This window comes from Elaeis guineensis, chromosome 14 (assembly GCF_000442705.2).
Source record: "Elaeis guineensis isolate ETL-2024a chromosome 14, EG11, whole genome shotgun sequence".
NCBI classification, from domain to species: Eukaryota; Viridiplantae; Streptophyta; class Magnoliopsida; order Arecales; family Arecaceae; genus Elaeis; species Elaeis guineensis.
This window is the reverse complement of record NC_026006.2, coordinates 56908810-56980898: the sequence shown is the minus strand read 5'-3', so window position 1 is coordinate 56980898 and position 72089 is coordinate 56908810. Positions and strand designations below refer to the sequence as shown.

At 37.2% G+C, this 72089-nt stretch overlaps 4 protein-coding genes and 1 long non-coding RNA gene across 6 annotated transcripts in view; 3 read left to right on the top strand and 2 right to left on the bottom strand.

The window, feature by feature from the left end:
• The window catches only part of LOC140853830 (uncharacterized), a 12164-nt gene extending 11893 nt beyond the window's left edge, over positions 1–271 (top strand). Inside the window, exon 5 of the long non-coding RNA XR_012136983.1 lies at positions 1–271. This exon is cut by the window's left edge and continues 3353 nt beyond it. This is a non-coding gene — a long non-coding RNA (uncharacterized lncRNA).
• The window catches only part of LOC105057518 (putative F-box/kelch-repeat protein At5g24040), a 24424-nt gene extending 14488 nt beyond the window's left edge, over positions 1–9936 (top strand). Inside the window, exons 2-4 of one of the 2 annotated variants that reach the window (XM_073248883.1) lie at positions 1048–1211; positions 1316–1479; positions 8164–9936. In XM_073248883.1, coding sequence (XP_073104984.1) covers positions 1174–1211; positions 1316–1479; positions 8164–8372 — 411 coding nt within the window. In that variant the 5' untranslated portion in view covers positions 1048–1173 and the 3' untranslated portion in view covers positions 8373–9936. Of the gene's footprint in view, positions 1–815; positions 1212–1315; positions 1480–8163 lie in introns of those variants that run through there. The other variant, XM_010940156.4, reaches the window with a different exon arrangement.
• A 24636-nt stretch (positions 9937–34572) lies between these two features.
• LOC140853834 (uncharacterized) lies at positions 34573–38342 on the top strand. Its single transcript, XM_073248923.1, has 6 exons — positions 34573–34729; positions 36254–36414; positions 37562–37623; positions 37694–37771; positions 37842–37910; positions 37970–38342. Exons 1-6 carry the CDS (start codon positions 34620–34622, stop codon positions 38003–38005), a joined length of 516 nt encoding a protein of 171 aa, XP_073105024.1. The 5' UTR covers positions 34573–34619; the 3' UTR covers positions 38006–38342.
• Positions 38343–39336: 994 nt separating this feature from the next.
• On the bottom strand, positions 39337–49705 carry LOC140850929 (uncharacterized). The gene is given in 16 exon segments (XM_073248579.1): positions 39337–39718; positions 39876–40052; positions 40646–40824; positions 40827–40848; positions 40950–41174; positions 42925–43035; positions 43137–43400; positions 46267–46508; positions 47025–47265; positions 47406–47562; positions 47652–47800; positions 48056–48088; positions 48341–48419; positions 48781–48802; positions 48989–49061; positions 49434–49705. Coding segments are annotated over 16 exon segments (2415 nt in total). The 5' UTR covers positions 49665–49705; the 3' UTR covers positions 39337–39508.
• A 3698-nt stretch (positions 49706–53403) lies between these two features.
• Positions 53404–63570, bottom strand: LOC140853706 (zinc finger CCCH domain-containing protein 5-like). The gene is made up of 7 exons (XM_073248550.1): positions 63342–63570; positions 63001–63146; positions 62673–62738; positions 62404–62523; positions 61985–62269; positions 61556–61876; positions 53404–54013 (listed from the first exon to the last, which is right to left on the bottom strand). Exons 1-7 carry the CDS (start codon positions 63406–63408, stop codon positions 53627–53629), a joined length of 1392 nt encoding a protein of 463 aa, XP_073104651.1. The 5' UTR covers positions 63409–63570; the 3' UTR covers positions 53404–53626.
• Between the last annotated feature and the right edge of the window lie 8519 nt (positions 63571–72089).

Sequence of the window (72089 nt, the reverse complement as noted above, 5' to 3'; positions counted from 1 at the left end):
GTTAAATTTCAACTGCTTTTTTCTAGAAGGGAGTCTGAGAATGGTTCAATTGGTTTTGTGATTGGTTGGGGAGATTTCAGTTTTTCTAGAAGGGAGTCGTTGCAAGTTGAGATTTCAGTTTTTCTGGAAGGGAGTCGTTGCAAGTTAGACTGTTGGTTTTATTTATTTATTTATTTTATTTTATCTCCGTTTGCTACGTGCTTCCTTTGTTATTTGTTTCGCGCTTCTGCATTCTTCTGCATATTATAATGCAACCTCTACTCTCCTTTGATTTGTGGGCTGTCAATCATGTTCTGGGCAACTGGCCGTTCAAGGTGGACGATATGTTCCCGTATTATTTGGCATGATGCTGATCTGAAGTTTGGAGTTTGCTTTGCTAATTTAATGCTACTGAGTTTTCATCATTTTTAGAAAATGTAGATAATTCATTGTTTTGAAAACGAGAAATCTATATCTTTTATCATCATCTTTGTTGACAAATAAATTATCTATATTCTTTTATTGCTAAATTATCTACGAGGATTAATTCATTGTTTTGAAAACGAGAAATCTATATCTTTTATCATCATCTTTGTTGACAAATAAATTATCTATATTCTTTTATTGCTAAATTATCTACGAGGATAAATTGTTAGGGTCTATCTATATTTTTTTAATTTATTACAATAATATTTTTTATTTTGTTATAATATATTATATTATGTTACATAATAATGATAATTTTTATAATAATAGATTAATTATAGTAAAATAATAATATATAATATAATATAAATAATATATAATATAATATAAATAATATATATTAATTTATTTACATAAAAAAAAAATAAGAATTGGATTATGTTATCCATACAACATCATGCATTTTGTTTCATAATAAATTTTTTTCAATTTTTTAAGCAAATAAGAATTGGATTATGTTATCCATACAACATCATGCATTTTGTTTCATAATAAATTTTTTTCAATTTTTTAAGCAAAAGATGGTAAAATCCACTGTGAATTCGAGATCATGAATTACATTTGGGAAAATTACGTTGGCAGGTTTTCTATGAGTTGATGGCAAGTGAGTGATACAGGCCTCTCAGGGAGAAGATTTTCTATGAGTTGATGGCAAGTGAGTGATACAGGCCTCTCAGGGAGAAGATTTTATCAGGGCAAACTTTAATAATGGCACCTGGTAGTGGATGGAAGGTGAGTGGTCGCAGGTATCTCACATAGATGAACTGATTGCCATATCTTTTTTGTTTCAGAATAGGACTATAAATAATATTATAAGGTGCTAAATCTGTGCCGTCCAAATGATGACAAGGTGGGTGCTAGATCTTTCCATCATGCAGGTGCTTGTGCATTGGGCGCTCTGTTTCTGTTGGCGATTCAGCATCTTGCTGGGGGTGCTAGTTCCGTATTTAGCTGATTTGATGGAAAGATTTTTCATGCGGGTGGCACTTCTGTTGGGGATTCAGCATCTTGCTGGTGAGTCAATGCCAAACTGCTCAAAATCCTTTGCTTGAAGATAAGAAGATATCTCAAAGCCGAAACTAAGCACAAAATCCCAGAGAGAGCATAATGGTTGATACTCACGGAGCACAATAGTTGATACGTACTTTAGTTGATTGATTTATATTTTGAATTGAAGGAAAAAATTGATGAAAAAATTGATGATTTTGCCTCATCCGCAGTCCCAGGTCTTCTTCATTGACCTTATCCTTAAATCTCCGTTCCCCTCTCACTTCTTTCCTATCAACTGCTTTAGCTTCATCTTTATTTCTCTTTGCCCCTGACTTGACACTATCGCTAAATCTCCTCCTTTCTTTCAGCTTTTTCTTGGTTTCGGCATTGCTTATGACTTCTTCACTACCACAAAATAAGGCTACGACAGCAGTTGAAAACTGCTTCTGTAGTCTAAAAAATCACTACCATTATCTATGATGGTCTAAAAAATCACTACCATTATCTATGATGGCGGTTAGATAACTGCGGCCATAGACAACTGCAGCTACTATGGCCGTCGTTACAAGTCTATGACAGCGGTTTTTTGGGATACGACAGCAGTTGTGTTAATCGCTATCATAGAAAGATATGGCAGTGGTTTTGCAACCATTGCTATGGCAACCGCTGCCATAGATGCTACGGCAGTGGTTTGGCAATCGTTGCTGTACAGCTATCTCAGTGGTTGTCCAACCACTACCCTAGATACTACAATAGCGGTTGGCAAACTGCTGCCGTAGCCTTTGATTGTGCTAACCACTGCCATAGCCTTTGACTGCCAACCACTGCTGTAGTCTTTGATCAGTTAAAATGGCCAATAGATAATGGACGGCGGTGAGGGGTGGTGGTCTGGCCCATCGGGGTGGCGGCAGTGGGGGCGGTGGTGGCAGGCGGGCGGCGGTCGGGGGCAGGCTGCGGGCGACGTCGACGACGGTGGAGCCCGAGTAGAGAGAGATCGCAAAATGCTTAAGCCCATGCTGTTGTTGGTTGGGGCGGCGGCAGCAACGGGGGGAGGTCAAGGGCGGTGGTCGGGGGTCCGATCGGCGGGCGGCGTCGACGGCGGTGGAGCCCGAGTCGAGAGAGATCGCCAAATGTTCAAGCCCATGCTGTTACTGGTTGTTGCTGGTTGTCTACTTAAGTAATTTTATACATATTATTTATTTCTTTGACAACCAATGTGGGACTATCATAATCAACCATATAGATAAACGTTGCTATAGATTAGCCTATGGCAGCGGTTGGTGATAACCGCTGTTGTAGGTCCAATCTATGGCAGCGGCTGGTGATAACCGCTACCATAGGTAGAGACATGGTAGCAGTTATACCTAACCGCTATCATAAGTACGATATGATAGTGGTTAGTAAATTATTGTTATAGACCTATAGTGGCGGGTATTATGCAATCGCTGCTATATAGGTAAAATATATTTTTTTTTATTTTTCTTTGAATATGATATAATTTTAAAATTTAAAATCTATCTTCATCGTTCATTATCTAAATAATTATTGTTAATAATTATTGTTAAAGTATCGCCACAAAAGATTGGCTTGATCCGACAGTCCTAGATATATCAATCATTAAAAATTAATTTCAACGGTCATGAATGGTCGCATGATGATTTGATAGATAAAGACCACCGATGGATCTGAAAATTTACAACGATGATCTCGCTATCAGAGACCACCGATGGATCCGAAAATTTGCAATGATGATCTCGATGATATTGTATTACATTATCAAAATTTCACTTCAATCGGACATCATTATCATGAAAAATGAGTGATAAAAAGGTTAAACGACGTCTGATTATAGGGCAATTTTTTATATAAGTGATCTTTGCTATTTTGATCATGTTGATCATATCCTATCGTATGATACAGCATTGTACCGTATGGGCATCTTTAAATACTGACGGCGGGCATACCTTGTACTCGGCGTGCTTGTGGCAGTAGACGTTACCCATCACGGTGCGCAGCTAGTCAGTCAGAGTATGGTGTCTGAGTGACATGATCTCGATGTGGCCTGTCAAAATATCATGACGGTCATGTTCGGTGCTCAGCTTGTAAATAGAGGCTCGTATTGTCGGAGTTGGCAAGATAAAACCGTGTGGGAGGGGGGTGGTGCCCCGTGGTCCAATGGTGTAATCGGCCGTACATCGAGTATGAATTCAGTTACACGCCGAGCATTATTCGATGTAGTGGACCGTTGGTAGCATGTAAAACCTAATCGGCTCGGAGTATGCTGCCCTGAGTCGGTCGGATGTCTACGATGGTAGCCGGCATCGACCCTGCCAGTCGGGACTCGTCAATTCGAGCGAGCATTATTCAGTGTAGTGGACCGTTGGTAGCATGTAAAACCTAATCGGCTCGGAGTATGCTGCTCTGAGTCGGTCGGATGTCTACGATGGTAGCCGGCATCGACCCTGCCAGTCGGGACTCGTCAATTCGAGTCGGGTTGAGTGGCAGTAGCTTAGTCAGTGTAGCTCCTTTAGTTGGTTCGAAGACGAGAAAGCTTGATAGTCGGCTAAGCGATGGGGATCTATCCTAATATATGGGTAGAAAAAGATAGCCTAATCAAATAGCTGAGAAGGATCTTATAAATTGGGTGGAATGGTGTCATGAAACAAAAAGAAAGAAACCATGAAAAGAGTTATTGCTAAAGGGGCACCGTAAATCTGAAAGGATAAAACTCTAGTCTTGTGGGAGCAAAACTATAAGAATCTAATTTTCTGATTGAACAAACACACCAAAAAAAAAAAAAAGGAATACAATTTGTTAGTTTTGAAAAAAAAAATAGTAAGCCAGTGATATGTGATATACTTGTTTCTTTTGATGTGTAAGTTGTAACTGAACTTGTATAGACAAATCAAGAATGCATCATCCAAAACCATAGTATAAACATTCGCTTCAATCTTTCTATCCTTTGGCTTGATCCTAGCTTGGTCACTATTGCTAAATCTTCGAGGTGAATAGTCTCCTGATGTCATGATGTACATATGTCGAGGATATGTCATGCTATTTGAGGATGAATGAGCTTTTTTTGCCCTTCCTATTTCCTCTATCCTGTCTCCCTTTCACAGCTTAGGACCCTCAATTTGAGAATCAATAAGCCATCCAAATTAAACATCAAAACTATTGAACATAATCTATAATGAATCTTCAAAGTCAACATATTTTCCTCAGATGGTCCTTCTTAATTTTTTGGTTCCTTCTTAATTAACCATAAAATCTGTTGATGCACTTATTGCTCTTGAAGAGATCGATGGCTCTGTTCCATGGTGGTTGTAAACAAGGAAAATAACTATGTTCTGTTTTATGCTGGTTGTCAGTTGGTACGATATGATACCGTATCATATCGGACTGTACCATATCATATCGATCGGATAGTTCGGACTGATACTGTACTAAACCAACTAGTTCCGTTTGATCCAGCCTATTTTTCGAAAATCCGGCTTGAGTCGGACCTACTGGTTCGGTTCGGTATGGTACGGAATGCACTGGCCGGTTTGGGCCGGTGTGGAATACCATGATGCTATCTAACCATCACATATTAGTATTCAAATTGACTTATCCTTCTGCCTCTTAAATGTGTCCATATATGTCTGTGTTCCATTCATCTCATTTGAATATGCATTCGTGATGGAGTCCAAATCTACACCAGGGTTTGCTTCCATTGCTTCAACCCTGCAATGATATATGTACCATTAGCTAGTTGTTTTTGATTATAAAAAATTGTGCAATCACCCTGTCAACTGTTCTTTGCATTCGCGCTTCCACCTTTAAGGGTAATGGTTATCTTTGGCTGCTTGCTACCCTTTCCTTATAGAAAACTGGTCTATGGGACTAGCTTACTTAAGAATCTGCACTAGCACTGGAAGGAATTTGAACACCACAAAACCCCCCAGCTAATCCAGACCTCCAAATTCTATATGGTACCGCTCAAGATTTTTAATACCGGTGCCAAACCCCATACAGTTTTTTTCATCAGGATAGGATGATGGAGTACAATTCTAGTGCTGGCAAAAGACACTAAAATTGATAGCTTTAGAAAAATGAAAAGCTATTGGTGCCAGCTTTGCATCACAGTGGTACAATACTTATTGTTCCATCATATAATTCCGACAGTTGCTGAATCCATGGTACTGATACTTATCCCAAAGTGACCCTCAGATGTTCTAGATTTGCATGTTTCTTGAAATCCTCAAGATGTGTGTTTGGTTAGTTTAATTGTAATTCTTATGTTCCTGTCTCGCAGCTTTATCAAAAGCCATATCACTAGTGTCATTGTTTTCCCCTATTGAATTGTAATTTTTTTTCTTTCTTTTTAGTAAAACATGTGCATGTGTAAGTTTCTTCACATTTGTAAAAACTTAATGATAGAGTGCCACATCTTGAATCCTGGCTAGGTGTTGCTGTGGGTGGGACTTCCCATTATGTATAGTACTTATTCAACTTCAACAAGCTTGCTACTCTTTTTTTTTAAAATATATATTTCTTTTTTGTTTCCTGCACATGTTTTTATTTCCTTACTGATATTTTGTTTGAAAGCCTATGTAAGCATATTTTCATTCTAAATTTGCAGTACATTTTAATAGAATAGTTAAGAACATAATGTGAAGCATATTCAGTTAAAAAACCTATGTTATTTCACTATTTCTTTTTATTTCTAAAGAATCATTCCTTAGTTGTGTTAGAAATATTTTTCGAACCCGTACGGTAGTTGTTTTATTTTAAAATATTTTTTTAAAAAAGAAAAGCAGTAAAACATATTTCATTGACCCCTTAACACTAAGTTGATGATGCATGCATGTCCATTACTCTTTTATTGGCGGTAGGAATTGGAAGTTTTGGAGAACTTGAGAAGAAGCTGGAGTAGTTAAGCTGCCTCTCACTCCCATGGTGGGCGAGGGATGACAGTGTTCATATCCCTCCCACTAGTCCATTCAAAGGAGAAGTGCAGAATATTGGATGATGTGAATCGTCTTCGTGTTCCCCGAGATTCCCTCGTAACAAGTTAAAGGTTGAAGTGAAATCTCTCCTTTTCTCTTTGATTTCTTCCCACTGACAAATGAAGTAGTAACTATTTGATGCAAGGACTATTGAATATTAAAGAAAATCTTGCCTGATTTTAAGGGACTAAATTTATAGCTTGCCAAAATATGTAGATGTTAAACCAAAAGAAAAATCTAAGATGCAAGATTTATAATCAGTTTCAGCATAAAGTGCCAGGACCAGTCAAGGTTGACAGAAATTGAAAATTTCGATCAATTTCTAGCTGGTTTCGCCCAAAACTGATCTGATTAAATAAGATCAGCTTACGCTGGAACGTCAAACATTGGTAGAAACCCTTTCAACCTAGCATCGAGATGTAAAGAGACCGAGATGTAAAGAGACCATTGTTGCCCCTCTATTATATTCTCCACTGACTTTCCAAGTGATCTTTGCTCCCATGGTCAGAACAGATCTTGTTTTGGTGATGCCACCTCTATTTTTAGAACTAGGGCTAAGGGATTAATCTGTTGTTTCATCTAATGTGCTTTTGAGTTCTATGCTTAGCATGTTATTATGATATGATGGTGAACTTTGCAGACATGAGAGAGCTTGCAACAAAATTACAGGTAAACCCTAAATAGAAAAAAAATCAGTAAATGAGGTTTTGACAGCCAACCCTAGTAGTTCGGATATGGCTTTATGTTTATGGGCATGGTTGTATATTTGATTAATAATTGTCTCTTTACCATTCTTTCTTTCTTTTTTTTTTTTTTTTTTAATTTGTCTTCGATGCTTAATTATATTTATGGTCTCTTCGGTTGCTAGATCTTAGATAAACAAGATTTTATAAAACATGCTTTACTAAGTTTTCTAATTCTTAGGTTTGGTGAGATGCCAAGTGGAGCATGAGGTAAATTGAGTGTATTTGATCTTATGGGAGACCTAGGGGGATCATGTTTTTCAAAAATGTGCTTCTTATGAGTGCACATCCCACATGGAAGAAATCAAATTTATATTTCCTCTACCCCCTCGAAGAAAAGCTTATGCCACCTAAACTTCTTCCTTTTCCCTCTAGTCATGCTCTTTTCTCCACCTGTGCCACTAACATCTTTTTCTTTTCTCTACATGTCCGCCATTCATTCTCCATGCTCATCTCAATCTCTAGCAGGGTCTTGAACCCACGGCCGATAAGGTACTGCTATAGGGTTTGATATGTTACCAAAATGATACATGGCATAATTTCTACCTCACGTCAGCAGCATACTTTCTACTGATACAAAGGTTGTATAATATCGGTAAACTAACAATGTGATGCCCAATACCAATACATCAAACCATGCTTCCCATCCACCCATTCTTCATCTCCGATCAAATAATACAGTAAAACCAATGAGGAACCACTACCATTCTAAAAACATATTTTTATAATTGGGTTCTTTTTTTTTTTTTTTTTTTTTTTTTTTTTTTGTGGGTGTGGGTGGGCAAGTTACTGAATAGTTTTGAAAACCAAATAGCTTCTTAGATTTCTACAAAATTTAAAATAGTGAAAATATATACAATATAATATTCAAGAATAATCATGTTAGTTTGTTAATGTTTCCAGGTACTTCTTGTTTTTCATCTTTTTCATTTTTAGAGAAAGTTATCGCTATTTAAAATTTGTTTTGCTCCATTCAGGATTCTCAATGGGCTCATGGTCTGATGCTCCAATAGATATCGTACAAGTAATCGTAGAAAAAATAAATGAGCATTCTGACTCTCTCCATTTTGGTGCTGTTTGCAAGCCATGGCGCTCTGTTTATATGGAGAACCGTCATCGTCTTCCTTACAAACTTCCGATGCCATCCTCGCCGACTTGCGGCTCCATTGCTTTTGTCCTTGTTTGAGGAAGATTCAGATTCCCGTGAGTTTATTTGCCTGTCCGATGAAAAGGTTTATGGTGGATTCTTTCTTCCGCAGGTTATTAATAAATGGATATGTGGATCTTTTCATCTCTTGAATCCATTTACAAGGGCTCAAGTACGTCTGCCACCTCTAAGTTCTTTCATAAGACACGATAAAGAATCTATTGAACCAATTGACTTTCCTTATATAGTTAAAGCAATTATATCTGCAGATCCTACAACACATTCAAGTGACTGTGTAGTTCTGGCTATTACTGGGAACTTTCAAGCATTGTCTTATTGTAGAGTGGGAGATACCAAGTGCACGAACATAGAAGAATCTCCTGTTATACTCGAAGACATCGTATATCTCGTGAGGGAAGATTTTATGCCATTGATCAGTGTGAGAGTTGTTGTGGCTTTTGATAGCTCAAGTCCAGATGCAGTGGGAACAATTATTGTTGGAAACGCAAGGGAAACGATAAAAAATGGAGAAGTCGGGATGCTGAAATATTTGGTAATGTCATGTGGAGTACTGCTGAAGGTTGTAAAGTTTGATGATGAGGAGATTTCCAAAACCTATAAATTTAATGTTTACAAGCTACAAAAGAGTGAGTCACCGATATATATGAAGTTACTTACCCGACTCGTAGTCACGATTTTCAGGTTTGAAAAGAGATCTTTCATAAGTAGATTAAGTTGAAAAGCTTAAGATACGTTTGATTGCACTTTTTGATTAAAAAAAATATTTTTTATTTTTTTTAATTAAATAAAAAATATGTTTGTTAATTTTATTATTATAAAATAAAAAATAATATTTAGAGACGGCAGATGAAGAGCTCGACGAAGAAAAATAGTTTAGGAAGGGCGGGAGAAAGGGTGGAGAGGTGAAGAGCTTGATAAAGATAAGAGAGAAAGGTTCGGACTCTTTATTTTTTGATTTAACATTTTAAATGTGTGGAAGTAAAAAAAATAAAAAAGTAAATTTTAAAAAATAAAAATTTTTATTTTATATATAAAATAATTATTTTGATTATTTTGATTTTTACCTTTTTACTTTTTGTGATGTTATCAAATATTATTTTTTATTTTTTAAAAATTAAAAAATTAAAAAATATTTTTTTAATATCTAATCAAACGCATGCTTAGGTGATCAAATGCCCTTTCTAGGCACCAACAGTTCAATGTCTCTGCTAGCACATCTCTTTCCTAATTGAAGAGCAGTTGCATCTATTTTACGGATGATTTCATTGGGAATCATTATTTTAATATTTGTCAGAGGCCGGACGAAGTGAAACATACGGACATATTTGACATGCATGATGGAATCATTCAGTCTTATTGTTGAAGTGGTCCAACCTTTTTTTCTGCCGTCAATCTGAGTTTCCCCAAATGTATGGTAGGTGCTTGTATTTATGCTAGGTGGTCAGACGCATTTTGTGCGATCTGAGACGTCTTATTTTTTTGCTTCCTTCATGGGAAAATCTGTGTTTAATTTATTTCTTCATGTTGAAATACTTAACATTATTTCTGTATTGGAAATTTCTGTGTTGGAATGTTTTGGTAACGTCCCTTTTTGATTATTGTTATGGCATTGCAGCAGGAATAATTTAATGATATATTTGTTTTGATACACAATGATTCTTTGTAAAACTTATTTTATAAAAAAATGTTTCAGCAAATATTTCTTTGTAAAATTTTTCTGGATGTAGTCAGATTTTTCATCTTCTATGTCCTCGCACATGAGATTGTGGTTTCTTTTCTAAGGGCTGCTTGGATATTCGTATGGGATTGGACTGAAAGTCCCATAAGAATCAGATATGTTGGTCCATCTAACTTGTATTAGGTTATCTAGCCAATTCCATCTCTATCTTAATCTCTATGCCCTGCACCATTGATACCTTCAAACAAAAGGATGTTAATTGTTTCACTCGGCTAGCATCCTTTCTAACATCACAAGCGCTGAGGGATGGATTCGGGCAAGGAAATGGTGATTTTGATAGCTTAACTTTCTGTTTCTATGTGAATTAAAAAAGAGGAAGGTTTTCTAGTGAGGTGAGGAGATACCATGCATCCCTGTATGATTTGGTGTCCGAGAGTATATCGGAGCTTGTGAGCTATCTCAGCCGTTAAACTAATGGCCCTTCCCAATCAAAGACCCACGCAATTTCGACCCATATATTACAACACGGGGCCCCAACAAGGTAACTACGATTTAACCCTCAGCTTTGAGCTGTTATTTAACTCCTCATAATCCATGGGATTGGCCTTTCTACCTTAACAATCTAATATTCATATGCTTCCAGGAAAGTCTCGAAGCAAGTGAATGCATAAGAACAGCAGCTATTGGCTGGTCTTCAGTTTTCAATTAAATTTATGTATCATGTTATATTTCTACTATGAAACACTCATGCTGAGACAAATTTATTTCTATTACAAATAAACCAAAACTTACTGCAAAACTAAAATTCGGTATCTAATTATGAATATGAAATCGAAGGACTGGTGACAGTATCCATTGACAGTTGGTAAAATCGCTGGATGTTAGATATGGATGACTCAGGTTTTAAATCCGGCATCATCTCAATTAAGAGTGTGAACGAATCGAGCCGTTCGTGAGCTATTCAAGCTTAGCTCAATTATTATCGAGTTTGAATAGTAAAATACTTGGTTCGAAAACTTGCAAGTCTATTCAATTATATATATATTTTTAATCATATTATTTTTATTTATAATATATATATATATATATATATATATTATATTATATTAATACATATATACATGTGAAACAATTACATGAACAATGTTAAACAGGAAAGAAAAAAAAAAGGAGGCATGCTTGACAGGGCAGAACGCTTTCAGCAAATCTTGTCCAGCAAACATAGTTTGTCAGAAACCCAGACTCTCAGAATAGGATGCCGGTGCGGACCAGAACATGATGATCCTATCAAGAGTGTGCAGGCAACATAAATTCTTTGTCTGGTTCTTTATCTTTGCATTTCTTCAGGAAATGGAGCTGCATAACCTGTCACGGTCATATACAAGAGTCAGAATTTGTTAGATCATTTATTCTCTTTCCTTTTTCTTTTTTTTTTTTTGAGAAATATGGTGACAATGACACCAATAAGACCTCAACATTGGTTCTTTCTCAGGTGGATGGGATGCCAACCAGCTGACATTTCTCAAGTGGAAAGTTTGTAACACGACATCATTCACAAAGGAGATGATCAGATCAGGGCCAGATCCCACTCTACCATACTAATTGCATTCTTGTTAGCAATTAAAAATTTTGCTTTCAAATGTGAGGTTCAAAGGTAAAAAAAGATTAAGGAATTGTAAGTGGAAATATTACCTCGGGTTCAAGAGCATCAGGAAGTTTCTCAATCGAAACAAGGCTATGAATTTCAGCTAACAGTCTGTCATTCTTGATACCCATCCAAGTTTTGGGGGGCAAAGCTAATAAGAGAAGAGTTAAGACATCATTAATTGTTGGGTGCATCACAACACAATTATTATGATTGGAACTGCAACAACTCTGTGATTCTCCTGGTGTTACTGGTATGAGCATGTCAATCCCTTGTTTACTGCCATTTGAAACCACTGTACCAGATACAACAGTCATAGGTGCATCCCCTCGGACATTTGATGCATGTTTCACTGCAGCAAAAGCTTTTGCTCACTCTAAGGCCCCTTGATAAAAGTGCAGCCCCTCGGAAACATAGGGTAGCTGCAATTTCTGGTGACAATTCTTTAGTGCCAGAAGACAACAAATTTGCACAACATGATCTCGTAGAAAGCAAGAAGTGCTTAATCTTGAACTACTACGGCCATATTTAAAAGATCATAAGTGCTCGACCTTGAACTACTATGGCTACATTTAAAGTCCGTGACAAGGCACAAATAAAGTGGCTAGTCCAGGAGACCACAAGTGCTCAATCTTGAACTACCATGATCACATTTCAAGCCCATGATAAGATATTAATAAAGTGACTAGCTTAGAGCACCACAGCCTCACACATTATTACACAGTTCAATTACAAACTTGTTAGATATTGTAATTCACAATCACATTCTTTTGCAAAACTTGATGCGCATGATTATCAGAATCCATTCAAGTTAATATCAGTGATATGTCATACATAATTTCATACAAATCATACATATACTTAACAAATAAGTATATAACATATAACTATCAAATATCACATAAATCAAAATCACCGATGGACAAAATAATTTTTATATAAATTGATGATTAATGTCCAGAAATTCTTATCTTTACTATCGTCACACTGAACTCTATAGATTTCTGATTCGGATGTTAAAAACCATATTCGATATCTCTTGTCCCAAAAATTATTCTCCTACAAATTAAAAATTAATATTTAAAAATAAAATCTATGGTCCAGGGACTATCTGTCTAGAATCCTCTATCAGAATTCACCAAAATCTTCGATAATTCTCCTAAGTTTTTCTATTTAAGATTATCCTAATCCACCTAAGAGAGGAAAAACATAATTAATTAACCAATTAATTAAATTAATTAATTAATAAATAACTAGAGAAGAGAGAGAAAGTGGAGAGAGAAGGTAGAGAGAGCTCTCTTCTTTTCTTGTTATCCTGCTTCTGGTATTTGTTCATGCATTCCAAAACACATGTTTCATATGTTTTTTCTACGTGTGGAAAACTATAAAAATGGTTTTCTTGTTGTGGATGATCGGAATCAGTTATGAGTTTGAAACTTGTATATTTATAGGGAAATTGTGATCCTTTTCATAAAGAGAAGTTTTGCTTCGCATGTAAAAAAGGGCTCATAGTTCAGCATATGAGGTATTGTCTACTTTGGCCCATGGATCTCATGATTGTTTTTCGGATTTCAATCTAAAAGGCACCTTATATGAAAAGAATGGTCCCTTCCTATATAAGGTATACTCTCCTTATTTTTACCACAGACTGTGTACGAATGGAAAGAGCCTCACAATTGCAAGGGTGGTCCCCTTTCTGACTGCGCTCCTCTCCCCCCTCCCCCCAACCCCCCCTGGCCCATGCTTTGGAACTGGTGGCTTCTACCCGTCCCCCCACCCCTCAGTCCGGTGCCTCGTGCTCTAGCATTGGTGGCTTCTAGACCCCCTCTCTTCGGTCTGTGTGCCTGCAGTTCCTCTACCATACAGCCCTCAGACATTCGTGGCTTCTACGGGACCCCGCCTCACCCCCCACGATTCCCCCATGCCCAAGAGCTGGCGGCTTGTGTAACCCTGGGCCCCATGTGCACCCAAGGTTCGCCCACCCCCAACATCTGCGGTTTCTGCAGCTTCTCACCCTACGTACGCCCAAAGTTCTCCTGGCCCATTGCTCCTTCGTCCCACCCACGGTTCCTCCACCTTCGTGGCCCATGATAATGACTTTTTGAAAAAAATTTAATTTAATTGTTGTATAAAATAGTCTTAATCTTTGAAATATTTACCGCACCAGTCATGTACATGAATACTTCAATCAGTTAAAATTCGAGTGGACTATGTTTAATCTGACAGTCAGAAATAGATAAACGATAAAAAGATCAAAATACCCTTTGGCTAGACTAAGAGGTATTTTTATCCTTCAATTTAAGTCCAAGATCACTGTCTGGAGATGACTTGAATTTCCAACCTCAAAGACGAGTATCCCATCACTGAGTTGGATAGTATTTTGAGAAGTAAGGATGATTTCAAAATATTGTTATGCAGGATCATTATGGCATAATCAAATGTAGTGATTTCATCCTTTTCACCCAAATCATCCTTGATTTTGAATAGATCACCTCATACCAAATGCTACCTTGAGGTTTTGAGAACTTAATCTTGGTAGAAGAATGATTTTTCTTTTAAGGTTTGAAGGATTTTGATGAGCTCAATCCTATCTGATCTAGTCCAGTTTGATCCAAGGCCAAACGAGTATATCTGACCCAACCTAAACAAGAATTTCTATTTTATCCGACTTGAAATGGATATGGAACGGATATAGATATTAATTTTTTGTAGCGGAATGGATATAGATATTAGTCAATCTAATCCAAATCTAACCTATTGCCACCTCTATTCGAGGCACACAACGAACAAAAGAGGAAGAAGAATGTTGTAGAACAATCAGCCTAGAAGTATCCTAGTACTTTAACAAAGTGCCAGGTAAAGACAGAGATATGGAAGAGACGAGGAAAAGGGTAATAGAAATATAAACAAAGTCTCATCAAAGATATTGGTGTGCTATATTCAGACTGAAATAAATGCTTATTCCGAGTGTTCCATAAAAGGCAAGCCATACATGCCGTCACCACTTGCACCTCTTTTCCTACCAAAAGTCAAGTAATGCTAGCAAGAAAGTTAACTTAAAGTCAGTGAGACAATGAGTCCAACATTGCAGCAAAAACACAACTCATTAGAATATGTTGACTATTCTCAAGGTAATGAGCCCACGAGTTACGATTAGCATAAGAAGATGATGAAAAGAATATCATAAGAATGCAAAAATAATTTAGTAGCTTGAAGAATTTTGCACTTTAGGATGATAATTTTAATCGACCCATCGAATATTCGATCCGACCTCACTCAATTAGAATTCGAGGGAGGTATAGGTTTTAGAAAAAAAAAATATCTAAAATGAATTTGGATCGGACGTGAATAATAGTATGCTCCTCCTCATATCCAATCTGAAATAACTTTAATATATATCTATCTTTCAAAATTATAATAATTTTATATTATTTATATGTATCCAATTTTATCATTTTATCTATTCAATTCGATCCACGTCCGATTCAACCTAAGATGGGTATGAGAAAGATATGAGATGGGCATGAGAAAGATATAGATATAGGGTTCTTAATTACGGTATGAATTGCCATCCTTGTTGCACTCTAAGTTGGAGGAGGTATTTGTGTTAAGGTGATCGTACCCCCTTGAACATCCAGTTGCACATTGATGGCTTCCTAAAGAAGTGTGAGTGGAAACCAGTGAAGAGGATATTTAAAACGTGCAACCAATTCGTGAAAAAATGATGTGCAAGTTAACGAGAATACAATTATTAATCAAATATGCAATCGTAACTATCACTATAAATCTATATCCAAACTATATGGGTTGGTTGTTGTTGGGATATATCGATCGATTCTTGCACGCTGACTTACCTTTGAACATGTTCGACCGACATCTGACTCTACCTACCGACGACTCCGATCGACGACTGCTGACAATGACTGCCGACAATATCCGACCGAAGATATGTCGGTCAAACAAATTCATACTATTTCTGACCGGCCAAACGGTCGAGTCCGAAATATCGACTCACTGTCGGGATGGGTGGTAGCCGACGTCCGACTCCCATAATGCACCAGACCAGCCGACGGTGTCTCCGGCAGCCGAATACCGATGTATAGTCGGTCAGCCCTCCCAAACGCCATACGACTGCTATGGACTGTTGTCCTGACAAGGATATGTAGCATGGCTGCTCTGGGGCATTGTCCTACCAAGGATATAGATCTATCTCAGTGACTTGACAGCCTACTGCGATTTGACAGCCCGCGATGATTTGACAGCTTCCAGCGATTTGACAACTTCCCAATTGTCTGCACCATTAATGGCAGGACCATGCTGCGTTCTACTATAAAATGGGGTAAGGCAACAGTGTTGGTAAGACGAAGCTAAGGCGAAGCTCCCTAAGCTCTCGCTGAGCCCCTGATTTTCCACTGTTACCTAGTGTCCTCTCTGATTTGACCGTCGGAGGATCCCGTCGGAGGCATCTCCGATCTGTGAGGACTTCTCTTGTAGGTGCGCGATGCCGACGATCGGGCGATGGGGATTAGCCGCAACAGTTGTCAGAACCTCTTATGTTTATCCTGTAATTTAGTTGCAAGCCCTCTCATGGCTGCATAGTTCACCATCATATACTAATACTAATATATGCTAAGCATAAAATTAACTAAGCACATCAGATAAGCAACAGCCAAAACCAGAGCACTCTAGCACAGAGCACATTTCACAGAATCCAATATCACACCGGGTTAGCCAATCAAATTTGTAAGCCATTGCTTCAGTTTCATTTTTAAAAAAAAAATCCTTGATTAAAAACAAATCTTCATTGTCGAAGTCCAATGTACTTTCTTGGGACCATCGTCTGCACAGGTAAATAAAAAATTAAAAAAAATAAAAAAAATAATTGCATTGTACAGGTGCACTGATGAATAAAAAATTAAAGAAAAAAATTATTACCTTAGCCATTGCCATCTACTCGTCGGCGCAACAGATTTGGGAACCTGGCCATAATCAGGAATGTAGATATACCCAAACCATCAGCAAAAAATTGAGTGCTGTTCATGCTTTAACTTATAATAGACTTCGAATCCGTTATTTCATTTAAAGTGCTTCCAGTGTTTGCAGAAGCCTCCCATTCTAAGAAACAAACACCTAGCTAGGAAAAATATGTGACAAAGTAAATGACAAAAATTTTGTGAAACAAGAAAGAGATGTGAATAATGCTTTGTATGCGCTTCTGAACATAGGATTTCCTGATGAAATTGATTTCAATGATAGGATTTATTGCAGCTGTTTTTACTAATAGGCAGCAGAAAATTAAAATGCATATAGGCAGCAGAAAATTAAAATGCATGGATAAATCATGGGATCCTCTTATATTAGGTTCCCTTAATTCATTATTGGATGTTGCTCTTCCAAACCCTCTTATACGTTTTAATCATGTAATGATCATAATAATTTCTAAAATTCAATCACATTTCAACTTTGACAATACTCAAAGAACCTATCTACTTATTTGATTTGCTACTTCGAACGGATACAATCTCATTCTATAGACATGGCAAATCTTTTGTATATTTGTATATTTTCTGATAAGATATATGAGGTAATATCACCTCCTTAACCATCTAATCCCTTGACCTGCATATTTTATTATTAAACGCTTATCAGTCTAGTTTACCATATAGACAAAACTATATTAACTTTTGAAGTATACCATACAGATAAAACTAATTTAACTTTTTCTCTTTAACATGCCAAAGAAGCTTCCTAAAGCTTACCATGGTAGGATTCTGATGATAAGCTACATAGTCACTACATATTCTTATCAATAAATATGCATATTTCTTTTTCATCTTATTAGAATGGATCAATAGAACACAATATTTACTGTGGGTTATAAAGATATGAATTTAAAAAAGCAATCAGAAATATTCCCATATATCAAGTCACTGCAAAGAAGAATCTGTTTCATTTCTTTTATATATAAAAAAAAAAAAAAAAATCTGAACAACCAACATTATATATACATAAAAAGGGAAAAAAAAAAAAAAGACTTAGCGGGGAGAGGGGGTAAGAAGAGAGGGACGAGGGATAAGAAAAGATTATATTGACAGAAGCCTCTGCTTCGTCGTTCTTCATGGTAGTAAGAAGAAGAGAGGATAGAAGAACGAGAGAGATAAGAGAGGGACTGAGGTACGAGAGAGATTGACCGGAAAAGAATGGACGGAGGGGGACGCGGGAGAAAGATGAGACACGTAGAGGGCGAGAGAGAGAGAGGGAATGTAACGAAACGAGGGGGAGAAAACATAATAATAGATCAAAGCAGCTAAATGGAGGTCAGAGTCTTCGGACTTTGGAGAAGATAGGGAGATGTGTTAATGGCTGCATGATTTCAAAAGAGGGAGGTTGAGAAGAGAAGCCAATCACCGTAAAATAATAAAAATAATGTATTCTTGAAGATATTATTTTTATTTTATAGGATGAGTGCATTAAGTTAGGCATTCTTAGATTTAATCATCCAAACACTCAATTCTAATATCTACTGGATTTTTATTTTGGGTTGTTAAATCCTTTAGGATTAACTCAAATCCCATGGTATTCAAACAGAGTAAGAATCCTTAAAACAAATATTTCATTATAATAGGAGTGTAGAAAAGAAATGGTAAGAGAATCACGTTTGTTGCGATTTCGGCCAAGAAAAATCAAAAGAAGGAGCAAAGGAAAGAGGAGAGAGAGAGAGAGAGCAGAGCGGAGAGCGAAAAGAGAGTTAGGGGAGGGGAGAAAGGAGAGAGAGGTTATAGAGAAGATGGGGACAGAGAAACCTTCATGCAAATATCAATGCGTCCCATCAAGCACAGGTGTGCATATAGAAGTAGAATAGCGGATGGATCATTTTTTTTTTTTTTTTTTTTAATTCACATGTTGCAACGCGGCATGCATAATATCTCCTCACCTTATTAGAAAACCTTCCTCTTTTTTAATTCACATATTGGAACCCGGCATGTATGATAACAGCATGCAGGCATGCATGATATTCTTTTTTAACGGCATGCAGCAAGCATGATATTCTTTTTTAATTCACATAGATCCCAACTAACGAATAATATAATCATCCCCGGAGGAGAAAGGATTCTGGCCGAGTGAAACAATTAACATCCTTTTGTTTGAAGGTATCAATGATGCAGGGCACAGAGATTAAGATTAGAGATGAAATTGGCGAGAGAATTTATTCTTGAAAAATACAAACTATATGGACCAACATATCTGATTTCTATCAGAAATTTTCAGTCCAATCTCATATAAATATCCAAACAGTTCTTAAAAAAGAGATGAGCCATCATTCAACATGTAAAAAATAGCCCGAACAACAGAAGAAACTGCAATGTAAAAAATAGCCCGAACAACAGAAGAAACTGCAATCTCGACATAGAAGATGAAATATCAGACAACATCTAGAAAAATTTTATAAAAAAATATTTGCTGAAATATTTTTTAAAAAATAAATTTTCCAAAGAATCATTATGTATTAAAATAAATATAACATTAAATTATTCCCGCTGCAATGCCATCATAATAATAAAAAAGGGACATTACCAAAACATTCCAACACAGAAATTTTCAATACAGAAATAATGTTAAGCATTTCAACATGAAGAAATAAATTAAATGCAGATTTTCGCAAACAAATAAGACAGCATCTTAGATCGCACAAAATGCGTCTGACCACCTAGTATAAATATAATCACCTACCGTACATTTGGGGTAACCCAGATTGACGGCAGAAAGAAGGTTGGACCGTGTAAGGTTTTAAATAATAAGATTGAATGGTTCCATCATGTCAAAATGCCCGTACATGTTTCACTTCGTCCGGCCTCTGACAAATATTAAAATAATACTTCTCAACGAAATCATCCATAAAATAGGTCTTCAAATTAGGAAAAAGATGCGCTAGTAGAGACATTGAACTATTGGTGTCTAAAAGGAGCATTTGATCACCTAAGCTTTCCAACTTAACCAACTTATGAAAGAATTTTTTCGAGTCTGAAAGCCGTGACTAGGAGTCATGTAAGTAACTTTTGTATATATCAAGTGATTCACTCTTTTGTAGCTTGTAAACATTAAATTTATAGGTTTTGGAAGTCTCCTCGTTATCAAACTTTACAACCTTCAGCAGTACTCCAGATGACATTACCGAATATTTCAGCATCCCGACTTCTCCATTTTTTATCGTTTCCCTTGTATCTCCAACAATAATTGTTCCCCCTGCATCTGGACTTAAGCTATTAAAAGCCACGACAACTCCGTGCTGTCTCTGAACCTATTGGGTTTTCAAAACTATTCAGTAACTTGTTCCCCACACCCACAAAAAGAAGAAGAAGAAGAAGAAGAAGAAGAAGAGAGAACATATGTTTTTAGAATGGAAGTGGTTTCTAATTTGTTTTACTGTATCATTTGATAGGAGATGAAGAATGGGTCGATGGGAAAAAGAATCAAGAGTAGAAAAGTAATTAATACAGGGGCATGGTTTGATGTACCGGTACCAGGCATCGCATTGTTAATTTACCGATGTTATGCAACCCTTGCACCAATATATGGTATGCTGGTGTAGCAATTGTAGTATATCACTTTAGTAACGTGTCAAACCATATAACGGTAACTTATGGTATGATGTATGTATGGCTTGGTATAACAAACTGTGGGTTCAAGACCCAACTAGAGATTGAGATGAGGGTGGAAAACGGATAGGCATAGTAGCGAAAAAAAAAGGGAAGATATTAGTGGCAGATGAGGTAACAAATTCATTTTTTAAAATCTTTTGAACTTACTTTTGTATGATCTCACTTTTTCCTAAAAATTCAATAAATTAAGCTTCAAAAATATTTTAGGAATTAGAAACAATTACAATTTGAAGTTTCAACCGAAACAAATCCAAAATTGACCCACAATTAGATTTCGGTTTGTTTAATTTGGATGGTTCAGGCAAGAATTGATCTTCTTTTTTATGAGCAAATATTTAATAAAGCTTTCAATAATTGAGCAATACAATTCAACCATGCATTCACGTTATGGAATGAATCATGCAATCAATATTACTTCCACCTTAAATTTATTATGAAGTGGGTAAGATACGACCGATCTTGATATAGGTTTTAAATTCTAAAATCAAAATTCTTTGTGCATTGCAGGCGGTACAAAATCATGCGCATTACCTACAATGATTGATTTGCATATGCGATCGATGAAAATTTTTTTTTTTTCATGCATTAAATCCCGGCTTCGTGTGCGAACCAATTACCACGGGCAGTCCTGCACCGCCCATGGTACACAAAGAACTTCTCAATTCTTAAGACATTGCAATACTCTGAAGTAGAGATACTTATGCATATTCGGGAGTCTTGATATTATTCTTGAGAGTAAGATAATCTGCAGTGCCACATTTTTAAAAATCGATAATAATGAGATTATCCCCTAACCCACATAAATTCATATCAATTTTTTTTATTTCTAACTTTAAACTAACCACGTTCATATTTCTGACAACGGACCGTCATGTTCCCGACTAATGATGGACAAACTATGCATTGTGGTTAGTCCAAAACATCATCTCCATTAATCAAATTATGCATGCATTAGTTATACTAATATGTACATCCAATAAGCTATCAATCTTCGATATACATGATTAAAATATAGAAAAATCCATATATCTTCCTTATCTCGATCACTAACATATCATACATATATGTATATACAAAATAATTATAAGCATGCAGGTGAGTACACAGGAATTCTTTACCTCGACAATCCAGGCAGAATGGAGACCTTTCTACACCGTGATCTACGAATCTGAGGGTGCTCGATGTCCTCTGGACAAGAAGATTGTTGTCCTACAGAACCAAAAGTCAACATCAAAAGTCATCCAACAGTAGTCCACAACCCAGAACCTTATGCTGATCCACCAAATAGTCCGACACTACTACGTAGCAACAACCCAGAACCATCCGGCGAGTCCCTTCAACCAAAAATTTTCCCAGGGTCAAACAGGAGAGAAAACAAAAGGATCGAGAGAGAAAAGAGGAAGAGAGAGACGAGAGGAGAGAGAAAGCCTTCACCCTCCCAAAAGAGAGGAAGGAAGGCTGCCTCAGACGGTGGCAGTTGCCGGTGGACGGATAGCAGCCAGCGGTAGACGGTGAAACAAGGGAACGGGCTTGAAACATAGATTGATTATTCCCTTCTTTTTCTTTTCATTTCATCCTCTTTTTCGGAGATCTGTGGGGAAGGAGAGCACCTGAGGGAGATCGGAGGGGTTTCTTAGGTTCTTGGTAGAAGCATGAAATTTTGTGGGGTTTGGGGATTTTTGACCGAAAAGATTCTTCTTTGGCTGCTGAATTTTAAATGTATGTAGTTCTGTTCTCATACTTTTGGTTCTTTGTGAGATCTTCTGTTTTCAGATCTGCTCTTAGATTGAAATCCTGTTCGGACGTGTAATCCTGCAATTTTCCAATGCTTAAATAAATATGGTGGCTTTTCCGGCCTCCATTATCATAAAAAAAAAAAAAAATGATAATATGAATATGATACCAAATCATGGCGTGAGACTTGCACTAGGCTAAGTTCCACCTTTCTGAACGGCCATACGTATGCATGAACAAGATCTTTCCCATGCTATTCAACTTCAAGAACCAAGGTTGCATTTAGTGCGTCACCAAACAATCTTAAAAGATAATCAAAATTACATACAGAATAGATTATTATTATTAAATTATTAATAATATTAATTATTATATTTGATATATATAAATAATATTATAGTAAAATTATCAAAAATTTTGATTGACAAGTTTGATATGGTAATTAAATTATTGATAATATAACGTCAAATTTTTAAAATATTTTTAAATTAAATTATTAATTTAATATTTTAATATATATTTAATAGAATCAGTGATCCAAATTTTTAGCCAGATCAATCTATGTAACATATATTAAAAAAATTATTTTTTTCATATATTATAATTTAAAAATAATTAAACTATTTATTTAATTTTTTTAATGATAAAAATTATTTATTATCAAAATAGATGATTCAGTGGCTATTATTATTGTGAAAAAAATATAATTTTTTTTTATTATTTTTTAATATTTATTATTATTATTATTATTATTTTCTTATTTTTTTTCCCCACACACCACACCCCTCTCCCGTCCCACCCCTGGCGGCTCCCGGCTGCTTTGCGCACTCTATCTCCCGCGACACTCTGTTTGTCGCGCCTCCAGCACAGCCCCTCGACCCTCTGGCCCTTCCCCCCAACGAATCCGCACCCTACGCCCCCCGCAGCCGTCTTCATTGCCGCCCTTATCCATTCCATCAGTCCTCCGCACCCTACCCCCCTCATGGCCTCCCGCCTGTCGCGCCCTCCAGCACTGCACCCCGGCCCCTCGGCCACCCGCACTACCTTGGCGACGGCACTTCAGCCCCTCGACTGAAGAGCTGTCACTGGTGATGAGTTGAACGGTGACGAGTCGATTGGAGACAAGGTGAGAGGGGGAGATTTTCATGGCTAAGACTTGGAGGCAACAGCATGAGCGACTTTACGTGATAGAAAAAGAAAAAAAAAATTAATTTATTTTTTTGATGAAAATAATTTCGTCCAAATATTTTATTATCAGATTATCAAATATTTGATAATCTGAATAGCCCTTTCTCCTTAGATAATTTGAATTACTTTCTGAGAGATAATCTGAATTACCAAAATAATTCGGATTGCCATTCAAAGAATGTATCAAACACAGTAATCCGATAAAATTTTTTTAAATTATCAACAATCTGGATAAATTATCAGCTATCAAATACAACCTAAGTGTGTGTCATGATAACATGCACCGGCCACACAGAATGAGAGAAACAAAGACACAAAGCTCATGGTTTAACATGTCCTTTTCCTTTCTTAACGTTATCTTTGTGAGACATTGTCTTTGTGAGATAGGAGGCGGTCTAATTGCTGTGAAAGGTTTGATTGGGGTCATGCACTGAATCACATAAACAAATTTTTAATTATTAAAATTTTTGATCTAAAATTGATATTGTCGATTAGTCTCATTGTTATATATTAGAATTTATTGCCGGTTGTAGTAATTATATATATATAACTTATTATCGATATAGAATGCTGAGTACATTATATTAGTGGAATGGAATAAAATAAGGAAACAACGGAGAGAAAAAAAAAAAAAGAACGTAGCACAAGTTGCAAATAATCGAGATCTGATTTTAAAAAAATATATAATATAAATATTATATTTCATTAAATATTATTATATTTTTTTTATAATTATAAATTAAATTTTAACTGTTACAACTAATCAGCTATGAATTATAGTTTATAATAGATCAATTCTATCAAGAAGCTCATGTATGCTATCTGGTCAGACTTCAACAAATATCTTGTTTAAATGTTCAGACATAAAATATACTTTATGTTTCCACAGGCTTTTGAGCCTTTTCTAAAAGATATTCCCCGATACCCCGTTCATGCTGGCTGAAGGCACAACTATCAAAAAATTATTTCTTGTTCCTCTATTTGCATTGCAAACACTTCTAAACGTCATCTCATAGATTAAGTGAATTTATTTAATTAATTTTTATCATTCTATCTGTCGGATGGATGTCTGATCAGGACACCATCTTCTAAAATTTTTTTGGTACTGCATGATACAACAGAAAAAAAAAAATAAATAAAAAATAATCAAATACATGGATCAATCAAAAAAGATTCGTCTTTACGGGACATGCAAATTTCACTATGAAAAAAGAAATATTATAAGAGGAGATCTCACCCTCAACTCTCATACATCCAATTTTTCGCTAACAGAAAGTTCTCCTTCACAAAAATTCTCTCTAAGAAGACTCTCCTGAACTTTTGAAGCGACCACTATCCGCTGTCCAGAAATCCTGCTCATTTTCTTCTCAGCGTCGCGTGCCCTCTCTCTTCACGGAATTCTTCTTTGGTTCATGCACGGAGTCGCCGGCGCATCCACAAGACCAAGCCACCGAACCACACCTCTGTTCCACTATATCAGGCCTTTTAAAGGCTTAAACGACCTAATTAGAATCTGTTTAGGAGTCGTAATCAGGCCCAATCAAGCCCCAGACCGTTGGATCGTCACTGCAATCAACCCACACCCTCCGATCGTGTGTCGATCTACGGAATAGTGCTGTGGACTATGCGAAACATATGGAAAATGCCTCTGTGGTCCACGTGGACACCTGTGCACCACCTAGTCCACCGTGGATCGAACAACAGGCTCCTAGGTGGGTGCCTGGACCTGGGCTGGCCCGCGCCGTGCGCCCGGGCTTGGGCATAGCCCGTGCCACGCGCCCGGGCCTGGGCTGTGCCCCACGCACCCTGGCCTGGGGTGGTCCGTGCGCCCGGGCCAGGGCCGTGCCCCGCACGCCCATGCCTGGGTCGGTCGCCGCTCGCTGGGCAGTGCCCTATCGCTCCTGGGCGCACGCGGTAGCACCATCGCCGCTCCACCATCGCTCCGCCTGCCCGCCACCGACCGCCGGCGATCCTTACCACTTCGAGTTTCGTGTCATCTTCAATCGTACGTATCTTGACCATCCGGACTCCGTTTGGAGTGATCTTGGTCTCGTTGGACTCTATTTTTCATTGCGGACCTTGCTGTGGGCTCAATATGGATCGAATCTTGAGGTATCAAATCCTAACAATCTCCATATCGACTCAATATTCGTCTTTCTCCTGACTCCGAGAGCTTCTGAATCTCCTCGCCCCCATGCCCTAGGGCAATCGCCTACTGATCATGGATGGACAAATATGAGAGTCGAGCCAGACCACTCGATCTTATCTCCATCGTATACTGTGCTCCTCCTGACCTGAGATTTACTCGGGATATCATCCTGCGACAATAGGAATCTCACCTTACAACGTTGCCTCTCATCCTCCCGAGTCTCCTGTCTCGTGCCCGATCCATCTCTATCTGGAGCTCCACCTCGCTCTGGACTCCACTTGACTTCTGAAGCTCCACCTTGCACTGAGCTCCCTGTCAGGTAATAATGTCCTCTCCTCCCCTTCTTTCCCTTTAGAGTAATCCTATCGTCGCATAACACCTTTAGGATTCCTCCACCAGCTACCGTCCTGTAGCCTCTCGAATCCAGTCTGCTCAGTGAGATAAGATTTCGTCTGAAATCAGGTATGTATCGAATCTTCCCCAATCTCCTCACTGCATCGTCATGTGTCCTCTAGCTGACCATCCCGATGCCTCTGATCGCACAGCTCGATCTATCCGACAGATAAACAGTGCCCTCACTATTCTCCAGAGAATCAAATTGCTCCTCTCTATAACATACATGATACGTGCATGCAGAATCTATAATCCACTACTGGAAAGAAGTAGATACCTCATCAGATATCTCCAGAATATCTCCCTCTGAATCGCTACTGACCATCGCCAGAACAACCATCGTCTGATTTTTGAGTTGAGAGCAATTTCTGACTAGATGCCCCAACTCGTCACACTGATAACACCTAGTCTTGCTCAAGTCCCTCTTGGATTTAGACCGCCCTCGTTGCGATCTCCTGTTGCTCCGTCTACCACCTCCTACTCCTCCAAAAGCCATCAAAGCTGAGCTACCGCCACCTGAGCTCGAAGCTGGATTCTTCCTCTTGAGAATCTCGTTCTGGAGTATCACCATGGTGACCTCATCCATCTTGATGGTGCTCTTCCCCAATAGAAGAGCAGTCACTAAGGACTCATACGAAGAGAGAAGCGACGCTAGCAAAACCAGCGCCCTGATCTTCTCCTCAACATTCTCACCAATGCTGAGGAGGTCGGTGAGGATCTTCTGGAAGTGGCTAAGATGCTCCTACACGCTTTGTCCCTCAATCATCCGTAGCTGGTAAAACTGCTTCCAGAGAAAAAGAGTGTTGGTGAGAGACTTCACCATGTATAACTCCTCGAGCTTCGACCATAGCACCGTCAGAGAAGTCTCGCTAAGCACATGGATCACCACTTCATCTGCTAGGTACATGCGGATGGTACTCACTTTCTGCATCTGTAGCCATTTTCAATCCCGTACTTTCATGGTGGTTGGTTTCTCCTCGTACAAGAGAGCATCAATCAATCATTGCTGGATGAGCACATCCTTCACCCTTGCTTGCCACAAGGAAAAATTATTCTTTTCATCAAACTTGTTGATCTCCATCTTGATTGATCTCGTCTTCTCCATCTTCAGTCTGCTCACCACCGCTGCAATCTGCATCCTTGTACCGCCTCACTTTGATACCACTTGTTGGGAGGATGTCTGGTCAGGACACCATCTCCCAAGATCTTTTCGATACTGTGCGATGCAGCAGGAAGAAAGAAAAAACAAAACAGAAAATAATCAAATACGTGGATCAGCCAAAAAAGACTCGCCTCCATGGGGTATGCAAACTTTACTATGAGAAAAAAAATATTATAAGAGAAGATCTCACCTTCAACTCTCGTACACTCAATTTCTCTCTCACAGGAAGTTCTTCCTCACAAAAGCTCTCTCTAAGAAGACCCCTTGAACCCCTAAAGCAACCGCTGTCTGCTGTCCAAGAGCCCTGCTCCTTCTCTTCTCAGCGTCGCGTGCTCTCTCTCTCACGAAATTCTTTTCTGATTCACACACGAAGCCGTCCGTTCATCCACAAAACCAAGCCACCGAACCACACCTCTGTTCTACTGTATCAGGCCTTTTAAAGGCTTAAACGACCCAATTAGAACATGTTTAGGAGTCCTAATCAGGCCCAATCAAGCCCCAGACCGTTGGATCGTCACTGCAATCAACCTACGCCCATCGATCACACATCGGTCTATAAAATAGTATCGTAGACCGTGCGAAATGCCTTTGCAGTCCACGTGGACTCCTGTGCACCGCCCGGTCCATGGTGGACCAGGCAATGGGCTCCCAGGTGGGCGCTTGGGCCTGGGCCAGCCTGCATGTGGGCCTGGGCCGCTCTCGTGCTGCGTGCTTGGGCCAGGGCCAGTCCACATGCCTGCACCTGGGCCGTGCCCTGCGTGCTTGGGCCTGGGTCGGGCACCGCGTGCGGTCGCACCGCCACCACTCCGAGTTCTGTAATGTCTTCAATCGCGCGTATCTTGATCGTCCGGACTCCATTTGGGATGATCTTGGTCTCGTTGGACTTCATTTTTTATCGCGGATCTCGCTGTGGGCTCAATGTAGACCAACTTTCTTAGCATTAAATCTTAACACTATCTTAAATATATGCATTTATTTGTATAGTCAATAATCTATAATTAGGCTAATAGAAATCTATCATTTTTCTATTTTTCTCTAGATATTTGATATTTATCTGTTGTTCGGTCAAAAAGAATCCATAGGATATATTAAAGGACTTAGGGATGGTCCAAAATTAACTAGTTTTTATTCATCCAGAAAAAGAACTTCAAAGTTGGAAGAGGCTCTTCAGAAGAAGCAGAGAGAGTTCAAAATGAGTTGAAAGAGGAGATGCAAACTTACCAATCTAAGTTGGAACTTGGAAGATGTCACGATGCTGCTATACTAGCCCATCAAGGTTATGACCTGGTTAATGTATCCATTCTATATACCTCTTTCATTACATGGTAAAATACGAGTAAATATTATTTTTAAGCTATTATTTAATAATAAATTCAATAATTTCTTTTTTATTAGGAAAAAATCAATAAATTTTTGTCTAACTCATATTATAATTCTCTAACTTTTTTTTTACATTTTGTATGCAGATTGATGATGATAGTTATGGCTCATTATGGTTCTGATATTTTTGAAGATTCTTAAAATCATGACACAAAATCTATTCTCTCTTTTGTATATAAGTTGATTTTTTGTATGGAATATTTTTTCTTTTTTTATAGACGACAAGTTTGGAATAATAATAGATGCGATTGATATTTACAAGCTTTATTTATATAGATGGTTAATATTTATTTATAGTAAAATTTAATTTATCAGGAATTATATTAATATTTGGTGATAAAAAAATTTTGTCATTTTTTATCATAATTGTGATAACTTTGGTGATGAATTTTAGACTTAAAAATATAACAGTTGGTGACGAAATTTGATGCATTAAAAAATTATCATTATATTCGATGATAAAATATTTTTATCACCATATATTTACCACAGATATAGTATCCATGTGATGAATTTTTTTTAACTAAATTTAATATTTAATAACGTAATTTGACTCATCACAAAATCACTATAATATTCTATGACAAAAAAAATTGCCACTTTATGAACATAAAATAGCGATGTTTTAGTGACGAAGTTTATTCATCATCAAATTCAATAATTTATGATAAAATCTCGCTCGTCAAAATTATAATAATCTTGCTCGTCAAAATTACAATAATCTTTAATGACAAAAAATTTTCATCACCAAATCCAAGCTATTGCATCACATCACTTTATAAATGACTCCTTATCGAATTTTTTAGTGACAATGATATATTTTTTGGTGATGAAATTTTAAAACTTTTCACGACAAATAAGTTTGTCATAAAAATATAATATATTTGATGACGAATTTATCTATGTCACTAAAGATTAATCTTTAGTGATGAAAAATACGTCATATCATGATTAAATTTTTAATTTTTTATAACGGAATAAATCATCACTAAATATTATATTATTTGGTGATGAATATAATTTTATCATAATTAATAAATATTTGATGATAAAATATTGCTATTGTCGCCTTTCACTTTTAGCAATGTACTTTTTATGATGAGCGATGTCATAATTTTTTTTTGTCACCAAAATTTTTTGATGACGAAATTAATTTTTTGGGTGACGACTATTTTCGTCAAGAAATTTTTTTTTTTATTGTAGTGAGCATTCAAACTGCGATGAAAATAAATCCTTAAATCTATTTTTTCTATTTTACCATGTAGATGGATAATAGAGCAAGACTATGTCCGACGGATCTGATCGCAGGTGAGTTAAAGTACACCGGATGCCATGGATCACCCTATGCTACAATTTCCTTTCTTGTTGCTGCATGGAACATGACGAAAATTCCCTGCAACGATGAAATTCCCTGCAACATCAACTGGAGAAGAGTTCACATGGTTAGAGGGTCAAGGTCGCGATCTATTGCAAGGCATGCTGTTTAGTTTGGTTCGTTTCATCCATTGCATTTTCTTGGATCTTGTGGTTGGGAATTATAGTGTTCTTCTCAAAGAGTCCAATTGAGACGTGGGCAGATTTAAAAGGACACTTGGAGACCTATCATCCCTACAAAGACAACCATTATTTCATCTACTTGCCTCTAAGCTTTGCCTGGCAACTAATAATCCATCTTAATGTTGTTGCCTTTTTCTGACGGTCTTCTTTTGTACCTTCATTTTCTCAAGGAAAAGACAAACAAGGGAAGAGGGGGGCAACGGATCAGATATCGGTCGGATCAACCAATATTCATACCCATCCCGTACCTACCTCGGGTCTAGGTTTTATCACCAAAACCACCAAGAAGCTCTAGGGATCAATCAGTTCGAGACGAAACACTCACCTGGCAGCGCTACTTGGAGACGAAGCATCCACTACTATGTCTTGACAATGAACTTGATAAGAAGATCGATCTTCTTCTTCGAGTCGAAATGCTCCTTCGAGGCCGTGGTCCACTCCACATGCTCCTTAAGGGAGAGGCAAGATTTCTCCACAGCCCAGCAGACGAGGGCAGAGAACACCATCTACGACCCTAGCTCCGCTACCATTCCCACTCCTCTGTTGCCATGGCTCAGGGCATGGAATAGTGGAGCTCGAGCGATGAGGCAGAGGTGACGGTGCCGCTAGGATTTCGATTCTTGATTTGGATGGGAGATGGATACATCGCTAGGATTTCGATTCCTGGTTTGGATGGGAGATGGATGGTGCCTACGGTAGAACGGATGGGAGACGTGGAGGCGGCAAAGGCGATGCCACCCCAAGGTTTTGATTCCTGGTTTAGATGGGAGATGAGGGGGGGGGGGGGGGGGGGGGGGGTTTGTTTGGGAAGAACGAATAGCTTGACAAGTTATTGTATCGATTTGAGGCTGAAGGGGTTGGGTGGGGTAGGATGGGCAAACGTGGGACATATGATTACCTGCATTTGATCTAAATCCGCTTTGGACATCTAAAATCCATATCTACCCCACTTGGGTTGGGCCGGAACTGATATCCAAGGGGTCAGCTAACCCTATCTTTGACAAGTCTGCATGTTATACATCTTAAGGTATGATGTAGTTTAGCTTGGATGTATCAAGCTTATTTGATAAATAGCCTATCCAAATTTAATATTTTCCTTTTTCTTCTATCATGAATCTGCCTCCATCTACCAAAATGTATGGTAGAATTGAAAATGAGTGTTCTATGTGATTCTTTTTCTTTTGAGAATTATAATGTATGACTGATGTATCTAAGTTTTCTCTTTTTTTTTAAAAAAAAAAAGAAAAAGACAACACATCATTGCTTTGGATTTTTATTATTCATACAGGATGAATAAAGATTGAATATTATTTTTTAAGAGAAGTAGTGAACATCGAATATTAGTTAACCAGAAAAGACAATGTTATTATATTTGCAAACTTTTTGGATCTCGTGGAAGGTACTACTTGGTTATGTTCTTTGTTTCTATTTGTTTCCAATATCCATTGAGAATTCTACCAAAAAAAAAAAAAAAAATCCATAGAGAGTTGTTAAAGAACACCATTATCCATAGAGAATTGTCAAACAACACAATGCAAACTTGTGGAATCATGTGAGGCATACTCGCGCGGTTGCTCGTCCTTGAATTCTAATCTATACTGCTTTTTCTATCTTTTTCTATGCAAACAATTGAACTAGTTGGCTCTTATATTTTTTACTCAGAATTCATATCTTACATCATGATATTAAATACTTAGAATAAATAAAATAATAATTCACAACGTAGCCTTCATATTTTTATTAAATTTATTGGAAATAAATGTGATGAATAAACCAAAGCCTTCATATTTTTATTAAATTTATTGGAAATAAATTTGATGAATAATAATTTAAGTGCATTTGCAAACTTTACTTGCTGTGATATCTTAAAATATGGATTTGCTAAGTTCGTCTTGAGTCAATCTTAATCAAGCAAATACGATCCGATCTATTTGACATGAAATTTAAAGATGCATTTGGTTATATTTTTTAATTTTTAATTTTTAAAAAATATTTTTTATTTTTTTAATTTTTATTATTGAATAAAAATAAAAAAAATAAAAAATATGTTTGGTAACTACATTGCAATAAAGTAAAAAATAATATTTGGAGACGACAGATGAAAGACTCGACGAGAGAGAAGGATTCAAAAAAGAAGGAAGAATGGGGTGGGGAGGTGAAGAGTTCGACGAGAGAGAAGGGTTCAGGCTCTTTACTCTTTGATTTGGCGTTTTAGATGTACGGAAGCAAAAAAGAAGAAACATAAATTTTAAAAAATAAAAAATTTTTATTTTACATATAAAATAATTATTTTAATTTTAATTTTTAATTTTTTATGTTGTTATTAAATATTATTTTTTAATTTTTATTTTTCAAAAATTAAAAAATAAAAAAATATTTTTTTAATAACTAACCAAACGTGCTATAATTTTTTTTTTAATCCCTATACTATTGCATTGTTAAACAAAACATATTTTCTCGTATGTTCGTATCCAAATTTTTAGGTCAAGATAAAATATTAAAAATCAAATCAGGCATTAGAGATCTGACTGGCGTGTACTAACAGTTTTAAAATTTAAGATATTTTTTTTGGATAAGACGAGTGAATCATACCAGTCTAGTCTAGAAGTGACAATTGGCCTTCTGATCTTTGATGATGTTGGGATGATGTACTCATCTATTAGATTCGTCTATATATGGTGGAGAGGAGGCCATCCATTCATCCAAATTCAGTCTCAAATCGAACATTCTCTAACGAAGGATGGGGCTCTATGATCATGTCTAGGGGAGATAGTTGTGCCGGATTGCGCTCCTCCAACTTTTTTTTCTATATCAAAAAAAAAAAATAGGGGGTGCCAAATCATTGCACTTGATTGCCGCTGGATCAACCTAATCATTATAGAGCAGTCTCCCTCTAGATGAATATACTCTGCCTATAAACAAAGTTTAACACAAATCATACTAACCCCAGTAGCCCTTAGATCGGCATCAGGGACGATCTTGTCATGTATACTGTTGTTGCCCCCAATAGCAATTAGAGATGGAAAATGAGCAGTGCCTAGCACGACACAGCCCAGATCCACCAAGCCAAAGATTTAATTGGCTATGCCAGGCACGACCTATGTAGTAAACGGGTCATGCTCGGCACGGTCCGTGTAAACAAAATTCCTAGCCTAGCACGACCCTAGGCCTAAGGGTGGCGGGCCATGCCGGGCATGGCTTGTTGGTCCATTAGGCCCGCAAGTCTGATGGGCCTAATAGGCTGTTTTTATTTTTATAATGTAAAAATTAAAAAATATTAAATAATAAAAGTATATGAGAGATAGGAGAGATATAAAATGAGAAAATTACATCTTCAATTTATTAATATTCATAATATTAATATATGTTAAAATTAAATTAAAAAAATTGAAAAAAAATTAATGAATGATGAATTTTTCAAAATTAAAAATATGAAAATAATTTTTTCTTAGAATTATTAAAAGAATCAAATGATTTAGAAACATGATGAGAAATTAAGAATCTTATTTCACACAAGGGCCACAACTAGGAGCTTATGACGGATATAAATGGGTCGTGCCTTATCTTAAGGGGGCCAGGCTGGCATGCGAGCTGGGCCGTGCCCGGTCCAAGCCCTTATGGGCCATGCTAGGTTGGGGCCGTGGGCCATAAAACCCCCAGTCCAGTCGGCCCCCTTCTATGTACCGTGTCTGGCATATCCCATTATTGTAGCAAGTGAGTCGTACCAGACACGACCCAATTCATGTCGGATCGGGCTGTATAATGGGCTGCCTGACCCGATGCCCATGTCCAGCAGCAATAAAAGTGTTAGAGCCTCTAATTATAAATCCAAATCTACATCTATGACCACCACCAAACACACTATCATTGAAGTTCATCTTAAGGAAACTTGGGGATGGGGGCTCTTGGGTAATAAAGACCATCCCGGCCGCTACAAGAGCTAAAGAAGAGTCTCATATGTTCTGAGTTGTCAAGGGCTCTCCTATGGTGTGCGACTGCATGATTTCAGCTGCATGTATAAATGCTTTCTTCAGGATGAATCTTGGCTACCGATAATAACTCATAGTAAGCTAGATAAACACATCAAAGACTTCGAGATCTATCTATATTTCCGTCGATACACCTCTTGAGATAAGCAAGAAAGGTATCCACTAGCATCACTAATCGGATAAAATCTAACAAGCTCCTGGACACTGAAAAGCATGTGAGCTACTAACCTTAGGCCACCTTTCAAAGAATGCCTCTGTAAAGCTCATAAAGATCTTTAGTCTTAACCTTTGAACTGTAGTCGAATCACTAGACTGACCATGCCCCACAGTCAGCCGAGACGGACCTTAACCCCTACTTGAGGTGTCATTGTTACGGATAAAGACTCAGCCCATCATATGAGGTATTATTCGTTTCGATCTATAGGCCTCACGATTTTGCCTTTTAAAAGATACCTCACGTGAGAAAAATTTTTTTCTTCTTATAAGTGCGAGTCCCCTTGACTCACAATCGATGTGGGACTATTGATGTCCTTCACATTATTAAAACCTGTTTAAGAATATAATAAACAGAGAAAAAATTATTTATATAAATTTATATTAAATAAAATAATGATAATTATAAAATTTAAATATACCATATCAACGATACACACCCGTATCGTACCCGAGATATCGGTATTCAACGTTTGCTATTTTTGTTGACCGTGAGAGGGAAAGGACGATTTGAGAGATGGTGAAGGAGGAGCCCTCCCAAGCTTTGACAGAAGACGAGCGGCGGGCGCTCCGTGGGAGCAAATTCGCGCCGCTCCCGGCACCCGCACCTGCTCGAGCCCAGCCCAGGTCTCTTCTTTCTCCTCTCCTTCTTCCTCCTTTTTTCTCGTCTTCGTTGATCCTTCTCTAGGGTTTTGTTCGTCCTTTCTCCCTTACTTCTTGATATGGATTCGAATGGAATGAGGAATTGGTCTCAGGTCAATCTATTTCGACGGTTAGGGTTATTATCAATAGCAGTGAATTGGTTAATTGGAATTATTCGAGTTCTGTTCCGCTTTATCAGGCGTTTATTTCACCGATCTAACAAGTTTGAAAAGCTAATATGGAAAAGGTTTACAAGAAGACATGAAGAATATAACAGGAAAGACCGTGCAAAATTTGAACTTTATGAATGAATCTAAGATTTCGGTTGAAAAAGGAGTAATCTTGTTGTAGACCATGTGTGTTTGCAAAGTATTTTCAGTTGAAAATATGAAGAAAGGAGTATAAGCTAATGAATCCTGTCCTCTTTGGGGTCAGCATTTTTAAGTCTTGGAACAGTTATTCGTGCCAATTTGAAATCTTGCTTAGTTGCTTATATATTGTAATGCAGTGAGCTGTTTGCTAATGAAAGAATGAGGTAAACTGGGCTGATCATGAAAGAAGCTTTACATGTTGTTCATGGAATTTATTCTGTTCTTTGTATATAAATATTGATCAACATGGTAGAAACCATAACCATAGGCATGGCCAGAGAGCCGTGTTTGGTGTCATAATTTCTGAATGGCTTAAAATTAAGGGGATCATCAAATCTTCTAGAAACCATCTAATCCTACAAAAGGTCTGTTTTTACTTCGGCTCCTTTAATATTTTTTTGAACTTCAATAATAAAATATGTAGCAGTCAAGGTCTGCCGTCTCAGTATCGGATCTTGTACTGGTAACATGTTGTTATAGTATTGGTTCGCCATCTCGTTATCAGACCATGTACAAGCCCGTATGGAGGTTGGTTTTGCATAATGAGACTCGGCAAGCTAACCTTGGTCCCAATCGTATGATTTGCCCCTATTGTTTTTTTTATTTTTTATGTTCTTAATCATGATTTTGAAGTTAGGCTATTTTGTTACTCTATGGTATGAACTCATACAATTGTATTTATGGTTTTTTTAGTATATATAGTGATAGAGGATGCATATTAAGGCTTTGTTTCTTCCAGTTTATGATGATTTGGTAAAGTGAAGGGCTCAATTGGGTTTAAAGATTTTGAAAAGAAAACAAAGTATGAAGACTAAAGTGGATGTATATAGAGAAATGACTTGAGGAGGAATATGTTGATAGCCTTTGTAAGAATGAGTAATAGATCATTGCCATAAAGTTTTAAGTGAATGTATATAGAGAAATGATTTGAGGAAGAATATGTTGATAACCTTTGTAAGAATGAGTAACAGACCATTACCATAAAGTTTAATTTGATAAATAGAAGAACAAGGCTAGCTATGATAATAGTTCATACGGATGATGTAATATAGATGAAATAATACCTACTAGGCTCTATTTTGCCTCTGTAAGTCATCACTGCATATCATTCCTGACATTTTTCTCCTCTATGAAAAAGGGTGGCTCACCCAGGTGGACCAGTGACAACAAACAAAGCTGCAGCTTTAGCAAGGTTTCTTGAACGAAAGCTTCAACAACCAGATGGATTGAAGTCTATAGATCCAAATCTTCTGGAAGTGGCCGTGAAAAATGCAAAGGCAACTGTGCATGCTAGTAATGGTATAATGTTCATTGCAAAATCCTTTTTCCATTCTGACTGTTTGTACATTTTGTTTGCTGCAAATGTATTTAGATAGATCAATCATTCATGATATTTGCAGAGGTAAAAATTTTCAGAGTCAGTAATAAACTCTTCTAGTCATTTCATGTTTTTTGGTTATAGGTTTTGTATTTTTTCTCATTATCCACTTTGTTTTTCTGTCAGCAGAATTTGTTAACAAATATGATGATGGGAAATGTTCCAAGTTTTTTTTTTTTTTTCAAATTTTTAACAAATCTATAGATTCAAGAGGCCTCTTTGAATTCTGCTTCCTAAGTTAGAAAATGTAGATACTTTTACTATTTAAATTAAGACATTCATCTTGGTTAATTTTACTAATTGTTGGAACATAGATATCCAAGATTCCATAAATTTATACATAAATCTTTTCAGGTTTGGCAGCTTAAGTTAAGATCGCCTTTATACATAAATCTTTTCTTTCCACATCATCCTATCTTCTATGTTTCTTTACTTGGAGTTCAACTAGATGCACACACATAAACTTGCGTACTGATATAACAGCAAGCTCTTGACTTGCTGCTGGGCCTTTATGTGGACATAGTACTGAAATACAAGTATTATTTTTATAAGAGACTCATCTAGTCTCAAGATAAACATAGTTAGATTAATGTGTCATGTCCAGGTAACATGGAGATGCATTTATAAACCCACTTATGCACTATCTCATATATGATTTAATTTACTGTCTAGTATATATTTACATGCATGCGCATTTATGTTTTTTCCATGGAATTTCTTGCATGCTCCAACCACGACCTTTCGTAAATGGATCATCCAAATTGGCCTCTTATCTCACATGTTTCTATTGTTGTGCACCTAAAGTTTATTTAAGGGTGTTCTTGTGCTTTTTGTGGGTTTTTCTTGTCTAACTGCTAATGAGTTTTACCACCCATATATTTTCTTGTTACTGCCTGTTGAACTGAAAGATCAATATGTTTTCTAGTAAATACACTGCCTACTAGATGTTTGAGATGTCAGAGACAGCTAATAACTGAGGCTGTTTTCTCCCTCCACTTGTGCTTCCACAGAATATGATCTCATGAGTAGAATGAAAATAAATAACACCCGACCTTTTCTCCATCACAGAAGGGTCTTCAGCCTCTGGAAGAATGATACGACATGTTTCTTCCTTTGGGGACTCCTCTGAGGTAATACCGATGAGCATTTTCTTTCAAACAGTTGGCAAGGTGTGATTATAGACAATATTAACTCTTTCAGGATTCTGGACAAGATCAAGATAAAGAAGAAAAGCCAAAGCAAAAGAAGAGGAAAAAGAAGAAATTGGACTCCTCTGAGGTAATACAGTTGAGCATTTTCTTTTGGAAAGTTGGCAAGGCCCTGTTATTGACAGTATATGGTCTTGCAGGATTCTGGAGAATATCTAGCTAGAGAAGTAAAGCCAAAGCAAAAGAAAAGGAAAAAGAAGAAAAAAAAGGTAGTCCAATCCTCTTTTAGTTTCCTCTTTGGTTTCTGCTGATGCCTTTTTAATTGCAGGTGGTGCAAAGCCCCAAAAGTCACAATAAATCATGATTATTTGTTCCTCAAGTTTGTGCTTTAAAAATGGAATGACGATTCCATAACCTTCAACGCTAGAGTGAAGCAAGCATTGGTTCAACATTGTAGGTGGCTGATTTTGAGTCCTTGTTGGACCTTGGTTGGAGTAATAGCAGCTGTTGGAAGTATGGGCTGAACAATTTCATGGCGACTTGAAATGCAATATCTGTTGGTTTTGACTCATTTTGATGCGTTCAGTGTCTTTAAACTTATGACAACCAGTTTTAGTTGATAACTTGCTCAGCTGGACAAGAACACAATATATGAGCTTTGGATTATCTCATAGAGAAGAAGTTTATGATTCTTGGTAAGAGTTGACTTCGCCCCTACTTGTTGATCATTCTTTTAAGCAATTTGAGTAGAACCGTTCTAAGCCAATAACTTTATTTAATACAAGTTATTTGACGTTTTCCTCTCCAAATCTACGAGCTTGACTTCTCCTGGAAAAAAGAAAAGCTCACTATAAGAGTACATGCTCTTGAAGGTTAGTGTTAATACAGCAAAGGATGACTTGTTATGCTTGCACAAAACCATTTCCGGGTTTTAGTGTATCATTCTGCGGCCAAGTGCCATTTTTTTTTTTCTTCCAAAAAAAAAGTGCCATTTTTTTTTTCCTGACAGCTTCCTGAATAAAAAAAAAAAAAAGAACGTTTAAAAGGGCGCATTATTCTCTATATAGCGATAGCCAATTGTATAAATGGTTTAATCCAACTCCTTCCAACTGTGCACTACGATATGGGATGTGTCACTTGAATCCTTGGCCGCTACTCGTTATGGTGATGCAGGCAAGGCAGATAATTATGTGGTTTAAGAAGTGAGCACCACATGTGAGTTGGTGGTTGGCGACTTCAGTTGAAGCCTACTCGCTAGCTAGGCAAACCTACTTGTTAGCCTTGTTTGGTTCATGAATCTAAACGCTCCAAATAGTATTTTAGAAGTTGCAAGCTGAAGACAGAAGTTAGGAAGCTTAAATCAATTGAATCAATTTGGTTGTCAACTATGGGTAACAAAGAGAAACATGGTGCTACCTAATCCAGAGTACACTTTTTTAAGGTGATTTAGCCAAAAGATTCTGATACGACCAGGTGAGCTATCTTTTGTAGGATGGAAGACCCAAGGGGATGATCAAAATGTTATCATAATATCGTCCTCCTAAACCATAAAGTAAGAATCTCTGCAATAGGTTGGACAAAACCTTGCTTGCTACTCTCTAGATTTCTTCTATTTAGGATAGAAGCTATACCATCAACGATCACTATTGCCCAAAGAGCTTTGCTATTACATTCCCCACCAAGATGATCACAAGATAACCCACCTTCTTCGTCCTTGAATCTTTAGCCTCTGAGTGTATAGTGTCAACAATGTCAAGCGACAGCACCTTCCACTCATTCACAATACCAAGCATTACAGAACGAAAAGTAAACATAACCCAGGTTATAAAGGGCATTTACAAGCATTCATCCTCATAAGAAACAGGTCTTAGGCCGATGATGTGGCGACATATGTTTTATCTAACAATGTGCTTAGAGCATCTGGACTGCTGACAGGTGGGCTGCATACAAAATTTTGGCACACATGAGCCACAGCCAGCTTGTCCACGGGGCTACTCTTTGCCATTTGGAATATATTTTGGTTATGACTTTCCCAGAACTCCATATCTTCTGTGTTGCTAGTGTCTATTTGGATCACCTATATAGTCAATACACCAGAAACACCACAAAGCCAATGAGAATCCATTAAGAGAAATATTGCTCATAAATTCCTTTGTAACACTAATAGAATATAACAACCTTGAATCAAAAATAATGGAGGAAATAAAGCAGTAGGATAAAACAACAACACTCACAGTTCTGTTTGGATCATATGATGCAAAAACGGCGGTGGCCATGTCATTGAATTCTGCTGATGTTTTGTCTCCAACCAGCACCACCTGCTTCCTGGATGGGACAGAAAGCATATCTGCTGCACTGCACATAAGTGGAACAGCCATGCTTTGATCTTTCAACCTTGACTCAAATACTGCCTGTGGAGAGAGATTGTATAGAGAAAACGTGAGTAACTGTGGACAGAAACCACCTGAAGTTTGACCCAGTTTTGCAGCATGTCTCTTTGAACCGACATGCACCTGCTCTAGCATATGCATGAGCATACATTTACACACATACAGTTTCAATTATGTTCAGATTCCTAAACTCGGAGGTTCTGTAGCAGGCACTAGTCCTTCCAGTCACAACTTTGTCGAGTAGATAAGAATATCTTCGGACTTGTGAAATGTCTACATCATCAATATTTGTCCATATGCAGTTATGCTCAATATGGACTTGACTGACTTTATCAGAATGAACTCTATTGTATTGATAAGAAAGCAAACAGCCAAAACCTAACTCCTCTCTCTTTCCTCACTAAACACAGAACAGCGGCCAATGTTCAGAAACTCAATCTTCAGGTTATGCCTTGCAAGCAGACAAGAATAGATCATTTTGCCACAAGAATTGCTAAGTTTCATGGCTAGATTATATATAAGATACTTTGGGAATCTAATATCGTCATCTTACCCTGAAGGGAGAAACAACATTTCTATAACCATTACTGTTAATTCCAGAAGAAAGAACATACCAGAAGGTGCTCTGCAGTACTTCTGTAATTTTCAGACCTCGCACCAGCAACCATGGATGACAATCTAATCAGATTCATAGCTGACACTGAGTTCCCAGATGGCTCTGCTCCATCATGATCCTCTTTTACACGAAGTAGGACTGAAGGGTCTTCTCCTGGCGTATTAAAATAGCCTCCCCTTCTCCATCAAGAAACAACTCATCCTGTGAAAGATACATTATACATGCTTATGTGGGGGAAAAAAGGGTTTACCAACAATGCTCCATAAGAAAGAAAGAATTAACAAGACAATGCTGGTTCTTGCCTGAGTAGCTTGCAGATCAATTGCCCATGATAGCCAATCAGTTCCACCACCACATTCATAAAGGTCCAGCAATCCTGAGATTAAGAAGGCATAGTCATCTAGAAAACCAGGTGCTTTTGATGGACCATTTCGGAAGCTACGTTGCAGCCTACGTGCTGGCTTGTCATAGAGTCTACTCTTAATAAAGAATGCTGCCTTTTCAGCAACTTCCAGGTATGTACTTGGCTGCAAATGATGGAAACATTTTTACAAAATAATTACATAGAGAACATTTTTATCGATAAGCATAATAATTCATGACGGACAAGCCTATCATTTTGATATTACTAATTCTGGTGAAAAGAACTGTATAATTTTCAAGCCAGAATTTGAGACACATCTAGTCATTCTTAAAAAAATTAAAACATGTGTACATTTTGCATCGTGGACTAATACGATGCTTATCTTAACTAAATGATCAGGTTCTAACCTCATATCTGGTAATTGAACTAGAGAATCAAGGCCTTAAATTGCTGTTATTTTTCCTAGGTCAGTTGAGAGCCATTCGTTATGCATTCTTTATCATTATCTGTCAGCACTTTACGCTCACTGACAAGGGGGAAAAGGAATGACACTACTGGACGTGCTAGGACATTTCAAGAGAGCTACTTTTCATTTTTGCAACTAGATTACTTTGAAATACATTTTATAGGGAACTGACAAGTTCTAAAAAATTCATATCATGTTTTTTCACCAATCTATATGGATCTATCATCACAAGAAATACTTGAAATACATGATGATAGCTGTAAATGGGTTCTAAACAGGCAATGTATATTAGTTAATGAAGCTTAACATACATTAGAATTATCCACGATTCTATAGTTCAAAAAACGAAAAAGCAACACAAACTTTACAGTGAATATCATATGAAATCCTATAAAAAATTTGTAATAGTAATATACAATTTAAGAGAGTAATTTGCATGACTAGTAAAATCAGTAGCCAGGTGTAAATTACGCTTGTGCCTTAATGCATTTGTCAGTTCAGTATCCTATTTTGCACACCTCCCCATATTCATGCTGATTCATCACCAAGTATGATTCATACCACGCATAAATAATGCACTAAATAATACTTCAATTGTTTATGACAGAAGCCAGGCCTTCTCCCCAGTCCATACTTCAAGTGTTGTGGTAAGTGAGTACATATGGGACTGGAAGTTCAGATACAATCTATGACAATTATGTTTGATGCACTTATGATCTGCACAAAAGGGGAAAACTATAGCAACATGGTAGAAACTGTTTCTACATGAATTAGCATACACTTATCCCAGAAGAAATCTCTGGCACTAAAATTTAAAACTACCATGCTTACCAAGAGATGAGCCAAACATATTGAATACCATCTATCCTTGTGCCAGGGATTTAGCTTTAACCTACAAACAGTTTCATCAAATGAAAAATTGAAACCAGGACTTATTTCCTTTAAGCATGTTCTTGTCAAGCAGATCTATTTATCTTGCATCGAGCTTTTCATTTCTCCATTTAGCTTGAATATAATTCCACTAACTATAGGAAAAGTATGGTATTCAAATGGAAGTGCATAACCATCCAAACTTAATATCTTCAGTAGCTTCAGAAGCAAATACATGTCACTTTTAGTAATTTCAGAAGCAATTAGATGCCAAGAAACAGAATGAACTTGACATAAGATGCATAAGGTTTTAAATTTTCAGCTACCATGTACAAAATTTCCTATATGGCACTAAGCACCAAATGATCAGACCTCCAACTGCGGCGATAGCACAAGTATGCCAACTACTTTTGTCGCTAATGGCACCACAGGAACCAAACATTTTAATGCAATGCAGTGACTTTTTGATCTCCAAATAAAGAATAGACAAACACTGCATACTAATTTTAATATAATATTATTTACATAAACAATAGAATTGAAAATTCAGAATGCTAAGGTAGATAAAGTATCTTACATTGTATCCAACTACAGGAAAATAGAACTTAGTTTCTTTCACTTCTGCCTTGAGAATTTTAGAAGCTCTAGCAAAAGAGGATATTGCAAGTCCATTCCATGAAACAATTACCTAAGGAAGCGCCTAGTTTGTTAACAAGTTTGCACTAAGACAAACGATTATTCCAAGATAATTTGAAAAAATGCTTGAAAAAGCATATAGAAGGTAGAAACCTTGTCATCCAAATGAGGCCTTGGCCGTCTTGACCGTGCATTGAACAGCTTTTGTCGACATAAACCCAAAATTTGAGAATATTCATCCACTGACATGCCCAACTTTGATGCCATGGAAGAAATATCTTTTCTCTCTATGAGCACATTTTTTCCTTTGAATTCATTATGAGGATCACTCATCGAAGAAAGGTCACAATTTCCTGAAGATTTGACATAATAATGGTCCTTGAACAGAGTTGCATAGTCTCCAAGTATCTCTTCAATCTTCAGCAGAAATCAAACAGAAAATTAGCGCCGCATCAAGCCAAAATTATTGGAATATGCCAACATAAACTGCAAAAGAATGTAGAAGCATCTTACATTTGATTTTTCCTTTTTTAATAAAAAAAGTCTGATCTTATAAAAAGCAAGAGCTACATTATAAATGAACGCTCCCTCAAAAGACCTATATCTGCAAGTTCCCATTGAAAAAGTGCCTGATCTCCTTAAGATATGAAGCATCATAAGTATGATGATCTTTTGTATGCATGCACTTAGGAAACTATGATTAGGTTTAAGGTGTTAAGCTATCACTTAAAACAATGGTTTAAATGAAATTAGAGCACCACATTGTACCAAGTATTGTAATACAACACAGACTGTCTATTTAAAAATGAAGATTGAACAAATAGCAAACCATAAAATTTATATTATTAAATAACATAAATGGTTTTCATGTATCTTGGGAATAATGGGTTATGGTTAATGGAAGAGGGGCCTGGAGAATCATGGAACAAGATGCAAATACAGGAGCAATATTCTCGAGTAATGCATGATACCTCAAGGTTGTAATTTGAACTTTCATCTGGAAGAAAAACATTCAGAATGGTTTAATCTACCTAATTGACATAGGAAGTCAGATGGTTATCATAGTTCTGACCCCTTTCAGGCTGTTCAGAACAAGAAGAAAGCTTATCTTGCTGCCAAACTGATTTGGTGGTTGTACCAAAGACCTGGCTTCAAGTCCCACGTTTACCAGGTTTCAGGGAGGATTTCTATGGGAGCGCTACCTCCATTATGTAGCCTATTGCCAACGGGTCCTCTTTCTACCCCCTGGCAGAAAGAAAAACAATCCAAAGAAAACAAATAAAAATAAAGAGATAGAAAGCTAGTTACAGCAAATTCAGATATTTTTTCTAGATATACATAGCATCTGCAGTTACCATAACTTTGGAAGCTCCTTACCACTACCGCTCATGATTCCAAAGCTTCACCTTGCTTTGTTGCTCTAAATGTTTCTGAACTTATATTTGCAATTCTACATATCTTTAATACTTGATGGAAACGACAAGCAGTCATATGATATATACAGCCATACAACTTAGGAAGTTTTTATATATGCTTATATTTGACAAATCTTTCTGACAACTTGGTTGAACTCCTTTGCATATTCATCAGTAGATTGCTGTTCTGGAGTCTACAAGGTCAGAGTGCATTATGTACATGTTGGGGATAAAACAGCTAATTCAAAAGTTTTCTTCATCTTCTACGTTTCATAAAATTTCAATCTTCCCCTGCTTTCCTACATCTTCTCATGGCAAGCAGATGCCTGCACATTCATCTTGACAGTGAATTTTGGCTAGCCATTATCTGTCACATCTTTGAACTTGAATGAGCTTCACTTAATAAGGACATCAATGAACTTATCATAAAATGAACAAAGTGATATCCACTTGAATGCTGAGATTCCATAGTTGTCCTTTCAATCACAAGCATCTCGTTACCAAGTGCATCCATGGAAAAGGTCCTCAAAATTAGCTTATCAATAATAATGTTCACCATAATGTTAACAAATTGAAGTCTGGGCCATGCTGTTTCATATGTCAAATTGCGACCAGCAATCTTCACCCAAAAACTTCATGCTACCACATGATAATCTTGGGGGAGATCAACAACCATACTCATCAGTTCAAATTCAAGAAGTTTGACCTCAGACAGGAAAAAATATATTTTGTATCTGATTGCTACCTGGTGGTCATCTAGAAAAACTGAAAGTTGTGGGTGTTTCAGCATAATGTTTTAATCAGTTAGAGGCTTCTTGCTCAATGTGCTTTTTAAAGGTCAGAATCCTGGCTCTTCACGTTGCCTTAGAAATGGGAATTGAGCTATTTTTTGGTGATTTGCTCATTGAGTGCAGTGAAAGCCCTAGGCTATCCTCATATATGGTTGGCTCATTGTTCCTTAGACTGATATCGACAAATTATATATCTTGTTTTGATTATCATACTTGAATGCAAATTCAAGATGACATGGAGTATGGCATAGTTTGCTGGTGCAAGTACATGGTGGCCTGGTGGGCCTATTTGCAGAGGGTTACCCTTGGTTGTGTAGCCTAGTTCTAGTTCATGGACTCTGTGGTACAGCTCTCAAGACCCTTTGATAGCCTTTGGGTCATCTGTTTCCTACTCAAGTTTCAAAAAGAGAAGGACATTTCCTAGACTAAAGCTGACAAACAAAGTTTTGACTACTATATAGAAACTCCTAGTGGACTTTGAACTCAAGAGACCAACTTGCAAAACTTTCAACTAGAACAACCGAATGTGCAAACTACCATATTGCAGAAAGCTTGAAGAAGTTTCCAGACTTAATGTGCCAGCTAAGATGCTACTTGGTGATCCATTTTCAGCTCAGCTAGGATTCTGTTGATCCTGCTTCCATTCAAAATCCTGACTGAGCCAATCTCCACGATTATGGGATTGAGGAGGCACTCATATGGAAAAGAACATTGATTTGTGTATGAGATATTAGGAAGATTGAGGAAGAATTAGAATCACATCAATGTGTAATGAAAAATACTTCAGAAAAGATAATATGACAACTCTTTTTAGGGCAGGGCTGAACAACTTCTATGTTATATGATCATTGTTGATAAACAAGATCCCTCAAAAATCCAAGCATCAGGATTTTTTGAAATGGTGCAACACATTGTGGGCTAAAGCATACTTGATTTATGTATACTACAAAATTCTTGGTCCACATACTAACCGTATAAGTGGATTCACAGAAAAGTTCAGATGGTCACCATGGAATTAGAAAAAAATCATAAATCTAACGACCCATTCAAATGATTAAGGATTGGATGTGCACAAACCTCTTTGCTTGTCCATACATAGAATGCTCCTTCTTTTTTTCTTGGAGAACCTTCATATTCAGCACTATCAGCATCTTCAGCTGAATATATTTCACCTGATTCTCCAATCATGTCTCTCTTCAAATAGTCAAGAATATCACGAGCAACAGATGAATAGAAGGTGTCTCTTTTAATTGCAAATGTATCCAAATATACATTAGCAAGCTGCCCCTGATCGTACAACATTTTTTCAAAATGTGGAACTGCAATAGAAGACAACCTTACCATCAACAATAGCAGAAGGATATTATAAACTTATAACATGTGCATAACTTCTCTTAGCATAAGTCGGCAAAGCAGAAATCAGTCCTCTTAGCAAAATAATATATTTGAATAACAGCATCTACAATACATCCCAATGTTCATTAAGCCAAAATGGCACAAACAAACCTCTGACTACCACCAAGACTTACACCTTGAAGTTCTTATTAGACATTTTTACTTCAAGCGTTTCTAGCTTTCAACAGTTTATACAGTTATTTTATACTGACTCTATATTGTTAAATTCCTTGCTTCTTTAATGCAAATAACAATAAGACCACCACCACACCATCACAGAGAAATGACTGATTATTTATTAGTCCTCTTCCATGGCAACATTTACACTTTACTAGTAATATTAATGAAATTGATCAAATACAAACCAGTTATTCCTATACCATAGAGGCAGTGAACAAAAGAACTGGTGAATAACAGCCTTTCACACTGTCAAAACTCACCATGCCAACACTCATCCACACTATATCTATGAAAACCACCTCCAACATGATCATGGATTCCACCTCTAGCCATGCACTGCAAGGTATGACAGACCATTTGCATAGCATTGTTGGCCTCACGTTCCCTCCCAGTTTCCATCAGCTTTTTTGATGCATAAAGCATAAGGTAGACTTCAACTGGTCTTGGAAACTTTGGAGCAGAACCAAATCCACCAAACTTCGGGTCGTAACTATTCCCCAGCTATGGAAATCACAAATTCAAAATTTAAGGTCAACATTCAATAACTACAAAAAAGTACAAAAGGTTATAGAAGGAATAAATAACTTAAAACCCTACCAATTCTCATTGGTAAATAGATGAAACCTGATTCAGACAGTTACCTGTTTAACGCATGATTTTAATGAATTTTGTGCTAGCTCATCCGATAATCTATGAGAAGAAGCAGTTGCCGACAATGCTTCAGAAAGTTGTTCAATTGCAAAACTCCCACCCTTCTCAAGCATCTCTTGTTTAGTATCCCAAGCTTCCTTCACCCTTCTGAGAAATGTTTAGTGGAGAAAAACAGATAAGTAAAATGAACTTTGAGATCAATGCAACTATTAATACCAACAATATATGTTTTGCACCTCAGGACTGTTTTGAAACCTGGTCTCCCATACTTGTCATCCGGGGGAAAGTATGTTCCACCCATCAAGGGCTTGAGATTGGTTGAGAGAAAGACATTCAGTGGCCAACCACCACCACCATAAAGTGCCTGTACATATGTCATATATACCTGCAGAAACAATTGTTGTTCTTAGGAATGAAAACGGCAGCTTAAGACAGCATTACCACCAAAATACATGAAACCTCATATCACTTAAGCTGCATATGTCAGTGAATAAAAGAAATCAATTGAGCCAACTGCTTAGACTAAGGCAAGAGCATTTATAAGGGAAATACTTAATCTTTTAGAAGATTTTGAGAAGTCAATTAGAACTGTGCATAATAGAATAAAGGAAAGAAACTTCACCATGTGCCTCTATCTTACCTTATCAACATCAGGTCGCTCCTCACGATCCACCTGTTAAGACTAATAATCAGAACCAATGAGAGAATATAATAGATTTAGTGGAGATTTATATTTTAAAAAAAAAGAAAAAGAAAAAAAAAAAGACTATTATGTGGAAGGGCAATGCACTTCTGTCATGGCATATCCTACACAGGATAAATAAGCAATCAAAAATGACTGAAAGGAACAGAATTGATTTTATTTGACCATAAATGTTAACATCAAAGACAGCTAATGCTTATAACGGTAGTAACAGAAGATCACCTTGATGCTAACAAACCACTCATTTAACATTTTTGCAATCTCTTCATTCTCAAATGACTCCACCTCCATGACATGGCACCTATAATTATCAACCAATAAAAGAAAATGGTCTCATATCACCAGCACAATAACAGGCACACTCTGAATATCTAAACTTCCTAGCTGACTTAAAATCAAACAAAAAGAAAAATATAAAATTTACACTGCGGCAGGTCATCAAGGAAGCAGTTTATTCTTGTTTTAGTATCAATTCAACCGTCATGGCAGAAGCATGTGAGAGAGATTTCCCATCAATGTTTCAAGGAATGGAGAAAATGCATAAGCAAACACGGATTTTCTACTCAATAAATATATGTGGATGTGTCAACATATTTATTTGGTGAACATGCATGGAATTGCTCGAAAAAAGAAAAACAAACATAAAGACTAAATACACTCACCAATGGCATGTGCTGTATCCAACTACATAACACCGAGCCACATCCAGACCAAGTAGACCAATACATCAACAAGCATCCAGCACAAAGAAAAATTTCACAGCAAGATCAAAACGGGTAAAAGAATGTTTCCAATTAGCACAGCAACGGTAACAAGCAATAAAATAACCATTAAAATTCAAAAAGTTAAAGAATTGAAGAGCTGACGCACTTGATAGAAAGATAGGAACATCTCTTTTGCGAGCTTGATCGAAAGCTTCGTCTCCCCATGGATACCAATCAACCTTCAGCACCAACAGAGGAAAGAGGAAGCGAATAAGCAACATTAAAAGAAAAGAAAAACAAACACCTTTTTTCGAGAAAGATATAAACGAACTAATCGAAACACCGCCTCAACTTAGTTACTAAGTTGCAACCGACCAATTGAAAGAGAGATCACACGAAAACCGACACAAAGATCGAAAAAAATGTCAAAGAATAATAGAAATCATCGATACTTCAAATAAAACAACTACTTCTCATCGCAAGTAGATTTGCAACACCAAACAAAACTCAAATTCAGACTGAACCCCCACTTTCGCCAATGACCAGCTCGATGAAATGGTCAAAAGAAATGAATTCAGGACACAAGGTCGAGACCAGATCAGATTAGATACCGGGTTGTGGGCGTGCTGGAGGAGGTAGGGGCTGTGCTCGGAGGCGAGGCGGTTGGTGTGGCGGTGCGCGGCGGCAGTGCTCGATCCGGCCATGGCCACGACCCTGGCAGCGAGAAGGGAGCGAGGAGGGGAAGAGGAGGAGAGCGGGAGTCGTCGAGGGATCGAGAAGGGACGGAGGCGGAGCCAAGCGTGGGGAGGGATGAGGGAGACGGTGGCACGGGCGAGCGCCATCTGGACTTTGGAGTTCGGAGAGCGGTGGGGCAGGTGAGTCACCGCACCGCCCCATTTCCCAACCGTCCGGACTCGTGCCGGACGCACGTGCCAACAGGAGGGCTTTATCCAAACCACTATATCTCACGTGCCATGCAAGTGATGTTTATGCAGAGGCTCCAACTTGTCCTGACTCGAGTCTTGTATGTGCGTTACACGTGGCTTTTATGCAGAAAATGGATTGGTTGCTCTCAGAATTTTCTGGGTACTTCTTGGAATCTGCTATTGATTAATTGCCTTTTATTTTTCTTATAGCTCAATTTACAATATAAAAATGATTTTTAAAAAATAATGTGCTTTTGGTTTATTAACCAAATCAGTTTTTATATACTAGATTAATCAGTGCGTTTGTTATTTTTTTTTATATTTCTTAACTAGTTTTGGGCCTGCATATACGTATTGCGTGCGCATTCTATGTTAGATAATTGATTATTTATTAAAAAAAATTATGAATAGTAACACAATGACTATTCAAATTTTTGTTATCAGAAGGTTTTATAATCTAATTTAATACTTGTAAATGAGCTTCAATGTTATTTTTTAATCATATAATATTTTTATTCAATATTTTAAAGTGGGCTTCAATGCCATCTTCTAATAACATAATGCTTTCAGGATTATTAGATACAAGAGTTTCGATACATGGCATTGTAGGTTGATTTTAACTCAAATAGTATTCATATGTGAAAATGTATTGTTTATATGGACAACTTAACTTGCTAATGGATTTTCTCTCAATTTCTACTTATATATATATATATATATATATATATATATATATATATATATATATATATATATATATATATATATATATATATATATATATATATATATTAGATAATATATCTTACATATCAATAGTTTAATTTTTACTTATAATATTTATCTAAATTTTTTTATAATTTAATATTTGATGCTTTTCTTTTATTTTCTCGTCATCATGGTATATTTTGGTTGTCTACCATAAAAATTGTTGCTTGACATGTCCTGTACACGTGACTTGCTTGTGATTGCAATATATCTAATGTACTAAGGGTGTAAGAGATGAGGATGAGTATATTTTCATTTCATATAAATTTAAAGATACTTCAACTTGAAAATCTGGTCATCCATGTAGCCGGTGCTAAAGTAAAATAATCCGGCATGTGATTCATTAATAGCTATGCTCTTATCATATATGGTAAAGGTCGTAATTCATTAAAAAAAAGAAAAAAAAGAAAAAAAAAAAGAGGTAACTTGAGTTATGATTCAATGAGAACACATGTTAAAATTGTACTAGTTGCCATCCCAATCACATTTTATCAAACCCTTGGATAAGGTTAATTAACTAGATTGTGTCGCTAGGATTATTTTTATAAGCAGCTTCAATTAAGGAAGGCAATCATGGACCTGCTCTGCCAACATAGTACAAATTTTACACAAAATTAGAAGAGCTCGCTTTGGCATAAAGAGGCCAATCCGCTTGCATGTGGTTGTATGTTTGGAGTTAGAGTCTTGATCTGGCTAGAGATGGCAATAGATCGAGTTCGGATCTGATTGATCAATATCCATATCAGTCCTGTTATATTCATCCTATCATAGAAAAATCTATATCTATATTCATCCATATCCATTTTGGATTGGATCGAATCAAGTAGAATAAAAAATAGAGATTGAATCAGATTGGATCAGTTCGGATCTAAAAAAATTTCTAAATCCTACAAACAATCGTGCTTCTATTAAGATTAAGTTCTTAAAACCTCAAGAACCAAATTATCTTAAAAAATCCCAAAACTTAAGAAATCCCTCCGATCTCCCACACGTGCTCTCCTTTCCTATAGATCTCCGAAAAAAGAGAATAAAATGAAAAAAAAAAAATGACAATCTATGTGATCTTACCTTTTTTTTTCTACTTTTTTGATATTTTTTTTGATTTTTTTCATTTTCTCCTAATTTTTTCTTTATTTTTTTTCCATCCTCAAGAGTCCCTATCGGATGGGAGGATTGGAGTGGCCCAATATAAAAAAAATCCCACTTGGACTTAAGAAACCCCTAATCTCCTACCGGTGCTCTCTTTCCCACAAATCTCAAAAAAAAAATGAAATGAAAAAAAAGAGGCAAAAAAAAAGTGACAATCTATGTGGAAAACGATCTTACCTTCCAATTTTTTCCAATTTTTCTTTGTTTATCTTCATTTTTTCATCGTTTTCTCTTCATTTTTCCTCTGTTTTTTCCCTCCTCAAAAATCCCAATTGGATGGGAGATTTGAAGTGACTGAATAGGAAAACTTAAGGAGAGTTTTTTTTTCAATTTTTTTTTTATTTTCTTCATCTTCAAGAGTTCTAATTGATTGGGAGGCTTGGAGTGACCGAATACCAAAAGCTCAAATAGCTAAGATTTTATGTTGGATATTGAATGAATGGACATGCGTGTGTGTGTGTGTGTATATATATATGAGTCAAATTCAAAATAGAATATACTATTAACCATATCCGACCTATATCAACTTCAGATTTTTCTTTTAAAATTCATACCCACTTTAAATTTTAATCAGAATAAATTGAATCAGATATCCAAAGGGCCGGATTTGGCTAACATTATTTACCTTGGAAGATGATTGGCTTGAGTTGGCTCTATGATGGCCGGTCCTTCTATCTTTTATAATCCCAAATAGATTACCAATGTCAACTTGGGTTACAGATGGTAGGTTTAAAGTATTAAATATTTTGACTCAATAGGCCCATTTCTCTATTTATTGACCACTGATATTGACTCAATTGATCTGATCGAACATTTTTTCTGGTCAAAAAGTAGTAGTTGGGTCACGAGAATTTTTTTGGGAAGGAGGAAAAAAGAAAAGGAAAACCCTAAGCCCCCTAGTCCGGTCACATGCAGTTCCTATGGCTACTCGACTTTGCACCCGTAATTTTTCCATTAAAAAATAAAAAAAATAAAAGAACAAAAAAGTGCCAGAGTGAGTGATTGCAGCTGAGAAAATTAGCCACCAAATCCGACTGTGGAAAAAATGAACAATTTAATTATGAAATTGAAAAATCCACTGGATAAAAGTTATTTTATTTCGAGTACATTTAAAAGATGGAATTACATTATGGAGCTATTTATTATTAAATAACATGCCCAAATCCAAAAAATCCTGATCAAAAAGCATGAAACAAACCCAAATACAGAGCTGATCATGTCTAAAATCCGATCAAGATCGATCTATACATCCAAACACAACATAGAAATGGATAGGATTTTCCGTGGCTGATTAAATTAAGCATTCAGAATTTCTCATGTCAACACTGTCCCTCAGGTAGGCAGCAATCATATGATTACATTCAAGTCTATAAAGTTCCGCTCCAAATAAATATGAAAAAGATACAAAGAACCTGGTCAACCGGAAGAGGCAAAACCTGGCAGCCCTACACATGCAGACCTGCTTAAAAGCCAGAAACTGGTAGCCTGCTGTGAAGAATTATATAACCAAAAGGAGATGAAGCTGGAACTGTTGACGAAAGTAGGGTAGGGGAGAAGCCATGACATGTATGATCCTTTTTCATTTCAAAAAGATCAAAGCATGAATGACAACAGCAAGCAGACAGAATTGGCATCTAATTTATCTAAGGGCTTCCTGTTGCAGTTATTGGAAGGAAAGGTGGAAGACCCTAGTATTCTGCTATGCCTCTTCTATGTTGGCTATAGCTTATTTGAGTGGGAAAGGTTGTTGGGCTGATAAAGATTGTATGAACAAGGGCTATTCAGAGCATGGGATAGAACTGGAAGAGATGATAGAAACAAGGAAGAATTGAAATGGAGAGCCTGAAGAAACAATACATGAATATATTGCATCTTCACTCGTGTCAAGAACAATGTAAAATGTGTTGGAGTTCCAAACTAGTCTTGAAGAAAAATTTGAAAAGAATATCCTTCAGATCTTCTCAGCTTGAACTAGAGATCTCACCACCATGAGCTGTGTTGCTGCTGCTGCTCGACATAGAAGCCTGTGGTTGAATGAGGGTGTGGGGTAGGAAACTCGACCTTGAAAAAATTGAACCAACAGAACCACTAGATGTGTTATCAAATAGTGGCATTTGGCTAGAGAAAGACTCCTTGCTAGAAATGAATTCATGCCGTAGATCTGAAGATGATGAGGATGGAGCCAAAGTCGCTACAGAGAATCCAATTGGGTAGGGAGCAACAGGCATATCAGAAAGGGAAGATGCAGAGGGACTGTAGCTCAACGTTCCAACTGGATGATCAAATTTGCAAGTCGGCCCAAACTTGCATACTCCATGTTGAGCATAGAACGCACAAATCTGAGCCCCCTGTCAAAACAATCAGACATTCATTACAATTATGAAACTATTACAACCCTCAGTTAATAATGACAACAAAATAAAAAAAGGTATGATAAATCTGTTGTCATAATAAAGAGAATAACTCTATTGTCATAATAAAGAAAATTCTAGCACCAATAAACACTTCAAATGGGAACAGATTATTTTATAGAAGTCATACATAAAGGAACCTTATTTTCTGAAAGACAAAAGAAGGGATGTTTTGACGCAGGACTTTATACTATTGTTGTTGACAATTTATTTTCACATTCTTCGTTACCTTTTTCTATCTTCACTCTGTAAGATCTTGCCAATGCAAAATAATAGTGCAATTGTCAGAGAGCAAATTAAGCATCTAAACAGATAGGATTCATTGATGCAAGAATTACAGAAAATGTTCTCTCGCCTAAGAGGATTCTAAGCATGACATTAGAAGTTTGAAAGAACAATCACTGCACTTATTTTTAAGCTACTCTCCAAGCTCTCTTTGCTCTTGTATCAAGTAATAGATTTTGCTACAGGAGCTACACAACTTCTGTTACTCGCTTTACTAAAATAAACTAGATAATTGCTCGCACACAAGGATATGGGAAATACATTACAATGAATTCAGAATAGAGGAAATAACAACTTATCCAGGAAAATGTTGCCCAACATACAATTTCAGTATACATGTTTCATGCAAAACAAATGGTCAAGTGAGAAACTTCACCTGCATTTAGAGGCAGTATAACAGAAGCTTGCGGTACGTTATTGATTTCTTTTCTTTGGTGACATAGAGCTTGCTATAAATGGATCATTAATTGTTTAAATTGCTTATGTTCACTACTATATGAAACACTAGTATATAACATCATATCACGCTAACGTTTCTTAACCTACACAATCGATGCAGCTTATGCTGAAAAATTTCTAGCATATTTCATTCTAAATATCATGTTTCTGTATTCATTTTTTTTAGCAATCGCCATCTGTAGGAGCTCAAGATCACCTAAAACTAAATGAAATGGAAAATTTATACTTTTGAACAAAAACTTCAAACCTTCAAAGAAACTAAATAAAATTAAAAGACAGGAAACAATATAAAACAAATTGGAAAAATAATATGAACTAAATAGTTGTTCTTCTTCACACAAGAAGAAAATAAAAAAAAGAGATCTGATTCATAGTCTCAAGTTTCTCATCCTACTATTTGTTTGGGATCATATTTGTCTTCCATCATGCCCAAACAAGGATAAAACTTTCAATAGAACACAATAAATAGAAAATTGTTGAAGTGCATTATTTTTCCGTCCCAGAAACTGAAAACTGAGATAATTTTTGTGGGTATAGATATAATGAACCAAAAAATAGTAGCCAGGATCACCTATTCTTTCATAGTAAATAAATCCCTGTGGAAGCAAATAGTGAAAAGCTTCAAGATAATAAAGAATGTGTTAGACATTGCTATTTCAATACAAGCTTGGATATTTCATAAGTTTGCTAATAATGTTCACCAATTTACTTTCTACATGGAAAAAGGGATCTTCTTTCACCTTAAATACTTCAGGCAATATAGTTTGTAGAGAAATCAGTCTTCCTGAACACCTCAAAATTTTCAAAAAAAAAAAAAATCATAAAAAGATATGAATCGATAAAGTATGACATTCATATATGATTCACAAAATAATAGTATTGCAACCTGCATAAAGGATGTCTCCATTGAATGTGTGCCAACTGGTTAAGCCAGGCTTAAGCCACAGTTTGACCATGCCTAACCTAGAACTATAAGCATTCATTTGAGCCTGATTCTACCCCCATTTGTCCTGCAATTATAAAGTTCAAACCTGGTCCTACAATCATCCAGTCTTCAAATATTGGGCTCCAACATGGCCCAGAGCTAACCTGAAACCAGACTCAAGCTAGCTAGCCCACGCATGTAAATGTTGTTACTGTCATGAACAAGATTATATGGAGAAGAGGGGAGGAGAGAGATAGGGAGAGAAAGGGGAGAGAGCTCTCCAAAAATCACAAACATACTATCATGAAGATCCTGAGTATACATGCTTAATAATCTGAAATTTCCACAAAAGCCCGAAAAATTAACTGTGAAATTTTTCCCATGGATTAAAATTCTGAAGACAAGTTACAATTTATAGATTTATTTGCTATGCAATTTTCATTAAGAAAAGTGACAGTGTGCCTTCAGTCATTATTGCAATTTAAGGTACATAGAGGGAGAGACTTCAACACTTCATTGTCGACCAGCCTGCTCCCTAGCCAGTATAGCCTCGAGATAAAACATAGTAAGAGAGGAGAGCATTCTAGGGGCTGACAAGAGAGAAACTTAAAAGAGCAGAGAATTGAAGGTTTTCTTCAAAGAGATGGTTGGGGATTAGATAAAGCCCTTTATACTGCAATGTAGCTGTGTCCAATCTTAACATGAATTGCTAGCATCCAACAGGCAGAAGTTCATGTTAAAGCATAGGATCCAACAGTCGAGCAAGCCCAAAAGATCAATGCCCCTACTTCAGTGTTTTGAACTAGACAACCTGGTTCAACCGGATGACCTATGTGGAGGCATACTTTTTTGGCAAGAAAGGTGGTTTTGCCATGTGTACAATCTCTCTCTTAGAGAGTGTATTTTATATCCATCAATCAGAATAACAGAAAACAAACATTCAAATGACATGAAATTTTCAGTTGTACAATGCTGCTTCGACCACATCAATTAGTTGAGTTTTATTCGGTTAAAAAAGGCATCAATTTTTATTTGACCTGACAAATCTAATCACATCCACAAAGGTCATCAATGGAGTGCAGAGCATAAACAATTTACTTCTTACATGAGGCAGTAACCCATTAACAACAGGTAATCCATCTTGAATCTTTTAATCTCACAGGAAATTTCAAGGATTTTCAAATTTATAATCAGATGCCATGATAGATGCCAACAATTTGCAAACGAGCAAATGGTGCACACAATAAAAAAAATAAAAAAAAAAAAGAGTACTGGATTAACCAGGTATTGTTCGATCACAAAGTCCCAAATGAAAGCTCTAGCCACTGATTATAAAATTAAGGTTAGAAAAAAATTTCTCGACAGCAGAGATTGTTAAAAGAGAGAAAAAAAAAAAGATTGAACCAGATGCAGATGATATCAAAATGAAATAGCTGTTTAGTCAATGAAGCTAGAACTGTACCCTGTGATGTGTTGCAAGAGTAATTGGTCAGCATTACCATGAAATGACTGATGTGGCAACAGGTTGATTTATGGCTGTAATTAGCAGTGGAACGACATAAGATATTCTTCTTTACTTGTAATAAGCAAATGCATCTTACTAAGAATCCCTAGATCTAACTAAAATGGTATTATCTAATTTTCATGAAAAAAAAAAATTCTTTCAAGCTTGAAAAGCATGCCATATCATACTTAATCAACAATATGTAAGTCCATTATACTTTAAATTCACAAGGTTTGCCATACTGGTGTATAACATCCTCTACTGAGCATACCGTACCATATTGGTACCAAATCGATACTCGATACAGGAGGTATACTGAGTCTTAGTATGCTGAGCCCACCCTATACAGTGTGTACCGACATGATGCTAGTATGGTACTGGTATGTGGTCTGATACCGAAATGCCAAACCTTGCTTCAGAATTCACCAATAAAGACTACATTAACAAGTAGGATATTGAACATATTATTAACATAACGGAAAGGCTTCAGTCAATAAGCAAGTCATATATCCAGATTTCTTAAGCAAGGTAACAAGAATTCATAGGTCTCAGGACATAAGAATGCGTACTAGTACCATCTATTATCGGGAAGCAGGACAAGAAATGTCAGATATGACAGAAGCAAATGATTAGGGATAGTGGAGACTGCAGATGAGATATTTTGTGAAATCTGTGCATGCTACAAGAAAAATTATGTGACAATACAACAGCATCTTATTAATCCACTGGAAACAGCAACTTGGAAGATGAAGCTTCAACTAGTTGCATTTGATAAAGCTTTATTACCTAAACAAGAAGGGGCTGCAAAAGCATATGCAGGTGTGGGAGTTGGCAAAGCAAGGTTCTCAAAAAATATTAAATTAAAAAACCCACATAGGAAGCATGTACAGTAGCAGGATACTGAAGAGATTATAAAGCAGGTACAGCACCTTCGAGCCTTAAACAAAAACTTCTAGCTCAAACCATAGTTTGCACAACCACTTATATTAAAAAATATCTTATTTAGTCTTTCAAAAATGGGCTGATTTTAGGTGCATGTTGTATCTGCTCCATGATTTTTGAAAGAATATTATATGCTCCATAATTTATTCATGCTTGTGTGATATCTGCTAGCAGAAAATCATAGCTTGTTCCATTAATTAGTACTGCGCTTTGGATCCACACATTCCATTGGGTTTGATGGAGACTAAGTCTTTGGGTACCATTCCTTACCTTAATTACCACACTGGAATACCAGGAAATTGGTAAGTGGTGCGCACCCTGTACCAAGTTACTAAGGAATGCAATGTATTGTCACTCACTACAGCCTATACTGGTTGGGTGCCGGTATGGGTACCAAAACCAGTACTCACACCTTGATTGTGACCATCTTCTACTGTTCCAACTCACACAGCTCATGTTAAAAGTCCCTAAGAAATTATATGGCCCATTCTTCATTGATAGGGCCATCTTTATTTGTTGTAAAATTTGCTTTCTCCTCTTGTCTAGGAATGTGTAATTCTTGACAAATATTTTGCTATATCATGCAATGTATGGCGCTATTATTCATTAAAACAATCATAGATGCACTATTAATTTACCAGCTTTACTAACCAAAGGGCTTCTAATAGCTCTGTAAACAAGCCAAGATTGAGCAAACTAGGCCTAGCTGAAGCACAACTCATTTTGTAAAGTTGAGAACAAGCCGACTCAATGAGTTCCAAGCCACAGTTGAGCAGCTCACAAACAGCTCATTTAAGAGATCTAATGAGAGAATGGCATCCCACATGACTATCAAAAACATAAACATAGACATGCATATGCACATACATATAGACATGCACATATATATATTGAGCTAATTTCTATTTTATATTTTAGTAGTGGTTGAAATGTATTCGTTTTATATAAATCATATCAACTTTTTAATTAACTATAACTAAAAATAAAATTTCACAATAATTTTTTTTTAATATACAATATAATTTATTCCTATTTCAAACTTATGCAAGCAAAATTTTGAGCCAGCATAAGATGCTCACAGACAAACCACTCATTTGAGAGCCTTGACTTTTAAGTTTAACATCTCCATGTTTATCAATATGGAAGTATCATTAGCTAAAACAAGTTAACATGAAAGGAATTCTTGTTAACTTTTTGTGCACAAGTATTGGGACAAAATAATGAAAATTATTATAATCATCTATGTGGCATGCCATAAGAATTCAACTTTCTTGGAATTACTTGAGTGCATTGAGTTATATTTCTCTCCTATGCAGTTAGGAGCTGCCTCATAACAAGAGAAATGCCTAGCTTAAGCTTTGGCATTTCACATATTCGCTTCTAGTATGACACATGAAAGCAATCTTCAATTAACATTATTCTTTCTCATAAAAAGCAATGATATGATTTAACTACCTGAAATCCCTCAAGTTCAAATGAATTTTCCTCATTATATCACTAAAAAACCCATATAAATCAGTCGCTTACTTTTAAATTTATTGAATTTTTCATGAGTTCCCTTTTTTTTTCCTTTGGTTTGGGCAACACCAAGGTTGGGAATGGTGTTAGATTCCCTTCAATCAAAGAGAACGATACACCAAATTCACAAGGACATGTTTGACAATATCTTCTATATAATTAGCTCAATCTTCATACCTGGTTTAGCAAGTAAATAACATCAAGACTGATCTCCAAGAAAAACTTGGTTTTACATGCTGTTGCATGTCTATAAAGATTAAGCATAGAATTGACAATGACAACAAATATTTTATTCAACCAGCTGAACTTCCTCAAACCCATCTGGGTCGCAATACACTAAAGGTGCTTCTAGTTCACAATGTCATACAAAATTTTCAAGTCACCTTGTTAGACAAACTAAGACTTTCTTGGAGTATTGATGGTTGAAAGAAATAAGAATGACAGTATTGATAAACATTCACTGAATAAAAACGCTATGATTTCTAGAAATACATTTATAATGCTAAAGGGTCTTAAATCCTAAAATGTATTTGCCTGCTCTACAAATGATAGCAACAAGAATGGTTTGCCGACTTGCTCCTTTTAAGGATGTTCAATCATAAAGAAATCCATAAATTTTTGGTTGCATAGTCCTTGATAACGTGCCAAGTCATTAACTAAAATGCAAATTAAATCCCCCTAATTCAGACTTCTCCACTTCATTTTAAATCTCTCTTTGTTCACATCACGGAACTCCCTGTAGCTTCAGACAGATAAAACACCTCTCTTCCACCCTATTAGTAATTAATTAAGCTAAGTCCAGCATCTCATGTCAGCAAGTTCACCATTATTAGTTAAGATCCCAGAGAAACCAACAATTCCTCTAAACACCTCTTCATCTACAAAGTCCTTATGCTTTTTATCTCAAATTTATGAACACAAATAGGGTTCCTTTCCCACTGGCCATCTCACACAAGTGATTTGGTATTGCATGCCTATCCATTTTTAAAGCCAAATATTCACAGGGTCATCTCCCAGTGAAAATCTCATTTAAATCATCCAAGATAATATGATTTAGAACTCTCAAATGTACTGTTACTCTCATCTAAATTCCTAATCACCACTTTCAAGTCAAACCTACGAGTTTTTCAAAGGATGCAAAGCAATAAACAAATGCTCTGGTTATAAGAAGACAATCATTCTCCAAATTATGTCTCTTATCACAAAATTTTGCATTCCTTCGCCAATTTATATGTGTCCTTTCACAAATTTGAGCTTATTAGTTAGAGGTAGCTGAGGAAGAACTGTCCGTATAAGAAAAATATAATGCAATTCAAAATTCTTGAAAACAAGAATTTTATCAGTTATAGAAATGATAGGATTCCCCCTACAAATGGACCTAATTTAACCTTCAGAGTGAAGCAATAATGGAAGGGAATGAAGTCAAACTGAAATGAGAATTTAAATGCCTAGATGCGCATATGTGCCTCAAGCATTTCCTCTTACTAGATAGTAGGTACATTATTCATATTACCTAATAGCATACCCCTTGATCATGATAAGTTTTAGATGTTCTAAAGGAAATAAGTTCCATGAGGAAATTGATTTATGTTTAATACCCCAGAAACTTTTATGCAGAGTACTAGGAAAATAACGAATTCTCAGCCTGCTCAAGATTTAATAAAAGTTACACGTTGTACTACAACTTTTAGCTTAAGCACTCTTACAAATGCAAGTATCAAATAGGCCTGCACATCCCAGTCAGTATATTTTAAAATAAAAGATAACATTTTCAATTCTAGATATTAGGGAACCAGCCCAATATTTTATGTTGCAAAAGAGACTAACAACAGGTGGAGATGCATACCGGACGAAGAGGGAGGCCTAGAGGGCTGAGCACACAGTTTGTTTTTGGTATGCTCCAGTCTCGTGGATGATGGTATTTACATGTCACTCCATATTTACAGTCCCCTGTCCTCATGTAGAACTGGCACTCAGGTTGGCCAGGTCGCTCTGGAAACATTTGTTCTCTCTCACTACTGCTTGAAGGCCCAGCTGAGGAAGAGAACGAGGTATATGGCACTTGGTAGGCAGGGACTGAAGTATTTACCTGGTTAGACGGCCCATACAAAGGTCCTGTTTGAACAGTTTGTTGCCCACCTGGAGAGACTACTGAACTTAAAGGCGCCTGCTCATATAGAAGAGCACACTGTAAGATACCTCAAGTTCACTCTCTTATCACTTTACATGGTAATAAGCAGAAGGCAAACTTATGCAGCAAGAGAATTTTACAAACCGGATAGGGACCCCAACCCTGAACTGGAACAACTCCAGGAGAAAGCAACATGGGACCATAAGATCCTGGCATGTATGTTCCAGGCAACACTGAAGGCCTTCCAACTTCCCAACTGGCCAAAGGTGGATACTGATGAGGTGAAGGAATTGAAGGAGGCTGCACCGTCGGATAAAACATAGATGCAGGAGGCATTGAGGCACCACCAAGTTGTGGATGATGGAATTTACAGGTTGAACCAAACTTGCATTGTCCTGTCTTCATATAGTAGGAGCATTCTTTCTCACCCTACATTTTGTAACCCCACTACTAAGATCAGCAATGTAAGACCAAACTAAATGAAAATAATGAAATAACACCCGCTAATCAAAGAATAAAGCAATCAACAAAAATCTAGAATGAAAACAAAAAAAATCACCAACCGGCCGTAATGGGTATCCACAATAATTTAACAACACTGGCTGCTCAGATCCACCACCTTGTCTCGGGTGGTGGTACTTGCATGTAGAACCAAATTTGCAAGTTCCAGTCTTCATGTAGTACTGCAAAACATCATGTAAAAGGTTGGCATCCACTAAACCACAAATTTCACCTTCATAATGGTCCAATTTCAATTTGTTTTACTGAATTATGGTGTTTGAGATTAAGCTAACATGCCAAGTTCCACAATTGAAAACAATATAATGCCTACCTCACATACAGGTTGTCCCACATGCTCGGGATACTCCACTACTCCAGTCCTTCCAGATCTGGCTAGCTAGATAAGGCATCATACATACCATAAATTCAGCAAAAGATTACCCAATTGTTTGCAAAAGCTATGAAGCATGGAAATTTCACATCTTGCTGGATTCAATAGCTCAAAAATAAAAGTGTAATCAAAGAACTAAACCTACTGTCAAATTAACTCAAAAGCGATAAAACCACCCACATTGCAAGCAACATAACTTATAATATTGAAAAGACTACAGTGAGACCTAGTTGAATCAATTGAAAGGGGAAGGTCCAAGGATTCCTACCGCTCCACGATCGGGGGGATGATTGTAGCGGCACCTCTCGCCATAACCACACGATCCGGTACGGATGTAGTAGGCGCAGTCGGGCTCCCCGGGCCGCTCCGGGTACGGTAAGTCGCCGCCGGCCAATCCCAACCTCCACATGGATTCTACCACAGAGATCAACACAAGAGAAAACCACCATCTCTCATCAGCCCAATTCCACTCCCAATCCCCTCACTCTAAACCCTAACTACTCCCCCACCTTTCCACCCCACTACACCCCAAAAAACAAAGGAAAAAAATCCAAAAAGAATAGGGGAAAAAAATCAGGGAAAATATCTAAGAAAAGAAGTAGCAACTACCTTCCAAACCGGTGTCGGGATCCGGGTAGGCGCCCTCCGCTGCGGGGCTCCGTCCGTACAGCTCCATGCCAGGACGCGGATGGACGTGCGTGCTGGTCTTCTAGAAGCCTCCCGAATGTTCTGGAGCGCCCCGATCGAGCGCGATTGGCCGAATGAAGAGAGATTAACGCCTTAAAAAGGATCGATTCCCCTCGTCTTCGGATCGTGTTCACCGATTTTTCCCCCTTTTTTTTCTTTTTTCCCTTTTTTTTTTTTTTTTCTGGTTTTTGTTTTCTCTCTCCCTCTCTCTCTTTCCACTCGCAGCTTCTTTCCTCCCTGTTGTCAAAGCGCTCTGATCTTTCTCGCTCTCTCCATCGGTCCTTCTCGCCTCTTGTGTTTAATACCCGCCAAGGAAAGGGGAAAATCGGTATTTGTTAATTGCCCTTCTCGAACGGTAATTTCTCAAAAAAAAAAATAAAAAACTAGGCTTACCCTATGTACAATTACCAAAATACCCTGACTGCTCGATTTCCCATAAGACGGAATTACCCTCGTTGCTGACGCGGCATGCATCTTTGAGCCGGTGGATGCTGTCAGGAATGATTCGCCTCGTGGAGCACGGGTCGGATGCGCCTGTGTCGGGCAGCATACGTGGCTGATGATGATACGTTGTTGGAGCTTGTCAATACCCTCTATGGGGCTCAGCGGATCCGCTGCGTCCTTTGAGAAACTAGGCTGTCGGCGGTAGGGGTATTTTGGTAACTTGGGACTTCGGCAGTGAAGTACTGTAGAGGGGTAGGTTGGTGGATTAGGGGTGGTAGAGAAATATTTTGGTCATTTGGCGTGTCGGAGAGAGATGGGGAGGATGACGCTGGCCCGACGCATACGGACGCGGGTGTGGACTACGGATTAAATGGGCGTGGACACCTGAGGGAGAGATGGGACCCGGTAGTCCGTTCCAGAGATGGACCGGCCGGTTCAGGAGGAGGTCATGGACGGTTGGGATGGAGTCTCGTTCGGCATTGATGGTTTGGAGGTGACGAGTCGGTGGGTGGTCGCCGGGAGTAAAAGCGTGCAACCGGGAAACACCGCTGGACGGGGCCGAGGGTTAAGAAGGGAAAGGAGGGGGCCTGTTCACCGGGAGCAGCCGGTCAGCGGGGGAAGACTTGGTTCTTGACTTGCACCGGGAAGGCCACGGGCTCCCACCCGGTCAGGCCTCGGCCTTTGACAAAGATCAGCTGCTGTCAGCGGGTAAGGGGCACGTGGGACCCACCGGTGGATTTTTACGTGTTAGGAGCTGATTGGATTATAAGGCTGCCCCTGCTGGCTATGTCAGACAGCGTCGTGACCACGAAGCGGTAGTGAATGATGACCGATGAGTTGCGGTGGATGGCTGCTCTCTGGATCGCAGGGTCGGTGGATTCAGGGAGGGATAGGTTTGCATCTTTCCCGCGAAAGAAGGGCTCACTTGCTTCGCGGGAATCCACCGTTGGGTTGCCCATCGCACAAATCTCAAAGCAATTAGTGGGTGATCCAACAATGAATTGGCGTGAAGGAATGTGTGCAACCATAACCCTTCATGAGATTCTGCGTGGGGGTACGATATATGAATCATATTTAAAGTACGAGTATAATTTCATTTATAAGCTCACAATTTTATCTTTTTAAAAAATATCTCACGAACCATATCTTTCTATATAAAACAAAATTTTTTTTGATTCATAATTAATATAAAATTAATAATATTTTTTCTTCTCCACCATAATACTCTCTAATTGTATGGTTGCCCATGGCCAGAAGAAATCTACTTTGAACTAAATGGAGAACCATGCGCCAAATATCCATGAGCAAAGGATGCAGCAGGACGCTTTGTATATCCACCCTCGAAATAGTGGAATTATATATCTTCTGTTGGCCATATCCAAGAGTAATGTAACGTGAGTTCAGCATGGGAGATGCCAGCCCATGCTTTCACAAAGCTCGGCAATGGGCATCGTTGTCTTGTAGAGATCATGACCAGGGCATCTTTAAATCCTTGGTCTGACATAAATGATCCAACAGTTGGGGGCTACGTGTTAAGTAGTATAAGATGTTCATTCGGCAACTGTGACCTATGAAGTAAATAATGTGAACTGGTAGTTTCTTACGAAATAAATAATCCAAGGACGTTGGACTTTGTTAAAATCTGGGTCAGTCTAGTAAATTCATGTACTGGACTCATCCACGCACCCATGCCATGCTTTACCTAATCTTTTGTTGTGTAAGTTCGGTGCAACTAGGGCGAAGCATTGCAAACTATTAAAACTAGTTCTAAGTATTGCAGATTATATATTAAAAAATAGTTTACTTTTTTAAACTATGGATATGATTATAGAATATCCATAGATATGATCATACAACATACTTTAGATATAAAATAGCTTTAGATATGGTTTCTTTTTATCTTATGTCATAAAAGTTTTGTTACCTTCTTATTAATACAGCTTAGGCTCCTTGTTCTTACACAAAAAAAAAAAAAAAAAAAAAGTAATTAAAAATTCAAGACAAACAACGCAATAGATCATCACACTCGTGGCCGCGTTGTTTGACACTAGCGGCCGTGTTTACATTGTTATCGTTCTTGCCACCACGAGATCATCACAATAGATGTTTATTATTCTCAACAACACGTGCGCACCTGCTCTAATATATAAAATTGTCGGTACCGGCAACCAAATCATGCATGCCCTATTGGATTACTGTTTTTGTAATGAGAAATTATTGATTGGACCTGGTTCACAATGAACCAAGCGTAATTTATTTGTTAGAAGGCATTAAATACATCATAGCATGTATTACGAAGGAGCGACAGTATTAAATATACGGTAATGCGTGCATGTTGTTAAAGAGGGAAAACATATTAATTATCCTTGGTCCACCCTAAATCAGGTCCAATCAATTAATTTTTTTTTATAATATTTTAAGACCTTATCTAAAAGATCAGTCAGATGATATTATTTAGATTCTTTAATTTTATATAAGTAGCTAAGATTTATCCAGTACATAATTGATATGGGACAAATATATATCTGCATGAATCATCACATCTTTTCTCTATTTAAATCTTATCTTCCTTACCCTGATGGAGTTATGTTGCATTGTCCTCCGATTTACATGGACCAAATCCACTCGATCTGATATCATTTATAATAATTCAGGATTCTATCCAGAAGATAAATTAGAAGATATTATTTGATTTTTTGATCCTATATAAATATTTAAAATATATTTAATACATAATCGATGTAAAATTATATATATGTCCATATGGACTCTCACAATTTTAATAAAATATGTATTACGTCAAACAAGCTTGTGGAATTGTAGCATTCTTTGGAACATGTCACCCAAGATCAATGGAAACACACTTCATTCCTGTCACAAGGTAAAATCTACGGGAAATGACTGAATGGAAATTGCAAATAATATGATCCACACATTTTGTCTACTTTCTCGGGTTAGCTCTTAAAATTTGAAACAAGCGAGTTGGAGATGTAGACTAATAAACTTCAAAGGGTGAAACATCTACCAGATATGTGGCATCTGAAGCTCATGCAATTAATCCTGGCTCATTTGGGAAGGCTACTAAACATCTAGCCGTAAGCCCAGTGAAACGAGATCCAACCCGTCATTTGTGCATCCCTCGGTGCAGGTACCAAGGGAGAAGCATGCCGGTTAGAAGTGATAAGGCTGACTTTGTAGACCACTTTAAGTCACCATCCTTTTTGTTTTTAGTAAACTTAAGTTTGTTGGAGATGTTTGACCAGGATATCACTATCATAGGATCTTTTTGACATCACTCACATTGCACTCAATCAACAAGAGAAAAAAAGAAGAAAAATAAATACAAGATAAGAGAAAAAAAAAATAAGTACATCAATCAGTCCAAGGTTTACCTTCACGGGGCATGAAAAGCTTCACTATGAAAAAGGAATAAGTATAAGAGGACACTTTCAACCCCTATACACAATCTCTTTCAACTAGAAGCTACCATTACAAAGCTCTTATTAGAACCCAGGAGATCCTCTGAACCCATGAAATAACCATTGTCTGACAGTCTGCTCGAGATATCTCTGTATCTCTGCTCTCTGCCGACTCTTCTCAAGATGCTACTACATGCTGCCGTCCGCTGCTTCAGGTTCTGCCGACTACTACTACTACCACATAGCTCTCGGTTTGCCATAGGGTTGTTTATAGCCCCAAAACTGCATCCAGCCCATGTCCTGCATGTCTCAAGACTTTTAATCGCATCAAACAGCATCTCTAGCCTTCAGATCATGACCACAAATCATTATCAGCCGTTAGATTGCGCAACAGGCTACCCGGTCCACAGAAGTCTCTCATAAACCGTGAGAAACGACTCCGAAACACCGTTGGTCCACCATGGACCTCAAGAAATAGAGCAAGAAACACTCCTGATCCACGGCCACGCATGGACTGTGTGAGAAAGCGGGATGCATGCCTGCGCTCGCGGTGGGGCCTGCATTGGGCGATGCTCGTGCATGCCCACACTGGGCCGCGCCCACATGCTGGGCCCACCAGCGTGCTGGGCCATGCACTCCTACGTACGCTCATGCATCCGCTGGCCCGCCACCAGCCTTCGTGCTGGTCTTCTATCGTGCGTATCTCCTTTGTTTGGACTCAATTTGGGCTGGTTTTAGGCTCGTTGGATTTCATTCATCGTCTTAGACCTTATTCTGGGCTTATTGTGGATAGAATCTTGAGGTGTTTCCTCAATAATATCCATCTCGACTCGATATTTGGCCTCCACAATAATTTTTAGAGCTCATCTCTCACCCCTATATCTTGGAGCAAACACCTGCTGCTCATGGATGAACCAATATAGGAGTCGAGCCGATCGCTCGATCCCATGTCTATCACGTGCTGTATCCTTTTTGACCTGAGACCTGCTCGAGGTAGTCTCTTGCAGTAATAAGAACTTCATCTTGTGATGTCGTCTGTCATCTTTCCGAATCTTCCGTCTCATACCTGATCCATCTGCTTCTGGAGCTCCACCTCGCACTGGGCTCCCTACCAAGAGGTAGTATCCTCCATACTGCTTTCCCTTCATCACGATCCTATTGCCATGCATGACATTTAGAATTCCTCCATCAACTCTCCATCTGTAGCCGGTTGAATCTAGTCTGCTCAAAAAAATTAGATTTTTCTTGAAACCGCATATGTATCGGACCTCACCTAACTTCCTCACTGCTCCATCATGTGCTCTATGCTGATCGTCCCAATGCCCTTGATCGCACAGCTCGATCCGTCGGTAAGCAAATAGTGCCCTCACTACTCTCCAGAGACTCAAACAGTTTCTCTTTGCAACAGACATGATGAGAATAAGCAGAGTCTAAAATCCACTATTAGAAAAGAGTAGATACCTCATCTGAGACCATAAGTGCACCAACGATCTCAGTGTCACTACTAGTCGTCGCCATAGTAGCTATCGTTCGATTGTTGAGTTGAGGATAATCTCTGACATGATACCCCAACTCATCACATCATCAATATTTGATCTTGCTATAGTCCCTCATCCTGGCTCTAGATCGCCCACCTCGTGATCTTCTGTCGCTTCATCTTCCGCCACCACATCCTCCAGTCACCGCCATAACTGAGTCACCGCCTGGACTCGAAGTCCAGTTCTCCCACCTGAGAACCTCATTCTGGAGAAGTACAGAAGTCGCCTCTTCCATCTTAATGGTGCTCTTTCCTATTAGAAAAGCAATTACTAAGGACTCGAGAGAGGGAGGAAGGGATGATAGCAAGACCAATGCCTTGATCTTCTTCTCTACTTTTTCACCAATGCTGAGGAGGTTGGTGAGGATCTTCTGAAAGTTGTTTAGATACTCCTGCACGCTCTATCCTTCGGACATTCGCAGCTAGTAGAACTACCTCCAGAGGAAGAGAGTATTGGTAAGGGACTTCGCAATATATAACTCCTCGAGCTTCGACCACATCATCGTCGGAGAAGTCTCGTCAAGTGCATGGATCACCACATCATCTGTTAAGTACAAGCAGATTGTGCTCACTGTCTGCATCTGGAGCTGCTTCCAAACCATCATTTCCATGGTAGTCGACATCTCCTTACACAAGAGAGTATCGATTCAACCCCTGCTGGATGAGCACATCCTTCACCTTCGACTGTCAGAGGGAGAAATTGCTCTTACCATCAAACTGACTTATCTCCACCTTAATTGAACTTATTGTCTCCATCTTCTTCAATCTCGATCAACACCGTCATGATCTGGGCAATCGTGCACTAATACAACCTAAGCTCTGATATCAGTTGTTGGAGATGTCTAGCCAAAACACCACCACCACAGGATTTTTTCGATACCACTCACGTTGCACTCGATTAGCAAGGAAAGAAAGAAGAAAAAATAAATATAAATAAGAAAAAAAAATCAAGTACATGGATCAGTCCAAGATTCACCTCTACGGGGCATGCAAAGCTTCACTATAAGAAAGGAACAAATACAAGAGGAGATCCTCACACTCTCAATCTTTATACACAATCTCTCTCAACTAGAAGCTACTCTTATAAAGCTCTCACTAGAACTCAAGAGATCCTTTAAACCCCTGAAATAATCACTATCTGACAATCTACTTGAGATATCCTTGTATCTCTGCTCTCTGCCAACTCTTCTCAGGCTGCTGCTGCCTGTTGCCGTCCATTGCTTCAGATTCTGCCGACTACTGCTACCACCACACAGCTCTCGATTTGCCACAGGGTTGATTATAGACCCAAAATCATGTCCAGCCCATGTCCTGCATGTCTTAGGACTTTTGATTGCATTAAACGGCGTCCCTAGCCTTCAGATCATGCTCGCAAGCCATAATCAGCCATCGGATCGCACAACAAGCCACTCGGTCCATAGAAGTCCCTTATGGACCGCAAGAAATGAAGTGGGAAATGCTCCTGATCCATGGCCATGCATGGACTGCATGAGAAAGTGGGATGCACGCCCGCGCTCGGGATCGGGCCCATGCTGGGCGGTGCTCGCGCACGCCCGTGCTGGCCCATGCGCTCCCCCGCACTGGGCCCACTAGCATGCTGGGCCGCATGCATGCACGTCCGTTGGCCCTAGCTGTGCCGCTGTCGACCCGCCGCCGGCCTTCGCCATCCCGTGGGCCGTGCCAGCCTCTATGCTGCCCTTCTATTGTATGTATCTCCTCCATTTGGACTTCGTTTGGACTATTTTTGGACTTGTTGGATTCCGTTCATCATCCTGAAATCCATTCTAGACTTATTGTAGACCAGATCATGAGATATTTTCCTCAACAAAGTTACCATCCTTTAATCAAATGATTAATGACTTGAGTGCATTGAAGAGCTCAGCGTGAACTGACACTACAAGAAAAGATATTTTTACGATAGAATTATTTACGATAAAAATAATTTTAGCTACCAATAATAGTATTTACAATGAAAAATTAAATTCATCGTAAATAACAATATATTTACGATAAAAATAATTTTTCATCGTAAATACTTTAATATTACGATGAAAAAAAATTCTATCATAAATATCAAATATTTATGATGAATATTTTTATCATAAATAATATATCATTTATTTTAATTTTAAATTTTTAAATATTTAAGATAAAAATATTTTTATCATAAATAATTTAAATATTTATGATGAAAAATATATTTTCATCAGCAATAATCTTAATCCCAACAAAATTATTTCGTCACCAATATTTGCAAAAAAATAAAAAATTTAAAAAATTTAAAAATTAAAGATTATTTATGATAAAAAGTTTTTATCATAAATAATTTAAGTATTTATGATAGAAAATATATTTTCACTGGTAATAATCTTATTCCCAATGAAAATATTTTATCATCAATATTTGAAAAAAAATAAAAAATTTAAAAAATAAAGATTATTTATGATGAAAAATTTTTATCATAAATCATCGAGTATTTATGATAAAAATATATTTTTATCATAAATATCCAATTATTTATGAAAATTTTTTTATCATCAATATTTTAAAAAAATAATAAATTTAAAAAATTTAAAAATTAAAGATTATTTATGATAAAAATATTACATCATAAATAATTAGTTACTTATGATGAAAATCTATTTTTATCATAAATACTTGATTATTTATGATAAAAAAATTTCATCATCAATATTTTAGAAAAAATAAAAAATTTAAAAAATTCAAAAATTATAGATTATTTTGATGAAGCTATTCCATCGTAAATAATCAAGTATTTATGATCAAAAATAATTTTTATCATAAATACTCGATTATTTATAATAAAAATATTTTTATTATCAATATTTTAAAAAAATAAAAAATTTAAAAAAATTAAAAATTATAGATTATTTGTGATAAAATATTTTACATAAATAATCAAGTATTTATGACTAAAAATAATTTTCATCATAAATACTCAATTATTGATGATAAAAATATTTTCATTATCAATATTTTGAAAAAATTAAAAATTAAAAAAATTAAAAATTATAGATAATTTATGATGAAAATATTTCATCATAAATAATCGAGTATTTATGATCAAAAATATTTTTATCATAAATACTCAATTATTTATGATGAAAATACTTTCATCATCAATATTTTTAAAAAAATAAAAAATTTATAAATTATAGATTATTTGTGATAAAAATATTTCATCATAAATAATTGAGTATTTATGATCAAAAATATTTTTTATCATAAATACTTGATTATTTATGATAA

What these genes read in the sequence shown, in the direction of transcription:
- LOC140853834 (XM_073248923.1), top strand. Translation starts at nt 34,620, where the DNA reads ATGGTGAAGGAGGAGCCCTCCCAAGCTTTGACAGAAGACGAGCGGCGG. An exon ending in AGAAATTGGACTCCTCTGAG is followed by an intron (nt 37,772 to 37,841) that starts GTAATACAGTTG and finishes ATGGTCTTGCAG; the next exon opens with GATTCTGGAGAATATCTAGC. An exon ending in GGAAAAAGAAGAAAAAAAAG is followed by an intron (nt 37,911 to 37,969) that starts GTAGTCCAATCC and finishes TTTTAATTGCAG; the next exon opens with GTGGTGCAAAGCCCCAAAAG.
- LOC140853706 (XM_073248550.1), bottom strand. Translation starts at nt 63,408, where the DNA reads ATGGAGCTGTACGGACGGAGCCCCGCAGCGGAGGGCGCCTACCCGGAT. An exon ending in ATCCCCCCGATCGTGGAGCG is followed by an intron (nt 62,739 to 63,000) that starts GTAGGAATCCTT and finishes TGCCTTATCTAG; the next exon opens with CTAGCCAGATCTGGAAGGAC. An exon ending in TGGGACAACCTGTATGTGAG is followed by an intron (nt 62,524 to 62,672) that starts GTAGGCATTATA and finishes GATGTTTTGCAG; the next exon opens with TACTACATGAAGACTGGAAC.